General features: G+C 38.6%; 3 protein-coding genes and 1 long non-coding RNA gene across 4 annotated transcripts; 2 read left to right on the forward strand and 2 right to left on the reverse strand.

Annotated features, from left to right (window-relative positions):
• Nucleotides 1–11,528: 11,528 nt before the first annotated feature.
• On the forward strand, nucleotides 11,529–12,053 carry LOC145157441 (glutathione S-transferase T2-like). Its single transcript, XM_079076478.1, has one exon. The coding sequence runs from the start codon at nucleotides 11,529–11,531 to the stop codon at nucleotides 12,051–12,053; it is 525 nt and encodes a 174-aa protein (XP_078932604.1).
• A 14,536-nt stretch (nucleotides 12,054–26,589) lies between these two features.
• Nucleotides 26,590–28,628, reverse strand: LOC145159117 (Tetratricopeptide repeat (TPR)-like superfamily protein). The gene is made up of 3 exons (XM_079078021.1): nucleotides 28,266–28,628; nucleotides 27,756–28,086; nucleotides 26,590–26,869 (listed from the first exon to the last, which is right to left on the reverse strand). The coding sequence occupies exons 1-3, from the start codon at nucleotides 28,532–28,534 to the stop codon at nucleotides 26,765–26,767; spliced, it is 705 nt and encodes a 234-aa protein (XP_078934147.1). The 5' UTR covers nucleotides 28,535–28,628; the 3' UTR covers nucleotides 26,590–26,764.
• Nucleotides 28,629–37,487: 8,859 nt separating this feature from the next.
• LOC145156355 (uncharacterized) lies at nucleotides 37,488–46,377 on the forward strand. The gene is made up of 3 exons (XR_013736632.1): nucleotides 37,488–37,604; nucleotides 37,978–38,059; nucleotides 46,314–46,377. It is a non-coding gene; the product is annotated as an uncharacterized LOC145156355 (long non-coding RNA).
• A 5,547-nt stretch (nucleotides 46,378–51,924) lies between these two features.
• LOC145159118 (serine carboxypeptidase-like 51) lies at nucleotides 51,925–56,472 on the reverse strand. The gene is made up of 13 exons (XM_079078022.1): nucleotides 56,194–56,472; nucleotides 56,026–56,120; nucleotides 55,429–55,536; nucleotides 55,093–55,333; nucleotides 54,716–54,759; nucleotides 54,563–54,630; nucleotides 54,372–54,477; nucleotides 54,118–54,296; nucleotides 53,669–53,738; nucleotides 53,473–53,523; nucleotides 53,345–53,397; nucleotides 53,111–53,246; nucleotides 51,925–52,124 (listed from the first exon to the last, which is right to left on the reverse strand). The coding sequence occupies exons 1-13, from the start codon at nucleotides 56,327–56,329 to the stop codon at nucleotides 52,044–52,046; spliced, it is 1,368 nt and encodes a 455-aa protein (XP_078934148.1). The 5' UTR covers nucleotides 56,330–56,472; the 3' UTR covers nucleotides 51,925–52,043.
• Nucleotides 56,473–72,089: the final 15,617 nt, after the last annotated feature.

Genomic DNA, 72,089 nt, shown 5'->3' on the forward strand with positions numbered 1-72,089 from the left:
GGAGTAGCTCCTGGCACTAGATCTATTCGAAACTCGACTTGTCTTTCTGGGGGTATCCCCGGAAGATCCTCTGGAAAGACATCCGGGAAATCGCAAGCCAAAGGGATGTTTCGAATATTGATCTCTTCTTTGGACTTATCCACGATATGAGCTAGGAACGTGAAGTCCTTCTTTCGTTGGTACTTTTGCGCCTTAATGCACGAAATAAGACGAAGGTTCGTGTTGGGTTTGTCTCCGTAAATAACTAGGGTTTCGTGGTTTGGGAGATGAAGGCGAACGGCCTTCTCGTGACACATAATTTCAGCATGGTAGGGGCTTAACCAATCCATGCCGATAATCACATCAAAACTCCTAATGGAAACAGGCATTAAGTTTATTTGAAAGACGTGGTGATTTAAATTCAGGGTACATCCGATGTAGATTTCCCCAGTGGACTCTATCTTCCCATTGGCCATTTCCACCGTGAAGGTTTCAGTAAGCTTCTGGGGTTGTTGTTTTAATAAGTGTTTGAATTTATTACTCACGAAACTTCGTTCTGCCCCGGTATCAAATAGGATGCATGCATAAGTGTGGTTTAGGAGAAACGTACCAGTAACAACAGCGGGATCCTGAACCGCTTCTCCCTGACCCATAGCTAGCACCCTTCTTGTTCCTCCGTTTCCAGGGTTGTTGGTGTGGGGGCAGTTTCGACGGATATGCCTGGTCTTTCCACATCCATAGCAGGTCGGGCATGATCTTGTGTTATTGCCGCTATTATTGGTGTTGTTGGTGTTGTTGTTGTTGCGGTTGTTGTTGTTGTTGTTTCCTTGCGGTTGATTCTGGGGAGGATAGGTCCTATAATACCTTGCCGTGTGACCCTTCCTATTGCAACTGGTGCACTGCATTTCCTTACATTCGCCATTATGATGGAAATTGCACCTGTTGCACTTTGGGAGATTCCCAGAATACTGCTTGGGAGTGCTTGGATTAGCTGAGGCTGGAGCATGTGGTGTGAAAGGTACTTGGGTAGTTGCAGCGTTGAATGTCTCTGTTTGTTGCTTCTTTGTCGACTCTGAGCCTTGTCGCCCTTTCCTCTTGTTATTCTTTCCTTTCTTGTTGTCACTATCCTTCTTGCCTTCAATTTCCGCTGGCTTCTCGCCCTTTTTGTTGTTATGGTCGTACAGGTTCTTGGCCAACCTCTTGGCATCGTCGAAGGTTTCAAGATTTGCAGTGATTACATTTCCTTGAATTGGGGGGTTCAATCCCCAGATGAATCGTTCGACTTTCTTCCCTTCAGACGAAATCATACCAGGGCATAGTAATGACAGCTCGCTAAACCTTGATATGTATGCACTTATATCAGAGTTTCGGACGGTGAGATCCCACAGCTCTTGCTCCATCTTCTGGATTTCGCCACGAGGGCAGTACTCAGCCATCAGCATTGCTTTCAGCTCCGTCCATGGCATAGCGTTGGCTACAGGGAGAGTCATGGCCTCTATATGCCCATTCCACCAGGTGAGAGCCTGGTCGACAAATATGCATGCGGCAAACTTCACTTTCATCTCCTTGGGGCAGTCACATATTTCGAACACTGATTCCACCTTTTCCACCCATCTTTTTAGGGTTATCACTCCACCCGTGCCATTAAAGGTTCGGGGTTTGGCGTTGGTGAAATCCTTGTAGGTACATGTCCTGGTAGGCCGTGATTTGTCCCATTGTTCGAACTCCCAGCCCCTTGTCCATTGACTCCACCGTTGTTTACTTGTTGGATCTGTGCCATGGCTGCAGTAACTGCAGCAGATACAGCAGCTTGGAATGCAGCTGAGTTGACTTCGGGTGGGGTTGGTCCAGGGTTTCCACGAGTTGGTCGTTGAGGCATCTTTCTGTCATGGAACGGAAAGATGTTGAGTGCCTATAGTTTTGTGAGATTGTGGTCCTCAAACTAGGTGTTTTTCATGAACTTAAGTGGTTTCACAAATTAGCATACAATCAGGTATATATATAGCACATAGCAGATCACAACATCACAATAGAACACATAAAACTTTTCATTAATGTTATCCGCATTTTTGATACATGAAAATTTTGCTCAGAAGAGCATACATAAGTAGTGCAAGTTCGGCAGCATAACGGCTCTATGAGTAGTGTAATCACTTAAACATAGAGTCGATGGTACATAGCATAGATCACATAAGCCTAGTACTAAAGATAGATATGACTAGTCCTAACACTCTAAGATGCGCTAGTCGGTGGTAGGTGGGGTCATATTCCGAAGTGTTGTGCCAATAACTGGGCCATCTCGGTCATTTCTCCAATGACCTCATCCCTTTCCTGCTCTACTTGCACTGCACGCGCTTCCATGGCGAATAGCTGTTGCCATAGAGCAGCAATCTCAGCCTCCGGAGAGCGATTCTCCCTTGCGGGATTTCCTGGTGGAGCGGGGTGGTCCTGTTGCGTCGCGCTGGCTGGTGATGTGGCAGAGTCCTTTCCTGAGTCTTGTTCTCCATCCATGTCATCGTCGGTACCATCAAACTCATAGTCCGTGTCAGTGTACTCATCAGGCCCCACGTCGTGTGCTCCTCCCTGCTCCATCTCCGGCTCATCCTCGATCATCCCGTAGGCTACTAGGACCTGATGAAACTGAATGCCCTGGTGTTCTCCTTCCATGTCGACTGAGAGGGGGGGTATGTAAGCAAACTATCATTACTCCTAATATGATTCAGTTATTATGTAATTTGAGTTAATGTTCTTTTGTTGGAAATCAAGGGTATGTTTTTGGATTTACTGACCATCGAGGCTTTCTCTGAGCCTGTGATAGTTGCACTTCGGAGAGTATGTAGTTGATCAGGCTACACTCACCCCTTACTACAACCATAATCAGTCCCGAATTAACCGAGATGTCAGTGTTATTTTTGTTTGATTTAGTTTTATGTTCTTATTCCTATATCACATAAGCAAAGATGTTTTATCGTTGTGTTTTATTCGTTTTGTTCAGAGTTAGGTTAGTCCCTCTTTGGTTTATAGTTGCATATCAATGTGTGGTCAGATATGCTAGTTCACTATAAACAGTGCTCTGATACCAACCAGTCACACCCCCGAAACCAGACGGCGGAAACGTTCGAGGGCTCGTGTGACTTAAATTGAATACCATTACAATGAATATACATGAATCATAACACAAACATCACCATGCATCAATACATTACAACTGATATTGTTTTACATCCAGTACATTGTTTTCAAATATTACACATCATAACACAAATTGTTTCAAAGTTTCCAACACAAAATAATCTAACATACTTGGTAATATCCTTCAGCTTATCTGTTCCCTGAGAATACAAGTTATTTTGGAAAAACGTCAACATATGGAATGTTGGTGAGTTCATAAGCATAGTTGTAAATAAAAATGATTTGTATAGTTTGTAAAACCTAGAAAATATGATATTTTCTGAAAAGACATTTGTTTATCAAAGTGTGAAGATCCATAGTTGATGCATGAACGATTTCAAAACATAGATATATGAAAGGTGTTTTGTATTTTAGTTATAGAATTTTCGAGCGAGTAGTATTGATTTCCCCGGAAAACCCGACGTTTTCCGATGTCGAAAGATGTACGTAATTACTAGTTCTTGTGTCGTCATATCGAATGAATATCGTACTAATTTCGTCTACTTTGAATACTCATAAGCCTTAGCGAACGAAGAGAAGAGGAACACTATGTCCTGCAACTATCGTAAGTACCTTAGGCTGTCGTGGATGCGAAAGACACGATGGTCCAACTCGCATTTGATTACTGTGACCTTACTAACTTTTCTAATGGGACACTTTGGCCCACTAGCACATAAAAGCTATTGAAAGTCCTTTTATAAAATATTGGGTCATTGAAGGCCCAATAACATATAAGCGTTATCCCTTTGGGCCCAAAGATCATGTTGATGGACTTGCAAGGCCCAACAAGCATGATTTGAAACTCATAAGCCCAAAGTTTGTAAGTTTACTCATCGTAGGTATCGCGTATCGTTTGGAGAGTTTGATTTTGATGTTAGTTATATTGTATCGATTCGAGACCGAATCGATTCGTGTATCACGATATTTGGAGTCAAAGTGTATTCGTCTTTCGATTTGTCGGTAGTCATAGCTTTGTAACTTGACTTAATGAAATAGTTTGTCTAAGTAGAAGTTTGACCTTTTCATTTCCTTTCTTTCATAAAAATAACAATTGAAGTCCTTTAAATAAAAGAATTTCATTTTTAGTCCTTAAAACAATTTCTTGACACTTTTGCATCATAAATTTGTTGAAATGATAGTTTTAATCCAAAATTTATTTTGATAACAGGTTCAGCCCTTTTAAAATGGTAACTCCCGGTTAAAACCCCATTTTTCACAACTTTTACTGTTTTGGCCCAAAATCCAAAAACTTTACATTTTTGATCATTTTTTTAATTGAAAAGTATTTTTGACCTTTGAAATAGTTTTATTACACTTTTTGTCCCCTGTTTTGCAGAAAGTTTCATTTCAGCCCCTTCAAAACATCATTTTCGCAATTATGGGCTTATTGGGCCAAAAAGCCCAAATTTAGCCCATTAAGCTAAAAATTCGCATTTCAAGTCCTTTGAAAATTCTAATATTCAGAAAAATGTTTATAGAAACTGTTTTGACCCTTTTGACCCTCAAGAAGCCGTGACTTGACCATGTTTGACCCTAGTTTTGCATATTTGACATTTTAAGCCCAAAATGGGTTTTTATGTTGAAATATGTTCATCAAAATCTTATAAGTTATTATTCTTGACTTGTTTAGTGTAGAATAACTTAGATTATGTTTGTTTCCCTTCTCATGTCCTAGATCTCGAGTTACACTCTTTTTTGGTTGCATATTCATCACAAAAACACATAAAATCACACACATACATGCATAAAATCACATATAGCACACACATACGCATAGATCTACACATTTTCTTGTATTCTCCCCCATAAAACATATGAAAACTGAAAAGAGAGGGGTATGAAGCTCACCTTGAGTTGTGGTTTCGGTTTTTGAAGAGAGGAGTGAAGAAAATTTCAATCCTAGAAGCTTTCTTGGAAAATCTCGAACTTAGATGTTTCTAAGGTGCAAGATCACAAGTTTGATTAGATTTAGAAGAGATTTTGATGTAATGAAGTAGCTAGATCATGAATTAGTCATCAACTTACCTTAGATGATGAATTACTTGATGAAAATCCTTAGATTTCAAGCCAAATTTTCGAGATCTTCAAAGGAGAAGAAGATGATCTTGAGAGTGGTTTAAAGAGAATTTTTGTGAGGTGTGTGTGTGTGTTTGTGTTGTGTTCGGCCGAGAGCAAAAGAGAGAGAAGAAGAGAGTGGTGATGGGATTGTTGCATGGAGATATGAGACTTATCATGGGAATCCAAGAGATAATGGTGAGGTGGCTACCAAAAGTCAACTTCTCTTTCTTTGTGGGCTTGGGCCGAGAATGGAGAGGGGAAGAGAGAAAATGATTGGGCCTTGTATGCTTAAGCCCATATCATAACCTATTAGATGATTTTTTGTCCAAAATAAATCAAGGTATAATTTTTATGATTCATTAGGGCTAAATTAAATTGGTTGTGACCCATTAAGGCCCATTAAAGTTAACCTAATTTATTTTGGGTTCATAAGGCCCAAAAATATTAAGTTTCATGTATATAGGTCCAATTAGGGCCCATTTGAGAGTTCTAGGTTCAAGATAGACAAATTGGAAACTTATTAGTCCATTAGGCCTAATAAGGAAATCCTAGTCCAAAATGGACTTAAACCGGGATTTCAAGGGTTTCTAATTCTTTGTTGACTATTTGTAGTGCTAGAATGAAGTATTTGATGAAGTTTTGTTGTTATTGAATAAGCATGATTCATGCTTTCACATTGTTGATTCATAATTGATATAAGTGTTGTAGTTACAAGGCATCAAAATTCCTAGTTGTGACATCATCCCCCCGTTAGAGGGAATTTCGTCCCGAAATTCTTTTGAAAGCTAGATTTGAGAATGCGAGAATAGATGAGGGTACTTTTGCTTCATTTGATCTTCGCATTCCCATGTGAATTCTGGTCCGCGTCTCGCGTTCCATCGAACTTTCACAATTGGAATGCGGCTCTGCTTGGTACGCTTCTTTACGAGTCTTCACCATAATGTTTTGTACACGCAAATAGACGTTCGGTGTACCGGGCGAGAATTTAAGATAGGAAAGCTTTATTTACGATAGACGTATAAATCTCCTTATCACTTCGAAACGTTTACATGCTAGTTCTAATATCGTAGTCATACGCTTAGAATCCTAAACACAGAAAGTTTCCAGATCCGGTCGGCAATAGACCATAGATCCGAACAAATAATAGCATATAAGGCATCTTTATACCTATAACATAAAATATTTAACACATAAAACATTTTAGGCATCTTTCCTAAAATAAACTTGTGCACGTGTCTAAAATATAGCAGACACTCATCTCACAATCATCGCTTAGCATTCTAAGTTTAAGTCTAGAAATCCTACAAATTCCTAGTTCGCTTAAACTAATGCTCTGATACCAACTGTGACATCCCCAATTTCACGGCCAGAAAAGATCGATTTCGTTTATGCTTTTTAAAATAAAATCAGAGTAATCCTTTTAAAAGATGTTGCGGAGTTCGTTCCCAAAACAAAACATGATAAAAAAATTTATCAAAACCTTTCTTTAAAAATATATATTTTCATTTTATATCAAAATCTCGGGATGTCATGTTCCGATACAGGTCATAAGCATAAACAAGACATTATAAGCCTTACAACAGTTATTTACAACTACTAGCCTTTAATCCAAAATTTTCTCATCATCATCCGACTATGCTCGGATTCCACTACCTATAAGATAAAAAGGTTGAGTGGGTCAGGCTTGGGAGCCTGGTGAGCATATAGGGTTTTCAACCCACAATAAATAATAAACTTATTAAGTTCATCAATCAACAATAATTTTATTAATTTCATCAACCAAAAATAACCCTAATTACCCATTCCCGTTATCCTCACTTTACGTCCTTAAAACAACTATCACAAGGGACCTAGCCTAAGGATTTTCATTAGGGGGACAACATTGCTTCGGGGGTTCCTCAGCAATTTATGTCAAATAAGGCAACCATCGGGGTGACAACACTGCTTTCCTCAGTAATTTATGTCAAATAAGACAACCAATAGGGTGACAACATTGCTTTCCTCAACAATTTATGTCAAACAAGACAACCAATAAGGTGATAACATTGCTTTCCTCAGCAATTTATGTCAAATAAAACAACCAATGTGGTGACAACACTACTTTCCTCAGAAATTTACGTCAAATAAAACAAACATCGGGGTGACAACATTGCTTTCCCTCAGCAATTTATGTCAATTAGGCACGAAGTCACATCGTCGCCAAGGTTTATACAACAGGCACTAAGTCCATAGCTGCCAACGTACTAAATCCATAGCTACCAACGTACATCTATACTGTACTAAATTCATAGCTACCAACGTACATCTATACTGTACTTTTATCCTTCATTCTTTATCTACCCATGTTTTACCCAACATATTTGAAGATAAAATATATATACATTTTAAATCATTTTAAACATGTATAAAACATTCATTCAACATCCATCTCAAATAAACAAACAACATATATACACATAGCACGTATTTTATATAAAATACTTCATATCTATGTGTAAGATGAAAATGACTATACACTCACATGATTTAATGATAATTGGGCAGCACTTCGTTTCCTAAAACGATCGTTTCTAATAAAACCGGGAGTTTTATTGAGAAACCGGGCTCTGCGAGGGTCGGGCTTCAAAACCAAAAAGATAAAAATTTTCGGGTCTTCAGGTACTTCGGGGCATGTTCCGGGCGTTGGAATTAATCTCGGGGCTTTGGGGGAAGTGGAAATAGTGAAAATATTGAAAAAGGGGTGTAAAATGGCAATTTCTCAAAATTACCCGAGAAGGCTCGCAGCCTTCTATTTATAGGGGAGATCTGAAGGTCGGCCAAGAGAAGTGAGTCAGCAGCGAGGGCACGAGGCAGCAGGAGGCGAAGGCACGTGGCTCAGACAGGTGGCAGCAGCGAAGCTCGGACACGTCTCGCATGCGAGGCCACGCGTCAGGCTTCGGACGAGCCTCGTCACCGGGTGACTAAGCTGTTTCGGACACGGGGGTGCACACGCGTCAGATGTGTGAGGGCTGAGACTTTGGTCGAATCCGGAAGCGACACGCGGCTACTGTTCATGCGAGGTGACGTGGCTTCTCCGGGTGAAGCTTATCCATGCGAAATTTCTCGAATTTTGTGCCAAAATCTTCTAAAATTCATAACTTTCGCATACGAGCTCCGTTTTTGACGTTCTTTATATGCATGCGTAGGTAAAATTACGCTCTACAACTTTCGTTTAGACTTCGTTGGCTAATTTTGACTTTAATTTTTATATTATTATTTTTAACAGACCGGGATAGAAATCCGTTAAAAATTCATAACTTCTTCATCTGACGTCCGTTTTCGTCTGTCTTTTTACCGTTGTACTACTATTGACGAGACCTTCGATTCTCGTTTAGGTTGTGTCGGCTAAAAATACTCGATCTAAAGATCGAGTTTTTAGCTGTCTATTGCTACAACTTTAATTTTTGTCGTTCTTTTATACATACTCTCGGTTTAACGAACACTACAACTTTCGTTTAGATCACCAAGGCTACAAAGTAGTTTATCAAAAACTCACGTTTTACGTCATTCGGCACCGTGTCGGTTTTGTCGCGAAACTTCGACAGGTCATAACTTCTTCGTTATAACTCGGATTTTGGTATTCTTTATATATCTGGAATCCTTGTCACGACCACTACAACTTTCTTAATAGATATCGGCTTTATCTAATATTTATTTTCGACGCTTATTTTTATTCTTAATTGTTTAAATCCTAGTAATTACGCATAAAACACATAATTCACATAATATTCACATAATTCATTTTCATTTCTTCAAAATGAGTTACAAAGGTTAACCTAGACTATCACATCAATATTAATGCCTAGCCTAGAAACACGGGCATTACATGAGGCTAGCCAAGGAGGTTGGTGCAAAGCAACTAGCAGCTCTCAGTGATTCATTACTTATCACATACCTGATAAATGGGACATATGAAGCAAAAAATCCGAGAATTCAGAAATACCTAAATGCAGTCCGTAGCCTAACCAGCACATTCAAAAGTTTTTCAATAAAACAAATCTCCCGGGGAAAGAATGCAAGGGCAGATGCTCTCAGCAAGCTAGCCTCAACTTCCTATGATCACTTAACAAAAAAATGCTAGTTAAGGTGATCCCGGAGAGAAGTATTAATAACCAAAGGGTTAATACAGTATCGACTACCTCGGAATGGACCAAACCATACGTTGATTACTTGCGCCATGGCGTACTCCTTGATGGCGCAGAGGAGGCAAGAAAAGTCAAGATCAGGGCGTCGCATTTTGCAATCAGAGACAACCAGTTGTATCGAATAGGGTATTTAAGCCCATGGTTGAAATGAATCTCTAAGACAGAGGGGTGGACGCTCTTGGAAGAAAGTCATTCTGGAGACGCGGCGGCACACAAAGGCGCTCGAGCACTCACAGGTAAAATACTCCGCCTAGGAGTATATTGGCCAGACGTGTACAACGACGCCGCAACCTTAACCAAGAAATGCAAAGAATGCCAGGAATTCGCCCCTTTCCAAAATCAACCGGCCATTCCGTTGACCAGCATCACCAGCCCCTGGCCATTCCACCAATGTGGTATTGACATAGTGGGACCATTCCCACCAGCGCCAGGGGGTGTGAAATTCTTGTTAGTGGCTGTGGATTATTTTACTAAGTGGATAGAGGCAGAACCGCTGGCCACCGTCACGGGAAAGCAAATGATAAAGTTCATGACCAAAAACATATTGGCTCGTTTTGGCACCCCTAGAATTCTCATAAGCGATAACGACACACAATTTGAAGCAAGACCCTTCAAGGAGTGGTACGAAGACAAGAAGATTCACCGCCAGTTCACGTCAGTGGCGCACCCTCAGGCCAATGGAAAAACTGAGATATCAAACAAAACCATAGTTAATGGTTTGAAGAAAAGGTTACTCAGATCAAAGTCTGCCAGGGTGGATGAGCTCCCGAAAGTGTTGTGGTCATATCGTACCACTGCAAGGTCAAGTACGTGAGAAACGCCATTCAACCTAACTTATGGGACGGAAGCAGTTCTCCCATTGGAGATAGTGGCTGGCTCACTACAAACAGAGAGTTTCGAGGAAACAGCTAATGAAGAAGGGCGGCGCCAGGACTTGGAAATTCTTGATGAGAAACGCGACGCTGCACAGATGCGCCAAGCATTGTACAAATCGCGCTCTGAGAACTATTACAACCGCCAAGTCCAGGTCAAGAATTTTAAAGTTGGAGAATGGGTGCTAAGGAAGAATGAATCTAGCCATGCTGAACCATTGGGGAAACTCAGTGTCACTTGGGAGGGAACATACAAAATTGTGAAAGCCCATAAGAATGGTGCTTATGTATTAGAAGCCCAGGATGGGCGTGCAATCCCAAGAACTTGGAATACGCAGAGCCTGCACCATTTCTATTCTTAAAACGAATGAAAAAGGTAAATTGAATGCTAGCAAAGGCATTGTATATTAGTTTTGGAATGTAAATTTAACCAGCAAAAGTTACTTTAACACTTCCAATCTTATAACACTCCAACAATAAGATTAGAAAAAAGGGCAATTCAGATGCTCCTTATTTTCAAGCTTGAAAAGTAAAATAAAGAGGTTGTGTAAATTTACCATGTGACAACAAGGACTGATCATCCAACGTTACATGAGCGAAATCGATACAAGGAGGCAGCCAGGGGGTTTATATAAAAAAGGCTCATAACCTTTCTCCCAAAACATGTTCATCAATCACATTATAGCAAATAAAAATGTATAAAGGAACATGTGACATAAGTGTAGAAGAGTCATAGCCTTCCACTAATGAGAAAAGCACTACCGGGTGAGCCTCAAGATGACGATCTTGGCTACACCTAGGGTCTTTAAGCAGCAAATTAGAACAAATTTCTCAAAGACTAGCATTAGTAAAACACAAGGAATTCATAAATAAGAGAACTCAGACCAGGGATTTAAGCAAACCCTATATAAATACTATGTGATGGCCAACATAAACCATTCACAAAGAAACCAAACAAAAGAATATACATGATAGTAGGAAACATTCATGCCCATAAAAGCAAATATTGTCAAAACACCGGACTACCAAACTTTAGGGCTGCCACTGGGGGCAGCAAGGATAAAAAGAAAAAGAAAATATTGTTCACAAGGATTACATCAAATGTAACGACCCAAAAATTAGGGGTAAAAAGTTCATTTTTTTGATATAGCCAAAGCATTGATACCATTTATTTAAAACATTCCAAGACATTGTTAGTTAAAAACATTTATCAGAGTTCATCCCAAAATCACTCATTGCGGAAAACATAGGTGTGTGCACAATTATGGATCATCGAGTAGCAATTAAAAGAAAAGAGAAGGCGCAGGCTAAAGGTTGGGAACCCCTAGAAGTGTTAGTGTTGGCACAATCATGGATCGATATTTCGGAAGATGCGACGATTAGAAAAGACCAAACGCATGACCGTTTTTGGATTCGGGTTTTACATAGGTTCCACAAAGGAATGAACAGTGGAGAGTATCGTTCAAAATATCAAGTATACTCGAAATGGGGGAAGATGAACAAGGAAGTCATGTTGTTTAATGATTTGTATACCAACATGAAACGTCAATGGAAAAGTGGAGAAAGTGATGATGTAATTTTGCGGAAAGCGCTGAAAGTGTATCAAAAAGAAAACGCGAAGGCTTTCAAGTTTCTTGAAGTTTGGAATTTTGTGAAAGATAACAAAAAATGGCAAAACAGCAAAACATCAGACGAACATATCGACAGTGGTTCAAAACACATCAAAACATCTGAGTCCGACCACACTACATCAGATGTGCGTGTTCAATTCAATCTGAAACGAAGATGAACCCGTTCCAGTTTCACCACCTTCCCGACCAATGGGAAAAGACAAAGCGAAAAAGCAAAGGCAAAGGCAAAGCGTCGGATTCAGATGGGTTGAAAGAAATGGGGGGCGATATGAAGGGTATAAAAGATAGAATGAACAAGATTTTGCAAATTGCTTCTGAAAGAGAGTTTCAGAAGCAAATGGACAGCGACATGAGAGTACTAGCAGTTGACACGTCGAATATGACCGGGGACGAGCTTCAAGTTATTTTGGTGATGAAGGAGGAAGTGAAAAAACGTTACACTAATCGTGGCTAATTTCTATTTTTTTCAAGTTTTTAATCGTTTGGTGTTGATTTTTTTTAAGTTGTAGTTTTTAATCGTTTTATTTTTAATTAATTAAATATTATCTTTTAAAAAAAATAAAGATTTTATCCATTAAAAATAAATAAATAAATAAATAAACCCCAAGTGTGGCAACAAACCACACTATTGTGGTAAAAACATATGTAGCGCCTACGTGCTAGTGTGGCAAAATGAGAGAGTGTGATACTACTCCCTCCAACCCTCCAACCTAGGCATCGTCGCATATTGAAGATTTGGACTTCCGTTCCCACTTTCCAGTAAGGCCTAAATAAAGCCAAGATGTGGTCTTAGTTTTCGGCTTTTAGCCCAAACGCATCAATACTCAAGCATTATCAGGCCCACAACTCTCCGAGTCTAACAATCTAATCACAAATTTGGTTGGGGCATATGTATTAAGAAACATAACGAATTCTAACCCTACCTGGTGTAAAAAAAATATTCCAACCATCTAGGGGCACATGCCCCCACTCTTTTCTACTTACATTTGTCATCGTCTGTTTAGTTTGATGGAATGGAATTGACAAATAATGGAAATGGTCATTACAATTATGTTTGGTTGGTATGTAAGAACAAAATGAATATATATATATATATATATATATATATATATATATATATATATATATATATTGTTTTTTTGTATTATATGTATGGATTTTCTAATTTGTGCTTTAAGGACACATATAAAAGAATTAATAATGAGAAATATTACCATAATTAAATGTGAAATACATTAATTACAAGAAATATTTCTAAATGAAAAATATAAAATACATTAATTATGAAGAATATTATCTATAATTAATGAATTTAACATTTAATTATGGTAATATTTTCCATAAACATATAGTTTCAACTTTACTCTAAAATTTGTTTAATTATAATTAATTAACTTATTACTTAACAAAAATAAAAAATTAAACATAATAAATTTCACTAAAACCAAATAACATTATAATAAAATTACTTTTTAATAGTTATTTATAGAAAACAAGATTACAATATAATTAAGATCATCAAAATCTAACCGAAAAGATTTTTTTAATAAAATTTTACTTAAAATAAAATTGATTATATTTCATTTTACCAAACACCACCTTAATTCCATATTACATGATATTTTTTCTTAAATTATGCACAACAGGTATTATTTTCTGCTACCTTGAACGAAAAAGTGAAATCCTTTATTTCTACGAACATAAAAGCTCTTTTAAAAAAAGAAAACAATCAATTAACATAAAAAAAAGAACTTTCTTTGGTCTCCATCAAGCAATATAAAGTGAAAGTACCCGATGAGTTATCCAAGATTATGATCATTAAAGAAAAGATTATGGAGTTGGGAGAAAAAATAGGGCAAACAATAATATTTGTCCGTAAAAGAAGAAGTGCAGGAATATTGCATGAGGAACTGGCAAAATATGGGTATGAGGTAACCACAATTCAAGGCTCATTTTCACAAGAATACACGGATAAAATCGTCCAGGAACTTAAATCTGGGTTGACTAATTAAGTTCTAATTCAAGATCAGAATATGTAAACACAGTTATATTAATCAAAATAGCTCTTTGATTATTGTGAGAAAACCACTCGAAACTCACGGTGTTTACAATGTTTTCCGATGATCATAGCTCGACCTAAAACAATGTATATATAATCCTAACTACCGACTTGTAATTAGATTACAATTAGGAAACTAGAAACCGGCTTGAACATAGCTTCCTAAAAACTAGGTTGGTCTCCAAGTCCTACTCGACTTAAGATTCCAACAATCACCCCCGAATCTCTAAGTCCTTCTACAGAATTCTTCAACTCCGATCCGATTTTAGAACACGGACTCGTCGCTGTCGTCACGTTCTGAAAAATCACCTTCTTGTAATTTTTGGATTCGTTCCGGACATTCAGAAGCAAAGTGACCCGCTTTTTCACATCGAAAACAAATCACCTTAGATCGGTCTTTTTCCCTATTTTTCTAATTCTTGTCACAACAACAATTACAATTTTTGCAATTGTTGGAATTAGATTGAGATAAATCATAATTAGAATTGGGCTCCCCACCTTGGGCTTGTTTTGTTTTAAACCCATTTGGACCTGATCCACTTGACCCACCATTCGACCCGGTTCCCTGGTTAAACCCACTCGACCCATCATTCCCTTTCCAGTTCCCTTTTCTTTTTTCGTCTCGCTGATGCCCCGATGATACACCATAGCCACACGACGGTGATTTCGTGAGCATCACTCTCGCCTGACCTCCTCCGTCGTCCTCTTCTTCCTTTATTCTTTCTTCGTACGCCTTGAGTCGTCGGACGACATCTTCAAATCCCACCGTCTTCAGGTCCAAGACCTGCTCAAGGGAGGCAACGATCTGGATGAACTTCAATCGGGGCAGAGTCATGAGGAACTTCTTTACCAACTTCGATTCATCAATGGTTTCTCCAAGGGCTGCTGATTTGGACGCGATTCCAGATAGCTTTCCGGCATAGCTATCAATTGTTTCAGACTCCTGCACCTTCAATCGATCAAATTATGCATTAAGGGTTTGCAATCGAGCCTCTCTCACACGATCAGCACCTACATATCCCTCCTTAATCGCTTCCCAGAGTCCCTTGGCAGATTCCACATCTCCGATTTGCATGATTAGATCCTCCGAGATTGCCTGATACAACAATCCTATTGCAATGTAATCTTTCTCTTCATTCTCTTCTGTTCCAGGATCTATTACAGTCCAGGCCTTATGGATTCTGAGAACTACCTTCATCCTTAGTGACCAGACCGTGTAATTTGTTGGGTTCAGCATAGGACACGCTACAGTGGTTGACACAATCTCCTTCACTCTCACCGGAGGGGGCTGTGCACTACCTTCACCATCCGACATGTTGACCTAGCTTGTCAACAGGTAACAAAATCAATCTCACAGCCTTCGATTCCTTGGCTCTGATACCAATTCAAGATCAGAATATGTAAACACAGTTATATTAATCAAAATAGCTCTTTGATTATTGTGAGAAAATCACTCAAAACTCACGGTGTTTACAATGTTTTCCGATGATCATAGCTCGACCTAAAACAATGTATATATAATCCTAACTACCGACTTGTAATTAGATTACAATTAGGAAACTAGAAAACGACTTGAACATAGCTTCCTAAAAAAGTAGGTTGGTCTTCAAGTCCTACTCGACTTAGGATTCCAACACTAATTTCAATTGATCTTCTTGCTCGAGGGTTTGATCAATCTCAGGTTTCTTTTACTTTCTTTTCTTTTCTGGTGTTTTTTCTTGCATTTAATCCATTTTATATTTATAACTTATTTGAAATAATTTTGATTTCTTAAAGAAGTTTGTAGTTGGAATTTTTCCTATTAATTACAATTGCATGGATGGTAATTTCAACTTAGTTACCTATAATTTAGATAAGTTGATTTTGATAAAAATTTCATGTAAAATAATTTTTATAATATCGTAAAAGACCTTATATATATTTTGTGTTTTTTCCGGAATAAACCTCAAATTTATTTTTTGTCTGAAAAACATCTTGTATTTTTTCATTTTTAATGATATGGCCCTTTAGTCATTTTTTTTTCATAAAAAGTTAAAAAATGTGAGGGTTCTTTTTCGAGAAAAACTAAAAACGTTGAGGGTTTATTTGGAAGCAGTTAGAAGGTTGATAGTTTTTTTCGGAAAAAAATATAAAGTTGAAGGTTTTTTCGGAAACAATGAAAAAATACAAAAGTCTTTTTCAGTCAAAAAATAGAGTTGAGTTTAATACGGAAAAAACACAAATTATCATGGTTTTTATGAGATTAACCAGTTTATATTTTATAAAAACTTTGCTGTAACAACGTAAATTTTCAACCAAAAATTTTCAATTTTTAAAAACACATTTTTCTCAATTCAAACATCTCAAAAGTGTTATAATATCAAATCATCCAACACATATCCCAAAAACTGAATATATAACAAATCCAGGATCCTCTCAAAACATGACTCAAATCTCTGACGTGTGTACAATCAAGCCGGCGCCTTCCCGTGATCCTGAGAAGTACCCAAAACACATAACACATAACACATAACACGGTAAGCACAAAGCTTAGTGAGTTCCCCAAAATACCACTCATATCTCATCAGCCTCTCATGGCTATACTCAGATAAGACCCTCTGGTCAAATGTGTCTCAGTGGGACCCTCTGGTCCCACAACTCAGATGGACCCTCCGGTCCCTCAACTCAGTAACTCAATATAATACACAACATACATATCACAAAGACAAATAAGCAGGACATCTCAATACACAGTATATTCACATAAGACCCTCCGGTCACACATAGATTACCACTCAAGGTAAGTATAGTGAGAAGAATCACCTCGTAAGAACTTGGATAATCTCGAACTCGAATCACCGGTCTAGCCTCGGCCTAACACAACAATAATAATCCCTAATTAATAAGGCTCTCACTGAAGCTAAACTAACCCTTCTACAAACTCACAGAAGGGAAAAAGACCATTTTACCCATCTATGGCCTTAAAGTCCACAAATTGACCAAACCCTAAAAGTCAACCGAAAGTCAACGACAGGGAGTACGCTACGCGTACCAACTCTCTACGTTGGGCGTACTCGGCTGCCATGCAGGCATAGGGGATGCTCGACCCTTACGCTGCGCGTATTGGGATTACGCCCATCGTACGTCCCAGTTTCACTCTCTTCACATATTTGGTCTTAATCAGTTAAGACCTTGGGTCATATCACAGATCTGGACTCACTAATATCTCTTAATCCATAAAGTCAGTGACTTTAAGCCTTTGTATGGCTGATTAGGTCACAAACACTCAAAACACTCATCCTCCTTCCTCATGAAGCTCATATCTCATGCATGGCTCACTTCCCCGTTCAAGATTGGATTTTTATGACTTTACTCCACAAAATACACTAAAAGGGGGTAGATCAAGGTCTTTGGAACTCATTATCTCATAAAGTCTCCATCTTGTGACAAAACCCTAAATACTCCGTATAAATGCACAAATCAAAAGAGTGAGAAAGCTTGAAGCTTTATACCTCTATGTGAAGCTTTCCACACAGCTAAGCTCAGATCCAAAAGCCTGGACTCTCACTCCTTCTTCTCCAAGGCTTCTTCTCCACTTCAAGAACACAAGATTACACTCACAAGCTCTTAAATTCACTTACAAGCTATAAGAACGAAGATTTAGGGTTAGGAGGGTTTGGTGTCTGGAATGGTGGCCAGGAATGAGGCCATCATATCCTTTATATATGGTCACACCCCAAATTAGGGTTTCCACTCTGGGCCTAGTACGCCCAGCGTAATAGATGGTCTCCGCATCAAATGCACGCATATGAGTGAGCGTACACTCTAGTACGCCCTGCGTACTCATTTACCACCTTTTCTCCAAAAAGGGCCAAAATGGACAAATGCTAGATAGATCAAGGTTGACAAGGTATACCTGGACTTGGGATGTTACAAATCTCCCCCACTAGAATCAGACTTCTCCCTCGAAGTCATGCTCCGAAAATAACTCTGGATGCTGCTCCCGCATCTCCTACTCCGGCTCCCAAGTCGACTCGGACCCCTTCTAATGTTGCCACTGGACCTGAACCAGGGGAACTTCCTTGTTTCTCAGAACCTTCACCTTCCAATCCAAAATCGCAATCGGTCTCTCAATATAATTCAGGCTCGCATCCACCTGAATGTCCTCTAATGGCACCACTGCCATCTCGTCGGCTACACACTTCCTCAACTGGGACACGTGGAAGATGTTATGAATCTGACTCAACTCTGCAGGTAGCTCCAACCGGTAGGCTACTCTGCCTACCCTGGCGGTCACCCTAAAAGGACCGATGTATCGGGGCCCCAACTTGCCCCGCTTCCTAAATCGGATCACCCCTTTCCATGGGGATACCTTCAGGAGGACAAAATCTCCGACCTGGAATTCTAGCTCGGATCGTCGCCTATCCGCATAACTTTTCTGGCGACTTTGGGCCGTCAGTAATCTCTGTCTAACCTGCTGAATCTGCTCAGTCGTCTTTAGCACTATCTCAGTTCCACCCATCACTCTCTGTCCCACCTCTCCCCAACAAATAGGAGTCTGACGTCTCCTCCCATATAAAAGCTCAAAGGGAGGCATGCCAATACTCGAATGGTGCCTGTTGTTGTAGGAAAACTCAGTCAGGGGTAAGTATATGTCCCAACTTCCTCCGAAGTCTATGACACATGCACGCAGCATGTCCTCAAGCGTCTGAATCGTCTGCTCGCTCTGCCTATCCGTCTGCGGGTGGTATGCAGTACTAAAATGCAGGCGCGTGCCCAACTCCTCGTGAAATATCTTCCAGAATCTGGAAGTAAAGCGCACGTCTCGATCCAACACTATCGAGATCGGCAGTCCATGCCGAGATACCACCTCTCTCACATAAATCTCGGCCAATCTCTCTGCAGAAGAGCTATCACTAATAGATAGGAAGTGAGCACTCTTCGTCAGCCGGCCCACAATCACCCAAATCGCGTCAACTCCACGCGCGGTCCTCGGTAACTTGGTGATAAAGTCCATAGAGATCTATTCCCACTTCCACTGGGGATTCTCCAGAGGCTACAGTGGACCATGTGGGCGCTGGTGCTCTGCCTTGACCCGACGGCAGGTCAAGCACCTCTCAACTACCCAAGCAACATCCTGCTTCATACAGGGCCACCATTAATCTCTCTTCAGGTCCAAATACATCTTAGTAGCCCCGGGATGGATCGAGAATCTCGATCTATGCGCCTCCTCCATCAGTATACGCCGAGCTCCGCCTGTAAAGGGCACCCAAATCCGCCCTCGGAAAGTCATAAGCCCACGACTGTCCGTCACAAACTCGGAAACCTGCCCAATCACACGCTCTCTCTTGCGGTTCTCCGGTTTTACAGCCTCCACCTGAGCCTCTCGGATGGTATCTAAGACTGGAGTCATCACCGTCATCCTCATACATACGTCCCAGATCGGAGCGCTCTCGGCCCTGCGGCTTAAGGCGTCGGCTACCGTATTAGCCTTGCATGGGTGATATAAGATCTCGCAGTCGTAGTCCTTCACTACATTCAACCATCTCCGCTGCCGCATGTTCAGGTTGGGCTGATCCATCAAGTACTTTAGACTCTTATGGTCCGTATATATGGTACACCGGACTCCGTAAAAATAGTGGCACCAGATCTTGAGGGCGAACACCACCGCCCCCAGCTCCAGATCGTGGGTGGGATATCTCGTCTCATGAGGCTTCAACTGCATCGATGCGTATGTTATCACGTGCCTTCTCTGCATCAGCACCGCACCCAGCCCGGATTTAGATGCATCACAGAAAACCACAAAGTCCTCCACTCCCTCGGGGAGGGCTAAAACCGGGGCTTCGCACAATCTCTGGAGAAGAGTCTCAAATGAGGTCTGCTGCTCGGCACCCCAAGTAAACTTAACGCCCTTCCGGGTCAACCTGGTGAGGGGAACAACAATCTTGGAGAAATCTCTGATAAATCTCCGATAATAGTCGGCCAATCCCAGAAAACTCCTGATCTCGGATGGGGATCTCGGCACCTCCCATCGCATAAATGCCTCAATCTTGGCCGGGTCGACCAATATCCCATTCTGATTAATGAGATGCCCTAGGAATTGGACCTCTCGTAACCAGAAATCACACTTGGAGAATTTGGCATATAGCCTCTCTGATCTCAAAACCCCCAAAACCTTTCTAAGATGCTCCTCGTGCTGCTCCTTGGACCTCGAGTACACAGGAATATCGTCGATGAACACAATCACCGATCGATCCAACATGGGCCTGCACACCCGGTTCATGGGGTCCATGAACGCCGCCGGTGCGTTGGTGAGCCCGACGGGCATCACCACAAACTCGTAGTGCCCATAACGAGTCCTAAAGGCCGTCTTCGGAATATCCTCCTCGCAAACTCTCATCTGATGATATCCGGACCTCAGATCAATCTTGGAGAACCAAGATGCCCCCTGCAACTGATCGAACAAATCGTCGATCCTCGGAAGTAGGTAACGGTTTTTGACCGTCAACTTGTTCAACTCCCGGTAATCAATGCACATCCGATGTGAACCATCCTTTTTCTTGACAAAAAGGATCAGAGCTCCCCACGGTGAGCTACTCGGTCTAATGAACCCTTTCCCTAGCAGCTCCTGGAGTTGAGAGGATAACTCCTGCATCTCTGGTGGCGCAAGGCGATAGGGTGCCTTGGCAATAGGTGCCGCACCCGGAATCAAATCAATCCGAAACTCCACCTGCCTCTCGGGGGGCACACCCGAAAACTCCTATGGGAAAACATTTGCAACTCACACACTATCGGAACCTCGGAGATAGAACTCGGTCTCCCTGCAGTAACCCGTGTATCCATCACGTACGCCAGAAAACGCATACAACCCTGCTGTAAACTCTGTCTCGCTCGGGCAGCTGAGCAGAAAGCTGATCCAGACCTAGTACCCTCGCCATACACCGTAAGTACTCCCCCACTAGGGTCTCGTATAGTCACTAACTGACGTTCGCAGCCTATCACTGCTCCAAATCGACTCAACCAGTCCATGCCCACTATGACACAGACATCACCCATAGCGATCAGCACCAGGTCTATCGGAAACTTAACACCAAAAATCTCCACAGTACACTCACGGATCACGTCAGTAGCAAAAACTGCATGCTCTTCGGCTATAGAAACCCTCACAGATCGACTCAATGCCTCACATCGGATACTGATGTGAGGACTAAAAGCTACGGACACAAAAGATCGACTTGCACCCGAGTAAAATAACACCAAGGCATGTACAGAACTCACAAGAAAAGTACCTATACACGACACTATATAAGCACAAAATATCTCAAAAGAATAATAATAAGAATACATACCGGCCACAACGTCAGGTGCTGCACGGACCTCCTCCGTTGTCACCTGAAAGGCTCTCCCACGAACCCTCGGTGTCTCGGCCTTCGCTGGCCGACTCTCAGTAGCACGCAAAGAAGCAGATGCAGATCCCTATGCTGACCCCTGCACGAGCTGAGGGTACTCGGCCTTCCAGTGGCCGGTCTGGTTGCAATGGAAGCATATATAATATTTAGCATGCATTTTCCCCCGAAATATTAGAAAGTGGGGCCGTGAAACTCACCCTAGTAGCGTGATTTTATGAAATCTAAGCAGAAACGGTCAGCGTACAAGGTCGTCGGGGCTCGGGATGCAAGATGGCCTCAGCAAAGGAAAGAAAGGGAAGAAGTTTAGGTGTGAGAATGGCTGAAGTCGGACCTGCTATTTATAGTAAGCATTTTAGAACCACACGTCGTGAGTTTTATAAGGCTCACGTCGTGAGTCATGCATGCTCATCCCGTAGACTTGCCATTTGCGTCCCTAGCTTTTGAAGGAGGCCATGTGACTCCTCACGTCGTGAGATATCCTTGCTCACGTCGTGAGTTTGGATCTTATCCCCTCGTAGCCTCGTCACACACCTTCTAGATTCTGAGATGTGGATAAATGACTCCTCGCGTCGTGAGTTCTGTGCTCACGTCGTGAACTCAGTCAAATTAGGGTTTCTGATAGCTGAACCTTCGGAAGGTCGCAACTTTCACATACGAACTCCGTTTTTGACATTCTTTATATGCACGCGTAGGTATTTACAAGTACTACAACTCTCTTTTAGACTCCAATAGCTAATTATAAGTCTATTTTAAATTCTTTTTATTACAGAGATTTATAGTGTTCGGTTTATCATAACTTCTTCATGCGAAGTCGGATTCAGACATTCTCTATATTTTTGGAATCGTATGGACGTATAGTTTGAGTTATATCATAAAGAAAGTTCATATTTGTATTAGAATTTATCATGAAATACATAGCACTCTTATCACATTACTAGTTTAACAAAATCACATTACATGATTGGCATAATCACATGTGATTGTCTATTGACCTATTTTGACTAGTGTTACAAAATACCCCATTATAGCCCCCCTGGCCTCCTTACCAGCCCCTTACCCTCAGAAAACCCTCATACGCCCTCATACTCCATTGTTGTGTGTGTTTGACCTTTTGAGCTCATTTTTGGTGAAGAAAATCTTGGAAGAAGAAAAGAGGAGTTGAAGAATAAGAACTTGAGTATCTTGAGCTCAAGGATCTGGGACTATTTCATCTTTTGGCACTCAAAGGAGGTATAAAGATTCCAACTTTCCTCTTAGAAGCTTAGATCTAGGATTATGGAGATTTGGACCTTTTTAGGTCCAAATGTTAGATCTTTAACATGCAACTTCGTTTTTGAGCTTAGGGTTGCCACCGTTGGACCTTAAAGCCTTCCTTTAGCAGTAAAGTTCCAAACTTTAAGGCCTTTATGTAACCATGCATGAGATCTAGCCATGCCTATGGAGTTAGTTGCTATTATTCAATGTTTGGACTCATTTGGTGGGTTGCAAGCCACCTAAGTGATCGACTTTATGGATCAAGACATTGAAGAGGACTTGGATCTGTAATTATAGCCTTTGTATTAGAGTATTAAGCACTTAATGGGAAAAGTGACTTAACAGGGAAGTAGCGTACACGCCATTTAGCCAGTACGCTTAGCATACAGAGGTGTACACCCCGCGTACTCAACAGATATGGGCTTGGCGTGTTTTAGGCCTCGGTTTGGCCCATACTTTGGATTTTGGGCCTTAGAGGGCTGGGTCTGGACTATTGGGCCCTGTGGCCCACTATGGAGTATAGTTCTGGGCCCAGGAATTTGGAATTAGAAGTATTGGGCCTTTTGGGCCATATTGGGCCATTCGAGATTATTCATTTTGGGCTAAGGACTTATTGGACTTGTGAAAAGGCCTATTTGAAGTGTTGGGCCCAATTTAGAAAATTGGGCCATTAGTGGGCCTTAGGGAGCCTTTGATGGGACATGGGTGAACTAGGTTAATAAATTAGAATTGGGCCTTAGGAATGGTTCAAGTTCGGCCAAGGGGGTAAAATGGTCATTTTACCCTAAGAAGTGTTATATATTCTGATTGAGTATTATTATGATTATGATCGCCGGGAGTCATCAGAGCAGCTGTTAGAGATTACTTCCCGTGATATTCGACACTCAGCTTTACGAGGTGAGTTACCTTCCAGTAGCAGTGGGTCTACGGCCACAATGCTGGCCCACTAGTAGGAGTTGGTTGATAGATGATTGTCTTTGTGATAATTATCTAGGTTTCCTACTACCTGATATGTTTTATGTGTTAGCATGATATGATGTTATGTGATAGTGGTAGTAGGGGGAATAGTCCCCGGTTACCGGTTGGAAGATACCAGAGGGGTAGTCAGAACCCACGCGTGCCTAGCAGTATGTTCATGTTATGTTATTACGTGGTAGTGGTAGGGGTGAAATAGTCCTCGGTTACCGGTTGAAAGATACTGAATGGGAGGTCAGCTCCCGGTTACCAGTTGAAAGATACCGAAGGGGAGGTCAGATCCCGGCTACCGGTTGAAAGATACCGAAGGGAAGTCCAGCTTCCGGTTATGCTAATCAGATACCGGTTAAAAGATACCGATGGATAGGCAGTATATGTTTATGGTATGTGGTATGATGGGGGAACTCACTAAGCTTCGTGCTTACAGTTTTCAGTTTTGTTTCATGTACTTCTTCACCGAAGGGGAAGGAGCCGGCACGGTAGCAGCGCATCACACACATATGATTTCCGCATTTGAGATCCATAGGATTGTACTCTGACATATTTTTACTATTTTGATGATATAGTTTGAGACACGTGACTATGTTTTATGAAATGATATGAATCAATGATGTTTTTCAGTAAATTGTTTTACAAGTCACTTAATTAAAACGTAATTTTTGGTCTAGAAAATTGGGATGTTACAATACCCTTAATATGTTGTTTAGTTCAAATTCTGAGGACGGCATTTTTCGAAGGGCGGAAGTTTGTGATAACTCAAATTAAAATAAATATATAAATATATGGTCTAAATGTATTATTATAATTATGATTAAGGAATTAATTAGGAGTAAATGAAGAAATTATGGAATTTTAATTCCAAAACCCATCACTTTGATTAGAGTCATAAATTTGGATTTTTGGGTTAACTAGAAAGGTTACAATCTTGGGCATTATAAAATGCATGATAAATAGAGTGGAATGCCTACAAAAATTGCAAGAAAGGTTGGAGAAACAAAATAGAAATCGGGGTTTGAAGTTCTTGAAGGTTTTCGGAGCTATTTTAGAAATTAAGGTATGTCTCTTCGATTTGAGCTTGATTAAGTTGTTTGAGTAGGTTTATATGAACCCATTACGTATTTTGGTTCAATCATATGTCTCTCTTTGGCCAAGGAATAACTGAATTTGGTGAAAAACAAGTGTTAAGTTTTGGTAAAAGAAATGGTGAATTTTAAACCAACTTTATAAATAAAAGAAAATTAGTCGTCTCATTTGTTGATGGTGGTGACTGTACCAGGGTCTATAGTTCGATACGTCGGGCACAATGCATCACTTATCTTTTCTTTTTGAAATGCGATGTACAAACTCACCTCATTTTCTTTTAATTAAAGTGATATTTATACAAGTAGTCTCTATCTTTTGATAAACTGTCGGTTCTAATTTTCTACCAGAAAGTGTGTAACAAATTTCATATGATATTAAAAGTTACGAAAGTGATCATTATAGTTTATATGATTTGACAGTTTCCATTTTTCCTAAACTAAACTCATTTTTTTATTTTAAACGTGGAAACATAAGCTACATAAACGGTCCCTACTGTTTTCAAAATTTCTAATTAATAGTATTTTTAATTATTGTTATTTTGTGATTTACTTGTTTTAACATTTGAGTATTAGTTTATAAAGGTAAAATCTTATCAATATGGGGATTTAAAAAAAATGAAATATTTTTATAAAAATTATTACGAATGTTGCAATTAACGTAATTAAATGAGTTGTCTCAAGGAGAAGGGAAATGAACATTTGGTTCATTCTCTGGACAATTAATCGTTCTCCTAAATTATGTCATCGGGTGATATATTTGTTGTATTATTTATTGAAACTATATGATAAAACTATATGTTTTTTTAAGTCATGGATATGTATGTGCAACACGAACTCACTAGGCCCTAGGCTTACCCTTTTAGAAACTTTAAATGTGCGCAACCCAGGAAACTATTTAGCAAGTGGCAGAGAAAAGCCCAAGGAGAAGACGACATAGGAATTCCGCAAACACGTAACACCCGAAGTTGTTCACTTGAAGACTTTATTTTATTTTATTTTGCTTCCACTGTAGTTTAGTCTATAAGTAAGTTCAAAATTGATCATGGGAGATGTTGGAACGATTATTTGTTATATAATGTATATATGAAAATTGGGGTGTTACACCTAGGATCTTTTTCATGAATCATGTGTTGTATATCTATTACTTATTGCTTATTACTTATACTAGATGTTTGCCGTGCAAAGTCGCGGTGATAAATAACTCTTTTGGCGAATAGTTTTCTTGCAGGGAAATAATTATTAGATTTTATTATTAGTTATTATATAATGAAAAATTATCATTTTAAAATTAAATACTTATGTTTAGACATTAAATTTATATTATCTGATTATACAATTCATATAAATTAATTAATATTGATGTCTATTTATATAATTGATGTAAATTAATTAATATTGATATCTAGTGATATGGTTATTTTTTTTCTTCTATTTTGCTTGATTTTAACCCAAACACTACTAGCTTTGACAAGTTTTTGGCTGTTTTCTATGGTGAAAATCACAAGGGGCATATCTTTTCCCATATACCAAAGACTTTGTTACAAGTTTTATATATTTCATTCCTTAATAATTTTGACTAACTAATCTATTTTACTAAATGCACAAAATATATTTGTATAGAAAAAATATCATTAAAAAAAACCTCATTTTAAGACAACCACAGCGATGCAAATTTATAATATTAAAAAACATAACAACTATATATTCTTATCGTTCTTTTATTTTTATATACCTACATCTTAGATCAAAAGAAACATAGATCAAATATGATCCATCTTCATGACCTACGATTATGATGTTTTCCATACATTTTTTCTATGATACAAAATTGTAATCAAACAAATTAAAGCTTATTTGCACATTACATACTCATGTATATGTCATACATCACCAAGGTAAAGACATGACTATCAGACATCTACCTTCCCTTATATAGTTGTATAAAATGCCAATTATAATAATATAAATGATAAATGATCATTCTCACTAAAATTTAACTAATACATAACCATGATTAATATGTGTTGTATACTTCTATGTATGATTTCAAAAAGTGATGCAAATAGTTCTACAAAGTATAAAATGAAGGCAACAAAAACATTCTTGTTTGTTCATGAACTTGGTTGTTCTACTTCATTGAGGCGAGCGACTTCTTTCTCCCATTTAAACCCGGACATCTGACGTCCAAACGGGACAATTAGGTTATACCTGAAGACCTGACAAAAAATAGCAATGTACTTTAATTGATTTCTTTTTATAGCATAAAGTAAATCAACATGGATTATACTTAGGGTTATAGAAAGATATAATAATGTACTTTCCTTAATTTTTTTTTATCATAACATCTTAGTTTCATTTCTTCCCATTTAATCACAATGTATGTACATTCAATTTTTTCTTACAAAAAATCAACCCAATTATAATATTGTACTTTCAATCTTTTTTTTTAATAGGAGAAATTACTAAGAAAAATCAACCCAATTACAGCGGTAACAATTAGTTTTTTTATTTACATGACATTGCTATATTTAAATAGATTTTACTATAACAAGTAAGATTATATAATAAAGAGTAAATTACAGGAATGGTCCCTATGGTTCGGGGTAATTTGCACGTTTGGTCCCTAACTTATTTTTTAACTCGAAAGGTCTTTATAGTTTGTTTTTGTTGCGCATTTGGTCTCTGTCTTACCTAAAAAGACTATTTTGTCATTGATTTTTTACTTTATTTAAATAAAGTGGGGTATGTAAGGTAAGGTGAGGTGGAAGTAGGGTTGGGGTGTTTATTTAAATAAATTAAAATATCAATGACAAAATAGTCTTTTTAGGTAAGACAGAGATCAAACGTACAACAAAAACAATACGGAGCTTCCGAGTTAAAAAAATTAGTTAGGGACCAAACGTTCAAATTACCCCAAACCATAGGGACCATTTGTGTAATTTACTCTATAATAAACAAATAAGTAAGTTGCTATTTCTTAAATTTAGCCAATAATGGGTTTACATAGGTTAAATGGTTTAAAAATCGCCCAAAAGTCTGCAAAATCGGCTTACAAATCAGAAAATTAAGCAAACAGGGGTTCATCGATCAATCATCACTGACCTTATCATTGATGCTGCGCAGTTGAAGTTTCAAAGAATCTGAATTTTCATCCCATTTGGAATTATCTCCACTTTCCTTACGAACCCATGCTTTCTTCAAGCTTAATCGCCATTCAGCAACTCCGATTCTGATTTCTTTGTTGAGTTCAACCCACTCCGGTGCACATTTGTTCCTCGATAGTATCCTATATAAAGTGTCATCAGCTGGATCGGCGTGAGGATTGCTATTCAGGTTTAACGGTTTGCCCTTCCCTGGTAAGTTCTCGAACTGACCTTCTTCCATTGAATGCCAAATCCTTTGCTCGACGACATTGATAATATCTGTTTCTGACCTGATAATCAGAGAGGAAATTTAGGGATTTCAAATTGAAACCCTAATTTGAAACAAGGATTCCCTAATTGAATGATTTACTGATTGAACGTTAATCGGATTTCGAGTAATTGGGTTTGAAATGTTGAGAAGAAGAGGATAATTCACGATTTCAGAAGAGAGGGGATGATACGGTGATACCTAATATTGTTGCGTTGGCCACGGAGTTCAGGAGGGAGTTTCTTGTCATTAACAGCGTCTATTACACCGGAAAGACGGTCCTGCGTCTTCTTCTTGGGCTTTCCAGCGGTCGTCGATGTGCCATCCGGCGAAGACGAAGCGCGCCTGACCTTGGAGAAGGTAAGACAAAGGATGGCGATCAGAGAGGGCTCGTCTAGTAATTGTTTGGAAATAGAGAGTGGTGATGAAGAAGATGCGATGGTTATCCCCTTATGGAGTCGAGTCGCCATGGATGAAACGGTGTTGGTGGCCACCGCACACCGTCGTCGGAGTACATGTTTTGTGTGCAGTTGACGGTTAATAATGAGTGCTCTGTTGAAACGAACTGAGTTGGACTCTGTTTTCTACGTGGCGAGATATGGACCGCGAGTTAACTCAGAGATCAGTCTCCGACTAATCGGCTCTTATTATTAATATTTTTAAGGTTTTTTTGGTGATGAAGTACATTTTTAAAATTATTACAAACCAATATAATATTTTTTAACATATTTTTTATTTTATTTAAGTGGTAATTCATAATGATAATTTTTAAAGTAAATTACACGAATAGTTTCTATGATCTGGATAATTTGTACGTTTTCTACTTAATTTTTTTAACTCGAAAGTTTCGATGTATTTTTGTTACGCGTTTGGTCTTTACCTGACCTAAAAAAACGATTATATTGCACTTCTTTATTTCGTTTTGAACCAAGTTATTTATTGTTTATTATTTACTTAACAAAGATCAAATATACAACCACATCCAACTAACCACCAAATCTTATAAATTTATTAGATGCATCAATAAGAGTGAGACCATTTTCCTCTTTTCTCATATCGTTCCTCTCTTTATACTTTGCCAGAAACACTCTAGACCTCATCTTTTTCGTCTTTTTGTCTCTGACAACCTTTGACGCCCCTAATTCACACCCTTCGATATAACTCTTTTCCCTTTCTTCTAAATCAAGAACCCTAAACTAAAACATGTTGTAAAAGTCCCTTGTCAGAAACCTTTGATTTTCAGCCCACAACCTCTTACCTGTCGGAAACCACGGAAACCACTGGTCTTGTCAGCAAACATGCAACATCATATCAAAATCAAATCTGGAATTATAAGACTGCTCATACCCTTATTTAAAAGATTTCCAAAGCACATGTTCTATATCCATATGAATTTAAAATCAAACCTGCAACATCCAATCAAGCCTAAATACTATACCAATGTTATCTTCAAATTAAACCTTCAAATTGGAAAGTTAGATTGTTGGTAAATATACAACATCAAATCATCATTATATGAGAGGATCGAGATCATCCTTAATAAGATCTCGAATCTTTCCCTTACTATCGAACGTAGATATTAAGATTTCAAGACCAGATAAAGAACATGAGAGAATCAATCCAAAAACCAATCGACCTTAGGAGAATTTATTTGTGATGTCTCATGTTTGGAACGAATGAAGTATCTTTATCGCTTCGATTACGATATCACAGATCGAAAAAGGTGCTATGATGGAGAAGATAGGGATTGATGGGTTTTCTAGGTTACCAAATAAAATTAATCAAACATGATTTGTACAACATAGTTTCACATAAACAGTTATGGGTACATGCAAACTAGAAATTGTCTTGTTTTTCTCATAATAGCAACATACTTTAGAAAACTAAATAACCCTAATTAATATTGAAAATTATAAAGTTTAAGTTACATACCTTTTGCTATTATCGAAAAATAGCAACCAACTTTGATGAACCTGTCCTTTAGAATGCTAGCCCAATAATGTGGAAGTCTCTAATTTGTCACATCCAAACCCTAGGAAAACATAGGATCGAACGTTATTTTGTACATACAATTGAAATATTGTTTTACCAAATAAAAATGAATAGATAAGACATAGCAGATAACAACATCCATAAATAAAACACATGTTTGTTTCATTACTGATAAAATAGAGTACATAACTTTTGGAAAATTTTGATGGGTTTTATGTACTCTAACATTCCTATGGTGCACATACAACCCTAATATTTTGGATCTAAGTTTTCTCTAATTATACATGCAACATTGTTTTTCCAAAGCATAAAGCCTAAACTAGCATGCAAGGTAACATTTAAATCATAAAATGGTTAGAAGAGTACCTTGTGTAGTAGCTTGCTTGTCTTTGACCTTTAGGAGCCTAGCACCTCAAGTGTGATGCCTCAAATGTCTTATAACAAACCAAGAACAAGAGAATGGACTTGAGAGCTCAAAATCAGCTAGCAACAACTAATGTGGACTTGTGTAACCGATTTTAGGTGTTAGGGTCTTCTTTTATAGCTTAAGATCACAACCATGCAAACCCTAATGACTCTTCATATTACATAAGCCTTTTGGGCTAAACCTTTCATGGACTTCCATGTAAGTTTAGTCCAACCCTAGTCAATATGAGTCATGAGTCCAACTAGAAGAATTACTGATTTACCTAATCAGTCCCTTTAACTTTAATTAGTTTCTTTTGATCACTAAATTAATACCAAATTAATTATTGATCAATACTAATTAAATAATGTGATTCCTCAATTAATATATTATACTTATAATATATTAATAAACCACAATAACCTCTTTCTCAAGTATCCATCCTATCAAATCGTTCCAGAGTGTTACAACCCAAATGGACCTTGCTATCATCGAGTCAAGTACATACCAATTATAGTTATGGGCGTAGACGCCTAATCCAACAGTCTCCCACTTGGATAAGTCTAATAACTATAATTGTCAATGCAGCTTCAGAACCTAAGTAGCAATCGTAGCTCTCTAAAAGCCAATGTCGAATCCTGACGCGCCATTTACATAAGGGATCATATAATCCTCTGTTCTTCAAGATATCATGAGGACAAATACATGGAACATAGTCATACTTATTGCCCAGCAGTTTGTTTCCCGATTTCTGATTCGTCTGACATAGAACTTAATTGAACACATCAATTTAGTCCTGACCGGGCCCGACACATAAGTCAAAACAAAATCATCGAGGGGCCCAAGATATCGCTTTTAATCCTATTAGGAGAAAAGGAACAGATAAACTTCGACTTATATGCTTGCACTGACTATTAGTTAAATCATACACAACAACACGTTTTATAACATCGAGTTACTGATGCGTTTTCGCACTGTCAATGTACAACCAACTAATAATTGCCAACTCATATATCTTGGTTTGAAGATTATACGATATTATCATCTCACCATCACTCGTGATAAATTCCATGAAGTGATTCATGTGAGTGTGGGTTGATCCAATACTCAAATCTTTTTTCAAGAGTACGCATGAATGTTGTAGCAAACCTTTGCAATGTCTAACTCCTTAGACAATCTTACAAACCCCATTCATGACAGTCTACTTACATAACCTACTTCCAAAGTATCATCGACTGTGGATAGTTTGAATATTCTTATTATTTTGGAAGTCAAAACATGCCAAATGAAACAATAGTAAATAACTGATACAAGACAGTAACTTTACTTATAAATAAAACTCCTTTTATTTAATCATAAAATGTCAATTACATTTAGCTATTACAAGTTTCTAAATATCTATCTAATCATTAAAACTAATATCGTCCTTCAGCCCAATACACCTTGCATGCAGCAAGTGCTTTTCGCTGCCGAGTCCCTTTGTAAGGGGATCTGCTGGGTTCTTCTCTGACGATATCCTCTTCACTACGAGTAGTCATTCTTCTACTTGATGTCTTATAAAGTGATATTTTCTGTCGATGTGCTTGGATCTGCCATGATCCCTTGGTTCCTTACCTAAGGCAACTGCACTTTCATTGTCACAGAAGATATTCATTGGCTCATTTACAGTTGGTACAACTCCAAGGTCTCGAATGAAGTTCTTCAGCCATATTGCCTCCTCTGCTAATTCACTTGCTGCTATGCTTGCACTGACTATTAGTTAAATCAGACTGGTTAAGGTCTCAAGGGTATTCTTCCGGATTCCGGGAGTTGGGAAATCGTTCGGATTGGCTAGTAGTTGGGAAATCGTTGGGATTGGCTAGTTTTGGTAAGCACATGTCATAGGAAGTTCATGCTATATGAGGTTTGATGGGTTGGGAATCCATCAGACTTATGGGATGAAAGAGCTTCGTCGAACCCAAGTGGAGGAGAATCGCTCAGAATTTTCGGGAGTTGGATCGGGTGTGGAATTAGGGCAAGTTTCGCATCCTGGTCAGGAATAGTGACGACCCAAGTGGCCGTTTAGATTAAGGTTTTGTAAGCGGGTGTTCAGGGAACTCCCAACAGCTGGTCGGCATCTTCTTGTTATGCATAGCAGGTTTGTGGATGGATCCAGATCGAGGGTCGTGTTAGAGCCTCGCTGCCTGTTCTTGTCTGATGAGGGTTTCAGAATTCAAAGTATGACCCGAATGCTTGGTTGGATGTGGGTTTCGACTCAGGTGCGTGGGGTTGTGATGGTTAAGGTGTGGTAACGCCATGGGTAGTAACCATGGTCGATTTGAAGTGTCGTAAGACTGCGATGGGATTGTAGCATTCACCAAACTAAAGTAGAAGAACGTTGGCAATGGTCATAAGTGTAAACGGGAAATCAGTTGTGCCCTTGGCACGCCGGCCAGGACTACCGATGAGTATTTCTTTGTTTTGGGTTAAGGACCATTGGGGTCCTTAGCGGAGTCGGGCCCGTATAGCTCTAGGCGGGTGGGACCCATGAGCGAGGTAGCTCCGTGGTATAGTTGGGTGGGACCCGTGGGCGAGGCCCGTGTAATTTTGGCAATACAGGTGGGACCTGGTCGAGACCGTTGGGTCAAGGATTTGGATCTTGAATTGCAGAATCCGGTGGGCGGTCAGTGTGTGACGCAGAGAGGTTTATAGGCTGGGTAGCCTTGTTATTTGGACTCTTGGGAACCTGGTGGTTGGACTAGGTGCGCGATTGGTAGTATCAGCGTTAGTTTGGGAACCTTTATATCTCGGCCTAGCAAGGGTAGTCGTTATCAAAAGGTCTTGGGTGAAATGCAAGTGCAGATTTATGGATCTCGGGTTATGAGATGAGTATCGGGTTGGTTTTGGGTAAGATCTCGAGTCGCGTATCGCAAGTGTTTTGTGCAGAATTTTCGTTTCCGTGGGTTGAGGATCGGGGTATCTATATGCCGAGGGCATCGATCGAAGGGTTCAAGGGTAATGAATGGATTCAGTTTTGATGATAGATCAAGCTCTTGTGATTGTGACTTGGAATGGTTCTATTGGTAAAGGGCATCAAGGTAAGTCAAGGCGGTATTATTGATTTGGAACTCGAGTGTGGAGTAGCTTGTTATTCGGAGGAGATGTTAGGTCACTTGCATATGGGTTTAGATAATCTCAGAGTAAATGACTTGATCCTGTTGCGTAGCTCTCGTCTGAGTCTAACCATTGCAGGGATGAGTCTCCTACTCGAAGGATTATCTGAGCCTTAGTCAAGTAAGAGTTCTGCAGGGATAATTGGTCAGTGATTCTGTTTCTAATGGGAACCTCAAATATCAGAAGCTGAGTAGTCAGTTGGGAAATTAATGGGATGGATTCAGCATTGGTTCAGTATGGGCGGTTTGTCATGGAGTCAGACCCTCTTGAGACTTCAGATTTCAGGTTGAGCAGTTGTGGTTAATTCGCAAGGAATTATTGTCGAATAGTGAAGGGATTCATTCATATGCGGGTTGGAGAGCCCTGCGAGGGATGGTTTCGGTTGCTGTGGGAAGGCTCTGGTATGCTCAGGGTTGTGACCTTGTTGCTCAGGTTGTTGGCTTGCTGGGATTGGTAAGGATTCATTTCAAGGACAAAATCTAATTTTAGTGGGGGAGAATTGTAACATTCTGTTTGAAATTAAATAAATAAAAATTAAATAAAATAAATAAATAAATAGTAAGCCCCAAAACCCCAAGATGTAATTTATATATTTATTTTATTTTAGCTCTAAATCCGTAATAATTTATCAGTGTTAGTCACAATGAGTTAAATGTTATAATTTATGGAAATTGGGGATTACTTGGTAATATTTGGACCTGTAATGAAAAGATTTTTGGAGAGCAGGGGGCTGTTTTGTAACTTTGGACCTAAGCTGAATAAATCTAGGAGGGAGGGACTAAAGCGTCTAAATGGAATGATTGTTTGAAAAGTCACGAAACTTAAGCCATGCATTCCCCTCCTCCTTCGTTCCTTCTATACGACACCCCAAACCCTAACCCTAAGATACCAGCCGCCACCTTATCACTCCACATCCCCAACCGCCGCCAACTTGTTGTTGTGAACAATCGATGCCACCACCTCCGTTCCTTGCTGCACCGAACCGCCGAGCATCGCGATTGCCTTCCCTTCCGGCAAGAACGAGTGGCGACCGTGAGTGCGTCCGCTGCCACCATTCCTCCATTGTCTTCTTCTTCTTTCTGTCGCCATCCACAGTCGCAACACAGTCGTTGTCGGTGCTGCTCTGACTTCCCTTCACCATATTTCTATCCGGTATTCGTCGCCGCCGCTGTAGCTATTTCATTCTGCCGTTCTTTTCGTCGCCCCTCCGTCGCCGCCCTCATCTAAGACCGTTGTAGCTATTAGGGAGTGATGTTGTAGGAGCAATCTTTGGCCGGAAAATCAATGAAAATCCCTACCACCACCGTGAGTGGTGGCTACCATCGTGAACTGCCGTCGACCACCACCGCCTGATGTGGCAGTGGGTGGTGCCCGGCCTAGTGAAACCCTAATCATCCTAAAAACTTAACCTTGGACCTAATTAGTATGTCTTTGGGTTGGAAACCCTAATTACGGTTAAGAAACCGTAATCTTGGAGACTTTTGTTTGGGACTTTCCGGGACCCACGTTTTGGACCGTCGGATTGGAGCTATGAATTATGTTCGACCACATTGTATCATTGGCCTGGTAGAGTCCTTAATGGGTTAAGTCCTTAATGGGTTATGTGATCTTACTTAACCCTAATCGTCATTTTATGTAAAAACGCTAATTTTGTTTGGGCTTCGAGTAGGGCCTTTCTTTTGGGCTTAGGTGTTTGGGTTCTTGTTGGGGCATCTGAGAACAAGTGTATGGACTAGGATATTTGGATGGGCTATAGGGTAAGGCCCATGTAAGGGGGTTGGGCCCAATTTGGAAAATTAGGCTATATACTGGGCCTTGGTTGATTGTTTGGCTTTTGGGCTTTCAGAGTGTGAGTTTGGGCCTTAGGCTTGGATCAAGCTAGGTTGGGGGTAAAAAGGTCTTTTTACCCCAAGTATGGATTTATGGTTATGCATTGGACCCAAATTATTAATTGGGTGTTGTTTTGATGTTGACAGTTCGGGGATCTGTCAGCCATCAGCTAGAGTTTTATCCGCGGGACTTCAGCAGTGCGAGGTGAGTTTCCTCATTGGGTTTAGCGGGTCGAAGGAACCAATGCCGGCTCATGTTTATGTTATGTTAGTATGTTAGCTGTCTTCGTGACTCTTGCATGTGTATGTGTTTATATGCTTTCCGGGCTAAGGTCCGATGCCAGGCGGGGCCCGATGACTGTTTGTATGCTATGAATCTATGTTGCATGTGTCTGTGTTTATTGATATATGTTATATGCATGCTGGACGGGGCCCAACTTACTACCGAGCTCAGCTCGATGACTGGACGAGGCCTATTATATGTTTTGTTATGTAAGGTATGTGGTATCTTAGGGAACTCACTAAGCTTTGTGCTTACGGTTTTCAGTTTATGTTTCACCTACTTCGATTTTCAGAAGGAAGAGCTCGGGGTGACTGCATGACACACACACTTATTGTTCCGCATTTGGCTTGTTTTGGGGTTTATACTCTGATTATAATGTATCGGTTTTATTTAAAACAAGCAATTGATGATCCTTCTTCTATAAATAAAACAAAATTTTATGTCAATATTTTTGGGGACGTTACAATTTCTTCTTGGTTGCAGGTTTGGAAGTTTTCGACGCCATTGTTGCAGTTGAGAATAGCTTCAAGAATAAAGAGTACAAAGGAAATGTTCTAAGGAAGACGATAGCCAAAGTGAAAAGTGGGAACAGTTAGGTTTCAAAATCCTTTTATATGTGGGAATTTTCGGGTCGAGTCGAAGAATGGAATGATGACACCCGAAATTGAAAATGGTTGCATTTAACGCACAAGCTTTAAAGCCTTCCTATGTCACAGTTAAGAACCAAAAGATAGGATGTTTGTTTTTTCAAAAAAGGAAACCGCCGAATCAGTTCAGAGTCACTCAGTACTTTATTAAAATGTGTGCCAAAATTGTGTTTATTGTGAATTAAAAGTATAATCATGAACAAAAGTACCTTTAAGTTGATCATGAGAAAACGTTTCGGATAAGCACTTAAATGATAACCTTACAATTCATTTATTGTTGAGAATCTCGGAATAATGGTTCATCAACTCCTTCAGGTTCTTCATCCCAATCTCGTTCTATTGCAACCGATAGACCTAGGAGGGTTAGTAGACCTCCTAGAAGGTTCACTAACATTGCTAACTCAATAGGTTATGCTTTCTCAGTTTCCTAGGAAATTAAAAATTATCAAGAGCCATCATCCTATACTGAAGTAATTTCTACTTCCGATTCCGACAAGTGGATGACTGCAATGCAAGAAGAAAAAGAATCTCTAGAGAAGAATCAAGCTTGGGAACTTGTTAAATTACCCAAGGAAAAGAAGCCAATTAGATGCAAATGGGTGTACAAGAAAAGGATGATTCCATATTCAAATCCCGACTCGTTGCAAAAGGGTATAGCAAAATACCCGATATAGATTTTACTGATGTGTTTTCTCCCGTTGTCAAGCACAGTTTCATTCGTACTTTATTTAGCTTTATTGCAATGCATGATTTGAAGCTTCAATAACTTGATGTGAATACCTATTTCTTACAAGGTGATTTGGAAGAAAACATTTACAACGAGCAACTCAAAGGTTTTGCTATTCTGAAAAAAGAAGATTTGGTGTGTTGGTTAAAGAAATCACTTTATGGCTTAAAGCAATCACCCTGACAATGGTACAAGAAGTTTTATAACTTCATGATTTCTCAAAACATTAAAAGATCTGATTATGATTCATGTGTTTACCTAAATTTTGGAAAAGGGCCTCCTATCTACTTATTACTCTATGTTGATGATATGTTTATAGATGCAAAAGACAAGTCCACCATCACCAAACTGATAAAGCAACTTAGTCGGGATTTCGAGATGAAAGATTTGGATGATGCAAAGAAGATACTTGGCATGGAAATTTCAAGGGATCGATCCATTGGAAAGTTATACCTAAGCCAAAGCAGCTACATCAACAAAGTTGTAACGCCCGATATTTTAAGGTATTTCTTTAAATTTGGTTATTTAATTATTAGAATTTGGGCCTTCAAGTCATTGGACCTTTTTCCATTTTGGGCTCAAGAGGTGCCGTATGCAGGGCGTACCACCTTATGTACCCTGGTCGTACTAGCGAGAATGGGACGTGGATTCCATGCACGTACGCGCGTCGTACGAGTGGGTACGTGCGACGTACATGTCCAGACCCCAAAACCCTAAGATTTAGGGTTTAAGCACTATTTAAGGAACATTATGTCCCAATGACCTTTTCGACCAGCCTCCCTCTTGTTCCTAAAATCCTCCACAAAACCCTAATCTCTCATTGAGTGTTTGTGAGATCTAAGTGTGCATTTTGGTTTGCTTTTGCTCCTTTTCAAGGAAAAGGTGTTTGGTGCTAGCTTGTGGTTCAAAGGAAGACTTATAGATCCAGACCATTGGCTTCATTTCCAGCTCATTTAAGGTATCAAGTTCATACCTTGGCTCCTTGTTATGCTTTATGGGTTTAGGACTAGATTTGTGCTTATTTTAGGTTTCGAGTCCTCCTTGGGAGTTTGAGCCACTCCAGGAGCTAAGATTGCTAGCTCTTTCCCTTTCTGATTTTATAAGTTTGTAAAAATGGTATCTTGATCCTTGCTTTTGGTCCATTCATGTTCTAGTTGGATTAATATGGGTCTTAATGGGTCAAGATGGTTGTTGGGTCCCATTAAGACATGCAAATACATAAAGGTGCCAACTTTATGCATTAAGAGCTTTATTTTAAGGTTCTTTGAAGTTTGGGTGCAAAGTGCTTAAGTGGTTAAGCCATATCATAAGTTTTGGAATAAGTCAGTTTACGTCCAGCGTAACTGACCGTACGCCCGACGTACCGAGTTGTGGTCGCGATCTGGATTCGTCGAGTACCCCCAATGTACTAAGCGTACGCCCATCGTACAACGCTCAGCGGGGCTTTGGACTTGTTGTGTTTTGGGCTCCTTGAATTTGGGTTTTGGTTTGGGTCAAGCTTTTGGGCCTTGTATTGATCACAAGTCCTGTTTTAGAGATTTGGACTTATTAGTGGGCCTTTTGTGACATCCCCATTTTCACGGCCAGAAAAGACCGATTTTGTTTATGCTTTATAAAAATCAGAGTACTTCTTTTAATAAAAATCTTGCGGAATTTGTTTGCAGAAAAACATGATAAATACGTTATCAAATCATTTCCGAAGAAATGTATTTTTATTCATTTTAAAACATTTGGGATGTCATCGTTAATACAGAAACATAAGCATAAACAGAACTTACATTCATTTACACTAGTGACCTACATCTCTTTTAAATCTCTCAGTGTAATGTAACTTCATATCGACACCTGTGATACAAATAAAGTGAGTGGGTCAGGTTGGGAAACCTGGTGAGTACATAGGGTTTTCAACCCACAATAATATAATTATTATGTTTAAACATCAAACAATCAACCCAATTACCCATCCCCATTATCTTCTTTACTGTTAAGGATCTACCCTAAGAATCAGTTATTCCTCGTTCATTCATTCCTAAAGATCATCCTAAGGAATCAGCATGAAGTCCATCGTTGTCAATGACACAGCTATCAAGCACAGCTGCTAGTTCTATCACTTAGGCGCAACTGCCAGAATTGTGACATTCTATGTGAGGCGCAGCTACCAGTATTGTCCTTCGAGCACAGCTGCTAGGGTTATCTCGTTTATTGACAATATCATTTTCGAGAGTCCACTCGCAATACATGTCAATGGGTGTTTAGAGTACACCGGTGAACACATAGTTCACAACACCTACAGGTTGCGAGCCTGCCAGTGTTCCACTGGACTGTCTAGAATAGTCCGTGGTTGTCATCCATACTCTGCTAGATGACGGGGCCATCATTTGGGAAAGGCTTCTCACATCGTCCACCTCTCACACTCACCTCGTGGTCTATTACACCTCTCAATTCATCATCCAACTCATATTCCATCTATTACATCTACCCATGTTTTACCCAACATATTTTCGTAGATAGATATATATATATATATATATATGTATATATATATATATATATATATATATATATATATATATATATATATATACAGTTTAAATCATTTAAAACATGTATAAAATCGTTCATCCAGCATAGATAGCAAGTATACAGATAATATGCACACATAACACGTAATTTATATAAAATACTTCATATCTATGTGTAAGATGAAAGTAACTATGCACTCACCTGAAAAGGTGGTGATTCTGCCTTCGAACAACGCTTCGTTATCTCAAAACAATTATCCCTCGATAAAACCTAGTATCAATATCACTAGGGTTTAGTCTAACGTTAACCGCGACTAATTAATAGTCTAGCTATTATTACTATTATATAAGCGTTAAACGATACTTATATAACCCATAATAATAGCCCAAGTACTTATTATAAGGTCCTAATAACATTACTATATTAAAACATAAGCTATACTAAAGATAGGTTAGGCGTAGCTCACTTACAGCGCGTTTTTCTCAAAACCGGGCTTCGCTGGAGCAGCGTTTCCGAGCCGAAAGGCTCCTTTCTCGGGACTCTGGGAGCCTCGGGGCTTCCTTCGGATGCTAGGGGGGTTTACCTAGACTTTAGGGGGGCTTAGGGAGCTTAGAGAGAGAGAGAGTGTAGAGAGAGAAAGAGAAGTTAGAGGGTGTGAAAAATGAGGGTGCCCCGACTCCCTTTTTATAGGCTGGAAATGCCAAAAACTCGTCAAGTTGGCCTCCAACTCGTCGAGTTACAGGCCAGGTGTCACCATCTGGTGGCTAGCCTTGGGGAGGAAGCAATGGCCAGGATTGCGCCATGTCACCCGATTTCGCACAGCAGCCTCCCGACTTAGAAAAATCATAACTCTCGCATACGAGCTCTGTTTTTGACGTTCTTTTTTTCCACGTGTAGGTAAAAACAAGATCTACAACTTTCATTTAGACTCCGTAGGTTAATTCTTGACCAATCTTAAATTTAACAGTAGGAGGGGATTAGACTATTAAATGACCACGAAGAATTCGTAACTCCTTCATACGGACTCCGTTTTCGTCTGTCTTTTTACCGTTGAGTTCCTATTAATGAGATATTCAACTCTCATTAAGGTTGCATAAGCTTAAAACCGCTCGAACTAAAATTCGAGTTTCGGGCCGTGCACTGCTATGCCAAATCTTAGAAAAATCATAACTTCCTCATACGAAGTCAGATTTGGGCGTTCTTTTTTTGTATGTTCTCGGTTTAACATATACTACAACTTTTGTTTAGATCACTAAGGCTAAAAAGTCGCTCTATTGTAAATTCACTATTTACGCTTCCCGGTGCCGTGCCGGTTTTGCCGTAAAACTTTGACGGGTCATAACTTCTTCGTTATAACTCGGATTTCGGCGTTCTTTATATGTACGGAAACCTTGAGGCATATTCTACAAATTGGTTAAGATTATTTATTCTAAATAATATTTTGTCAAAAAGTCGTTTTCGACCCCTATTATCTCTAAATTGACTAGCCCGGATCTACGGGCGTTACAATTATCTCCCCCTTAGGATGATTACGTCCCAACATCATCAACGAAACAGGGCTCACATGGTGACTCCATATGTTATCTCTTCAACCTAAGTCATAACTTTGATGTTTCTTCGAACGAGTATCTAACTCTTAGACTCCTTGACTACAGGCGGTGCTCTATCTTGCATCCGCTCTCTATCTTATGTTAGACTTCCAATCATGATCTTCATGTCACGATCTCGATCTTTATTGGAGACTACTTATTTAACAAACTTGAGATAAGTTTCTTCCTTCGATTATCATAATAGACCGATAGGTCATGCCTCTTATCGTATGTTGCAATGCTTAGACTCAAGTCTTTTAGAGTCAAATTCCCGAACAGACTATACCTTCCTTCATGTTCTTATCACATCTTAAAAGGTAGCATTTCTAGCTACAAGCAACTGTCGTGATACATGTACTGATCGCTTTGATTATCTTTCATTTCAATCTTCCGGCTTAAGTCAGATGCTACATCGAACTTGGTTCTCTGAACCTCGTAACATACTCATCATAGTCGGACTCGATTTGATATGAACACTAGGGTCGGAATAACAATCATCTTCTTAGTCATTACCGAAACAATGGTAATGACATACCTGAACAAAACGGAATCAACTACTAGCTTCTCGGTAACCTTGTGACTTTCCCTGATCCAAGTGTGAGTCTTGTGCTTCCGGTAGTATATGCATCTACTACCTTTCACACCTACTCATACTCGTCCCAAGTATTGTCTCGCAGTCCCCAAGTCACCATACAAGAAAATCACATAACAGTTTAACACACCAGATAACAAAACGAAGGCTTTATTATTTCTTGAAACTATTACATAGGTGTTCGAGTTCACCCTATACTATGCTTCTAATAGGCTACGCCACATAGTACTATGACTACTTCGTGACTTGCTCCTCGGATATCTGTCCTCACTCCTGATTCCTTGTATTGTTAGATGCTTCGTTAAGGATGCTTCTTGGCTTCGGAGGTGCATCCCCTCTTACTGCTTCATTTTTCTTCGGACAGTCCCTAGATAAATGCCCTTATTTGTTACATCCGTAGCACACCCTCTTTTTGGATGTGCACTTGCTGGCGTAATGCCCTTTCTTTCCACATTTGTAGCAAGTCACTTCCTCGTCGTATCTCTCATAGTGCTTCAGCGGTACTTTTGGCATTGTAGCCCTTATCGGACAATCCTGCTTGAAGTGTCCCTTTCCACTACACTTAAGGCAAACTTCCTCCTTGGTTGAGCACTTGGGGGCATAGTGACCAATATTCCCGCATTTGAAGCAGGTCACTTCCTTATGGCATCCCCCGTTGTGTTTCCTTCCATACTTGTTACACCATTTTGCTTTACCTCTTCCTCCTCCAGACTGTGAGAACATGTTGTTCCTGTTGGACCTTGCAGTTCCCTCAAATTTCCTCCTTTTGCCAACCTCTACCCAGATGGCTGCCTCAAGAGTAGGTGTCTGGCGTACTGGCATAGTAAGTTCGTCCTTACTTTGTTGAAGTAATCGTCTTGTCTCTTCCATCTGACGATCCAACATCATCTGCACCATTGCTTGTACCCCTGCCATCGTGATCGTCTTGGGTGCAGCTGCTACATCTGGCACACGCTCAATCACTTGTGGTTCGGTCTGCGGGTTACCGCTTCTAAATCCGCTTCGAGTGCTCATCATGTCAATCTATACACCAAGTCGGATGTTTGGCGTGCAGTGACGAGAATTAAGATAGAGAAGATTTTATTTACGATCGACGTGTAAATCTCCTTATTACTCCGAAAAGTTACATGCCAGTTCTAATACCGTAATTAAACATTTAGAAGTCTGAACACGTAAAGTTTCCAGACCCGCTCGGCAATAGACCATAGATCCGATCATACATTTAGCATCATAAAGCATCATAAATCATTAACACATATAAGCATGTTAGGCATTTTCCCTAAATTAGCTAGTGCTTGTGTCTATTCAGGTGTATTACCTAAATTTTATTAGACACGCTCCTCACAATCATCGCTTAGCATTCTAAGTTTAAGTCTAGAAATCCTACAAATTCCTAGTTCGCTTAAACTAATGCTCTGATACCAACTGTGACATCCCCATTTTCACGGCCAGAAAAGACCGATTTTGTTTATGCTTTATAAAAATCAGAGTACTTCTTTTAATAAAAATCTTGCGAAATTTGTTCGCAGAAAAACATGATAAATACGTTATCAAAGCATTTCCGAAGAAATGTATTTTTATTCATTTTAAAACATTTGGGATGTCATCGTTAATACAGAAACATAAGCATAAACAGAACTTACATTCATTTACACTAGTGATCTACATCTCTTTTAAATCTCTCAGTGTAATGTAACTTCATATCGACACCTGTGATACAAATAAACTGAGTGGGTCAGGTTGGGAAACCTGGTGAGTACATAGGGTTTTCAACCCACAATAATATAATTATTATGTTTAAACATCAAACAATCAACCCAATTACCCATCCCCATTATCTTCTTTACTGTTAAGGATCTACCCTAAGAATCAATTATTCCTCGTTCATTCATTCCTAAGGATCATCCTAAGGAATCGGCACGAAGTCCATAGTTGTCAATGACACAGCTGTCAAGCACAGCTGCTAGTTCTATCACTTAGGCGCAGCTGCCAGAATTGTGACATTCTATGTGAGGCGCAGCTACCAGTATTGTTCTTCGAGCACAGCTGCTAGGGTTATCTCGTTTATTGACAGTATCGTTTTCGAGAGTCCACTCGCAATACATGTCAATGGGTTTTTAGAGTACACCGGTGAACACATCGTTCACAACACCTACAGGTTGCGAGCCTGCCAGTGTTCCACTGGACTGTCTAGAATAGTCTGTGGTTGTCATCCATACTCTGCTAGATGACGGGGCCATCATTTGGGAAAGGCTTCTCACATCGTCCACCTCTCACACTCACCTAGTGGTCTATAACACCTCTCAATTCATCATCCAACTCATATTCCATCTATTACATCTACCCATGTTTTACCCAACATATTCTCGTAGATATATATATATATATATATATATATATATATATATATATATATACACACAGTTTAAATCATTTAAAACATGTATAAAATCGTTCATCCAGCATAGATAGCAAGTATACAGATAATATGCACACATAGCACGTAACTTATATAAAATACTTCATATCTATTTGTAAGATGAAAGTAACTATGCACTCACCTGAAAAGGTGGTGATTCTGCCTTTGAACATCGCTTCGTTATCTCAAAACAATTATCCCTCGATAAAACCTAGTATCAATATCACTAGGGTTTAGTCTAACGTTAACCGCGACTAATTAATAGTCTAGCTATTATCACTATTATATAAGCGTTAAAAGATACTTATATAACCCATAATAATAGCCCACGTACTTATTATAAGGTCCTAATAACATTACTATATTAAAACATAAGCTATACTAAAGATAGGTTAGGCGTAGCTCACTTACAACGCGTTTTTCTCAAAACCGGGCTTCGCTGGAGCAGCGTTTCCGAGCCGAAAGGCTCTTTTCTCGAGACTCCGGGAGCCTCGGGGCTTCCTTCGGATGCTAGGGGGTTTACCTAGACTTTAGGGGGGCTTAGGGAGCTTAGAGAGAGAGTGTAGAGAGAGAAAGAGAAGTTGGAAGGTGTGAAAAATGAGGGTGCCCCGACTCCCTTTTTATAGGCTGGAAATGCCAAAAACTCGTCGAGTTGGCCTCCAACTCGTCGAGTTCCAGGCCAGGTGTCACCATCTGGTGGCTAGCCTTGGGGAGGAAGCAATGGCCAGGATTGCGCCACGTCACCCGATTTCGCACAGCAGCCTCCCGACTTAGAAAAATCATAACTCTCGCATACGAGTTCTGTTTTTGACGTTATTTTTTTCCACGCGTAGGTAAAAACAATATCTACAACTTTTATTTAGACTCCATCGGCTAATTCTCGACCGATCTTAAATTTAACAGTAGGAGGAGATTAGACTGTTAAATGACCACGAAGAATTCGTAACTCCTTCATACAGACTCCGTTTTCGTCTGTCTTTTTACCGTTGAGTTCCTATTAATGAGATATTCAACTCTCATTAAGGTTGCGTAAGCCAAAAACCGCTCGAACTAAAATTCGAGTTTCGGGCCGTGCACTGCTATGCCAAATCTTAGAAAAATCATAACTTCCTCATACGAAGTCAGATTTGGGCGTTCTTTTTTTGTACGTTCTCGGTTTAACATATACTACAACTTTTGTTTAGATCACTAAGGCTAAAAAGTCGCTCTATTGTAAATTCACTATTTACGCTTCCCGGTGTCGTGCCGGTTTTGCCGTAAAACTTTGACGAGTCATAACTTCTTCGTTATAACTCGGATTTCGGCGTTCTTTATATGTACGGAAACCTTGAGACATATTCTACAACTTGGTTAAGATTATTTATTCTAAATAATCTTTTGTCGAAAAGTCGTTTTCGACCCCTATTATCTCTAAATTGACTAGCCCGGATCTACAGGCGTTACACCTTTGTGGATCTTTTGGTTTTGGGCCTTTTTGGTTTATGGTTTCGGGCCTCAGTCGTGGTTGAAGCTAGGACAAGGGTATAATGGTAATTTTACCCCATGTATGGAGTATGGGCTATAGATTGGACCCCAAGTGTTAAGTGGGTGTTATTTTCTACTGATAGCCCAAGGAGTCGTCAGGGCAGCAACTAGGGATTTCTTTCAGTGAGCTTCAGCATTCGAGGCGAGTTTCCTTATTGGGTTTATCGGGTCTAAGGCACCAATGCCAACCCTTATTGATTATGTTAGGATGCTAGGAGTCTACGTGACCCTCACATGTGTTGTGTGCTGCAACGTATACCGGGCAGGGCTCGATGCCAGGCGAGGCCTGAGGACTGGAACGTATGCTTGTGTTTATGATCATTATATGTGTTAGCATGATTTTTTGATATAAATTGTATGTGTACAGCGAGCGAGGCCCAGTGACAGGCGAGGCCTGAGAATAACAGATTTGTATATCGAGCGAGGCTCGATGCCGGGCGGAGCCGAATGCTGGGCGAGGCCCGATGTCGGGTGGGGGCCTAGTATACGATTTATTATGTATGGTATGGGGTAGTTTGGGGAACTCACAAAGCTCTATTCTTACAATTTTCAGTTTATGTTTCAGGTACTTCCAGTGGCAAGGGGAAGAGCTCGGGGTGACTCCATTGCACACACCACAAGGATTCTGCACTTGATATTTCACTCTGATTTAATGATATTTGATACACTTGTTTCATTTGGGATGTATGGATAATGATTGGAATACTATTTTACTTGATTTAAAAATGAAAATTTTGGACTATATTTTTGGGACGTTTCAAAAGTTCTACATCAATTCAATATATAAAATGCCAAACCGATAAGTACACCGCTTGCCGACCATTTCCGGCTTTCTTCTATACTTTCTCCACAAACAAATGACGAAATTGATCAGATGTCAAAGGTTCCTTATTCAAGTGCAATTGGACAATTAATGTATGCTATGGTTTGTTCCCGGCCAATATATCACATGCTTTGGGTGTTGTAAGTCGTTTTATGGTTAATTCGGGAAAACAACATTGGAAAGCCGTCTAATGGATCTTGTGTTACCTTATAGGTACTTCTAAGTCTTGGAGTTTGGGAAATCAACAATTGGGTTGTGTGGATACGTTGATTCAGATTATGCAGGCGATCTCGACAAAAGAAGATCCCTTACGGGTTATGTTTTTACTATTGGTGTTTGTGCCGTAAGTTGGAAAGCTACACTTCAATCTACCGTTGCTTTGTCTACTACGGAAGCTAAGTACATGGCTATTTCGGAAGCATGCAAAGAGGCTACTTGGCTTAGAGGGTTGTATGATGAGCTATGTGGTGATTTCTCATGCACTACAATTTATTATGACAGTCAAAGTGTGATATGCTTCACAAAGGATTCGATATTCCAAGAGAGAACGAAGCACATTGACATACGATACCATTACATCAGAGATGTCATTGCCCAAGGCGATATCAATGTGACAAAATTTAACATCAAGCACAAGGTGACTGGCATGATGACGAAGCCGGTTCCGACCGCCAAATTTGAACTTTGTTCAAATTCGGTTGGTATTTCAAATTAAGTCCTTAGGGACTTTTGAGCACTATGTTTCTTCATTTATCTCGATGGTTGAATGTTACGTTGCTGAAGATTGGTTCCGTCGCAAGGCGGAGTTTGTTGGATATGCTCCGAACTGTTTTCAACTTGGTGCCCAAGAAATTGACAACTATACTAGTTGTTGTTTTGTTTCCTTGCCCATCAAGTAAAAGAGTTAGATTAGGACTCGTTTAGTTAGTCTTATATATAGGATATCAGATCATCTTTCAGAATCTTCCTTTTCATTTCTGTTCTACACCAACATGAAGCCTTTGTAACCAGCCCTGGCCCCATACATGGGCGAATTGGGCATAGGCCCAGGGCAACAACATTTGAAGGACATAAAATCAGTTTAGCATTCTATAGTGTGTGTGTGTGTGTGTGTGTGTATATATATATATATATATATATATATATATATATATATATATAATTGTAGCCCAAAATCGTTAGCCTAATGTAATACTATGATCTATTTCGGACATGAGAAAGTGAGTAAATGGCATCGAGCCAATCAACTAGCGATGGGCATTAATCCGTTCACCAATTGCGCATAGAAAAACGAAACGTCCATTGGCGCCTTGAAACACGTTGCAGTGATGCTGTTGATTGGAGAAATCGATGCCCCGATGCTTATAATCAGCTGCTCATAAGATCTGATAAATAAAAAGTAAGCGAAAACTAATTTTAATATTTTTCTAATTCTCTCTAAATCCATATTCTGCTTTGAGTGCCTTCGATTTCTTAGTTATCAGTCGATTATGTACCTGATTTCTCTAAGTTTTGGTTTCTAAATCCTCTAATTTATGTGTTTTTCAAGTTTTGATTTGTGATTCTCTAATATGGTCCTATGGTTTAGTTGTAGCCTTTTAGGTTAGGAGATATACAGTCTGAATCCGAGATTTGTGTTTTATTTCTATTATTCTGATTTCTTTTCTTTGTTCTCGTTCTAAGTTCTAATTTCTGATTAATGTTCATGTTCAGTGTAATTTCCGATTTATGTTAATCGACTATTTTTGTTATTGTTTCAAAAATTGGAGCGTTTCTTGTTGGTGTTGCAACACACTTCTGTTCGAAATCTATTTTTAGGTTTGAATTTTTATTTAGCTTTGATTCTTTTTAGAAATATGACTTTGTGGTTCCTTTTTAAACTTTTGTGTTATGTCTCTATTGAACTCCATTATTTTGAGTATTTGGACTTCTAGATGCAACATAAATGGAGATATTTCATTCTTGCTAGTAGATAGTAGTTTTGAAAAAATGAGTTCCTATTTCTGATTGTATCATGCATTTTCCAGATCACTTGACAATTGGAATCTTGAAAGTTGAAACAAAAACATAAACATTGGTCATGATAGAAAACAAAAAGAACAAGAAGAGGCTAATCGTCTAAAAGTGATATTGAATAAATATTTTGTTAGAAAAATGTTGTTTAAATCTTGAGTCTAACTTGACAAATGGTGAAGAATCTCATATTGATGGAATATGTTTATTTATCGAGTTACAAATTTTTACAGAAATGTTGCTTGATGAAGCTAACAAAGGTGAAAGTTCTTGAAAATCTATTCAAATAATGGAGTATGCAAGAAATATTGAGTGATTTTAAGTTTAAAAAGTGATTTTTCACATGATATATATTATTGTAAAATAAAGGATGTTTTTGCTTCAAAAAATATAGGAAGACATTGTTTTAGGCGATTATCAGATTTTGTAGGTTTTGTTTGTATTATTTGTTTGATTATAAAAGGTGGTGCATTTTTTATCGTGTGTGTGTGTGTGTGTGTGTGTGTGTGTGTGTGTGTGTGTGTGTGTGTATATATATATATATATATATATATATATATATATATATATATATATATATATATATATATATAGAAATGATCAAATGAGAACACCTAAAAGGTTGAGAACGCGAGAACAGTTATAGACCAATCAATATGTAAGGTCATATTAGTAATTGTATATTTTAATTAAATTAAAATAAAATAAAATCAATCAAATTCCCTTAAATTTAGGATCAGTTACCAAAAAAGAAGGAAATATTTGATTTTTTATTTTTCTTATTAAGGAAATATAAAAAATATTTTTATCAAAAAAAAAAAAATTTTAAACTAATAAAAATTAATTTTTTTTCTTAAAAAATAAATTTTTTATCCTATTTCACGTTTTTTTTTCGAAAAAATTAATAGAAATCCAACCCCAAATCAATACATTTGTATTCATAACGATTTTTTTTTCAAAAAAAACTAATACTACTACAATCACAAATGAATACATATCAATTTACAAGTAATCCACCTTTCTTTTAATCAACCGAAAACAAAAGGGGTGTAAAAATTATCATTTCTTCATAAAAGAATACCTTTAATCATAAATAAACAGCCCAATTGTCGCAGATACAAAGCCAATGAACCCGATGTCAAATACACCCTCCACAACCAAATCAACAATCCACTGTTCTTCGTTTACATAAGTCGATTTTGACTTTTATGGTTTTGACTATGTAGAACAATCTCAACCATTCCGACTCAGCTTTATCACAGATTGCGAATTAACCGATGTCTTAAGCCCCGAATGTAAAACCCATTTAGCGATTGTGAACCAGTCATCAAATTAATTCCGATCAAAATCAGAATCACTATAAACAACCAAGAATCCGATAATCCCAGCAAAGCGATTCAGTCTTCACATCCAATTGGTTCGTCCATTCATCACCAGACTTCGAGATTAGCATTCAATCAAACACCAAATCGATTCTTCAAAGATCGATTTCACTCACAGATCATCAGAAATTTTCATGTTCGAGATGAATCAAATTAATAATCATGAAATCAAATTGACTATAAGAACAGGAACGAGAAAATTGATGAAAAAATATGATATTGGATTAAAATTAACAAAAATCGATTCATGAGAATTGATATACACACGATGAAGACCATTAACCTCAAAAAAATCATCGATTGTAGATTTAGAACATGAGAATTGATATACACCCATGTGCGTTCGATTTATTCCCTCCGTATCTCGATTTCCTTCAACCAAATTACCTCAAATTGTGTTTCATGCTTTGAATCCACTCCCGTCTCCTCGTCTCAAATCCTCGTCTCTTCTGAGACGCCTCAATGGTCAGGGAAGTTGACGTCGCTGCACCATCTTCGGCGAAGCTTGCGTTGTCGGGGCTAGGGCAGCAGAAGGAGGCGGCGGCGTTGCAGATTGGTGAGAGGTAAATGGATTGTTGAAGATCGAAGACGAAGGAGAAATGAGGTGATCGAAGACTCCATCAATAGTCTTTATCTTCACAGCAGCTTGCAGGTCCGATTAGGGCTACAAAAATCGTTTGATAGGGGAATGAATAGGGAAACGACAATCTTTAATGGAAATAAGAATGAGAATGATAAATTATAAGATTGACCTAAAGTTTCAATTACTGTTATACACTTATGCCATTTTAAAAGTTACATTTTACTACCGATAGTTTTAGAATCAACATAAATTACCCGTTTGATAATAGTCTTAGATTTGAATATTTAAGTGGCCCAGATGTGTTCTCGCGTTCTCAACCTTTTTAGTGTTCTCAACTGATCCTACCTCTATATATATATATATATATATATATATATATATATATATATATATATATATATATATATATATATATATATATATATATATATATATATATATATATCAGATTTTGTAGGTTTTGTTTGTATTATTTGTTTGATTATAAAAGGTGGTACAGTGCATTTTTTTTCGTGTGTGTGTGTATATATATATATATATATATATATATATATATATATATATATATATATATATATATATATGTGTCATGCAATACTTATATAAGGGCATAAAGTTCTTATCTCGTCTTGGGTATTAAAATACAATGGACCGGCCGTGTTTGTAATGCTTCTCAACATTGAGATTAATATAGTGTTCATTCCAAAATGGTTTTTCACCTTTTTGGGTTTTTCACTATAAATCCGGTGGTATTTTGGTTGGTAGTTTATGTTCTTACTCTTACAAATTCGATTAAGGTTACAGTGAATATATTATCGCATTTGCTTATTTGATAATATATGTTTTTGACATCGAATTTCGGTTGAAAAATATCAGAAAGGAATACAATCTACTAGAGTAAATATCCTAGTAGAACTGCAAGCACTAAACTGTAATAATATCCAATAAATTAAAAGTGCAATTAAGCCACCTATTTTTTAGATCAATATATCAAAGTCCATGTTTACACTTCTAGTTGTCTATATAACAATTTCTTTTTATTTTATTTATTTATTTATTTATTTTTGAAGAGAAGCAAGTTGTCTATATAACATTTGATAAGACAAAAACATAATAGTAGTATTGAAAGTACCAAATTGTCATTGAATTTTACAAGATTATAGGTATTCTTTTTTATATTTATTTAACCATATAATATTTATAAATGAGTATGTTGTTTATTATACATATTTTTATGTGATTTTTAATATGAAAAATGGTTTAACGGTATGATGGTAAATGTTAGACAATGTTACAATTATTTTTAACTCTCGATAGAGATGGCAGGGATAAATGATCATGCTACGTTGATTACAAAATTGGTTTTCAATAATGATGCGATGGAGAATCATAATTAAATTACTCTAAATAAAGGTGTTTATGGTTTGGCATGTGGAGATGTAAAACTATGAAGAAATCCAAGAATGCAATCTCCCCGCTGCGCATAGTCGACAATCAATGGTTATGCTTTGGATCGGGTGTATTCACGATACTACCGACCATCTTTAGAGAAACACAAGGCTGATCCACGGGAACCTGAACCGTGTTCCAAAACAAATTAGTGACAATATATGTATGATATGCCAATAAAATTACAAGTTGTAACAAACTTCTGGCCTAAAATGATGTTATAACTACACATTTTTTTTTTTGCAATATTTGTAAGTTATATTGTTTCTAAATTAAAAGTATAACTTTTGTATTTTTTATAATCTTGAAAAATTGTGGGGGTAAATTGTTGTGACGGATTTCCATCGGGTAACTATTGTGACAAGTGCGAAAGCTTCATGACAAACTGCTTAGTGACAGATTACGTAGTGGATGTTTTAGTGGGGAATTAAGCCGATCGGTAAGCATTGCATATTTGTATATATGTGACACATGGTTTAAGTCCTAGACCATGCAATTTTTTACCAAAAAAGTTAGTAACATTTCCGATGTATATAGATATTAATAAAATAGAATTCGCATAGACCCATCGGTTAATTTCCAACGGATTTCGACGGATTATGGCTTTAAAAAAATTTCACTGATACAATCTGTTGCACCTTATCATCAAATTAGGGTTTTCAAATTAGTTAGCATTTCTACATACTAAGTTGAAGTCTTTAAGTCACTGTCTTAAAAACTTACTTTGAAACTCGATTTTAACAACGGCTTATAACATTTAAAATGTTGGAAAAAACTTGTTGGATATAATATGTAAAGATAAGTTTACGTAAAAATGATGTAAGTGGAAATCCAATCCGGGAAAAATAATAAGCTCTAATTGACAAATTAAAAATGTTTATTTATTTATTTATTTTTTGATCATGACACAACACAACTAGATACAGCCCAAATTGGCCTAGATTCAGAACTTCCAACGTCCAGATCTGGAACCACATTGATCAGACTTGACCAGAACATGCCTTTTTGTCTTAATGAAATGGTCCAATGTGCAACTATAGTATATATTTTGCACTTTTTTTCGATTAAACATGAATAAAAATAGAAAAATTAAGAGAAAATAAAAGACTTACAAAATGACCGGCTCCAAGAATCCAGTAGAACGCAAAGTTCTCATATGACTTAAAGAATCCTTTTGTGGTGCTTTTATCTTCACCACAGTATAATGGAGTCCTATGAATGTTCAAGTATGTCGACAAACCATCCCATCTAACAATAAAACAAAGCCAACATCTTAGCAACCACTAGTCGCATATTTACATACCATTTAAATTGAAACACCAGAAACATTGTACACAAATAATTACTTGAGTTTTTTGATCCACGCTTCTGTTCCCTTGGTTGCACAAATTAGATCAATCTGTCACAAAAAAGTTACAAAAATGTAATTCATTGAATCTGCTAAGTTAATTCCAATTTCGCAAGATTTTCTCACCTGACCGTTGTATATTGTCACATTTACACCCTTGGACAAAAGCTCATCAACCTGTAAAACAATATATCTATGAGCACTTTGAGCATATAAGGCTAATGAATATTGCAAAAAGATGAACCATTTGCAACGCTAGGGCATTGCAAATATGGTTATGCAAAACTGGTGTCACTATATTTGAATATGTTAAAAGCTTTACCTCTTGGATTCTCGGTTTCATGAAGTCTCCTTCCATAGCCGTAAACACATCGCCACTTTGCCCTCCCCATCTAAAAGAGATCGATGATCATCAATATGATTCTTTGAACATACTAATAGCGTTTTACCATTCGTGAATAACTTTTTGATCATTCTTATTTGCTATTTACTATTTGCTTAATCTTTTATGTTTCCTATATATATAGTCCTTATTATTTAAATAATATTTCATTTTACTACTCCTACTTATAGTTACACTTTAAATATTTTTTATTTTTTGCGTTAATTAATTTATTTTAATTTTATGGCAATATCAAATATAAACTTCGTAATCGTTATGTAACAATTTAATTGTGTTTTTATTTTTATAATTATATAAGTAATATTTTTCATAATTTATAAATATGAAAATCATAAAAAAACACATTGCAAGTAGTTCTAAGAACGTACTTTACGTTTATGGGAATAATCTTGAGCTTTTCTCTAATTGGTCCATTCATGACGGAATCCAGGTCATTTCCATCGGCTTCAGAGACCAAGGCATAAGGCTTATTTTCAAATCTTCTCGATGCTTTTGTTGTCATAATATTTGGATCGTTGTTCATATCCAACATGAAGTTGTAGAAATCCTAATAAAATAACATTTGGCACTAAATCTTATGTGTCGCTAAGAACAATCAAACAATATTAGATCCCTAACATACCACACCGTTGCTGCTATCAATAAGAACATCCTCGAGCTCAGCCCATGAATCTGTCGCATTAACATACTGTCCGTCTGTTATTTGCTGCTGAATCTTTAGAGCTAAACTGCACCAGAAAGATGAAGTTCAGATGCTTTTCGCGACACTTTTTAAAGCTTGCCACTTGCAACATGAATCACGTTATTTTGAACCTTGTTGATTGGTTGAAAGCAACATCACCAATTCTTGACATATCCTTAAGTAATGGACCCCATGAAAGCTGCAAAATTTGGTCGTTCGGTTTATACGAACAATTAGAAAGTCACAAACCAATATTTGCGACGAAAATGATCAGCTCGACTTACCACATAATCTTCTGGAGAAATCCAACTATCGCCCAACGCAACACCTATATCCTCACACGAGTAACATTAATTAGCTTCATCTATTTGAGTTTTGAAACCATTATACATGACTTTTAGTTGCAAATATAGTCGATTTTCCTAAAAAAAAGACTAATTAAACATTGATGTAATGAACGATTTTAAAACAAATTGTTTCGTGATACGATGTTTTTAGCATTTAAATTTTAGAATTGACTTTTCAAACCATTATACATGACTTAAGCCTCTATCTATGAATTATTTCGATACTTTTTTCAGAATTTTCTTTAATCACCAAATATGATATATGGTTCAAAAGGAGAATCACGCGAATATGATATTTTGCGAAAATGTAGTACCTCCAAGTTTAAGTTTGAGCTCCCCCTTTTCGATAGCTTTTAAGGCAGAAAGTGCAAGAGTGACCGCAAATTTACCTCCATAAGATTCCGCAAAAATGTAAAGTGGATTCTTTACCTTGATCTTGTTTGTGTTGTAGATCACCTTCAACAATGTCGTGACATCTATTGCTGCTTCTACATCGGTTTTGACAAACAAGCTCTCATCCTCCACATAACTATACCCGGACCCAACAGGGCTATCCTGGAATCAAAAAATGACATGACTTAATTTGATAAGTTGTGTCAGTATTCAGGCATTTTGCGATCATAGAGACGAATAGGAAGCTCAAAACATACCACAAACAAAAGATCTGCCTTCTGAAGCCATGTCAAGTTTCGTTGCTTTAGATCAACATCTAAGGGTCCAAGTTCTCCGAAATTTCCAAAGCCAACTCCGGAGCTACCCTGGAATGAAAAGGGTCCATTAGCGACCAAAAGTGGTAGGGATCAAACTATTTTGTCACTAATAGCCGGTGACAAGGCCATGTTTCGTTTTGTCCCACTAACCATTAAGTGTCGTTAACTGCTGCCCGGATAAAAAATAGTAAAAATATGATGGTTGCACACTTGGGAAATGAAAGAAAACAAAAATGATAAAAATTGTAAAAACTCGAGTAATTAATGAAAGAAAACCTCATTTTCCTTGATTTCTTTATTAAGACTTTTTTTAAAGATAAAATTAACTAGTTGTTGGTAGTTAAATTATTTCTTTTTGGATCCACAAATCTAATTTACCCCTCCTGCACTATTCCTTATGGGAGTTAAATTAGTTGACCATAGTAAAACCAATCATTATATTTCTTTTTGGAAATATTAACAGTTAAAAATAGAGATTGTATGATTGTCACCTGTAAGTCTGGCCACTATCAAGTTTCATAACTTATGGATACTTACCGGGCCTCCTTGCAACCATAGAATCGTAGGCCATGAATTGGTTGGATGTTTAGGTTTATTAGGACTCTTATACAACCACCAAAACATATGTACACCTATAACAAAAGCAACAAAAATTAAAACATGTACTTTTGCTAGTAATGAATCCAAGTAAATCTAAACACGTACGTGGGCGAACTTCAACATATCCCCATGTTTCAGAACCATCAGTGGTTCCACCAGAACTCTTTCTGATTGAAGTAACCGAAGAGATGAAACCTAAAACACAAAGAAAAAGAACACAAAGGTATTTTATGGAGATCATCTTGACGTTGAAAATAAAATAAAGTTGAAAAGAAATTTTATATAGATAACATGAAAATACAACACAAGAAGCTTCTCCTAGTTGTTTATGGCTAAAAAAATAAGAAATAAAAACAAAACTGGATAATGATGAAGACAAGAAATGAAGTGTTACAATCCACATAAACAGCTAGGTTTTGAGACTTTTTCGCGCGTTACTTGTTTGAACGTATATTTATTCAATATTTCAACAACAAAACAAAAAATTGTCTACATAAACTATTAGTATTTGCAAGTGATGCTACTATAGAATACGAAAATAAAATATTTTGATGAATGATATTAAGTGTAAACTATTCGGTTGGTAGAATATAATGAAGAAAAGACGTCTCCCTTATTGGAGATGTCCCACTTTTGCGATATTCGGGATTTAGAGAGAAAATAAAAGGATATAATACATCATTGTAGTTTTATTCTTTCTAAATATTAATTGAATAAAAATATTCATCTATACATTATACAATGGTGGTTGTAATAATCATTTTCTCGTATAATTCATCTGAAAGAATATGCACTTATATAAAACAGTTTTTTAAACAACTTGCAACTAGACATTATGATTCGCTAATAATAATAATAATAATAATAATAATTATTATTATTATTATTATTATTATTATGATGATCGCGATCATTAATATTATTTGTTTTGTATTTTTTTTATACGTTGATAATGAAGATCAACATTATCGTATTACACTTGCAAACAAAAACAATAACTTTATATACTACAAGAAATACGTTTATTAACGACGATGTCTTTAGCACCGATTACAACTTTTAGCAGCGACATCTAACTTCCACGTTAGATGTCGTCGCTAAAGGCGTCCCTGCTAAAGCTAAAAGACCATGATATGCGTCAAAGGCATTGGTTAACCCCTATCCATTATCCATTGATCTCCGTCGATCTGGGACTAGTCCAACGGCTGGAAATAAATATCGCATATACTGTTAGCGGGGATATCATTGGTGGTGACAATCGTCGCCGCTAATGCTTTTCGCAGATATACCCCTTTCTCTTCTCCACTTTCCTATATAATATCTACCTCTTTTGCTCTCCTGATTCCTGACGAAATATCAACCAAGTAGAATCGATTACCACCGGTGGCATCCTCTATCACCGGCAATGACACGGACACCATCACCCGTGACAGATTTTTCATTCTGATAGTGGCGACGGAAAGATGCTTCACCTACCTTTTTTTCTATTTTTTTCTCCAGTAACCATCTACTGAGTTGAGTGTTTGATTTTGTGTATTAAGCATTGTTGACCTGTTAGCTCGGGTTGTGACCACCGTCACCACTGCTGCCGAATTTTCTGCCACCACAACACCCCCCCACAAAAAAAACAAGGTATTAACGGGTATTAGCGACGACAATCCTTTAGTGGTGACGGATAACAATAGCGGCGACCTTGGAAACATTAGCGACGACCTTTTAGCGGCGACGAATGTCGCCACTAATACTCGTTATTCTTGTAGTGACACCAAAATATATAATATTATTAGTAGATAGGTTATAGTCATGACTAGTTCATTTACTCATGTCTTATATTTTGTGTATATATATATATATATATATATATATATATATATATATATATATATATATATATATATATATATATATATATATATATATATATATTTGTATTCATGTATTGTGTACATTTAACATTATCATTCAAGGATGTATATCAACTATTAGGGTGGAGGGAGTCCGTCCCTCCTACCCATTCAACCCACTGCTACATCAACGTCATATCAATTTTTCTCTCCACTCTGTTCCATCTTTCCTAATCCAAAACACATGGAAACTTATCTTTCCCAACTCAATTAACTCACTCAATTTTTAATTTTAAAATAAATACACACTAATTAAAATCATTCAAAATTAATTAATAAAAACATTAAAAACATACAAAACTAATTAAAAACATACAAACACAATTTGATACATGTTTTAAAGCATGATTTACAGCCAACTAATGCATGGAAGAATAGAAAGAGAAAGCTAGAGAGAGAAAGGAAGTGGATTTATAAACCCGCTGAGATGTATTCCAACCCTATACCCACTTAACCAACTTGTTAAGAAATGATATCTTGGAGGTACCATTGGTACCTCCACCTAAATTGTCATGACTCCCTCATCCCTGATGGTATTAGACCTAGCCAATCAAATCTCTTAAATTCTATCTAATCTAATATGCTTTTCCACTCTTCATTTTCCTTCTTCTTCTCGCAAGTGTGTTACATTTTGTCAATTGAGAGAGCAAAAGAGACATAGGAGAAGATAGTTTTTCGGTTTCTATTTTCCTTACATTGAAATGAACTACAATAGATATTATATACAAGAAGAAAACTTCATGAAACTTCTAACTAACTATACATGTTATAAGCACAAAATCTAACAAACAAACAATCAATAAATACAATAAATTACCAAAATACCCTTTAGTTAGTTCTAACAACCCTCCTCAATCTAGAGGGTGTGAAAGCAAACCCCGATTGTAAATGGCTTCTTGATGCTTTTGACCCATTAATTGTTTTGTGAAAAATTAGCAAGTTGTTGGGTAATAGGAATATGTGACATTGTAATTAATCCTTCTTGAAAATTTCGACACACATAAACAAGATTTTTTTGCATTATAAATGGCTGCTTGATTATCAAAGTTGAAATAATATAGCATTAGGCACCTCATGAAATGTGGAGTTGAAAAGTTCCCTCACATTATGTCTGATGTTGTGAGGTCTTTCATTAGACAAGAAACAATTGACCAACTTGAATCGATACTTAAAAAGTATTATATTGTCGGGTATTCACTAAAGACTATTAATATGTGTGGTGCTTATATCTCTAAAGGAGTGCTCCTTGAGAGAAAGACCATATTGTTGGATTAGGTGTCTAAGCCCATAACTATTTTGGTATGTACTTGACACGATTATGAGCATGATCCTTTTGAGTTGCCTTCACCATAGCAACTGATAGGATGAATTAAGGAGAAAGAGGATTAACTATGATTTATTAATATATTATATGAATAATATATTAAAGGAAAAATCATATTGTTTAATTAATATTGATTGAGAATTAATTTAGAATTAATTTTGTGGTCAAAAGAGATTAATTAAATTAAGGGGACTGATACTGTAATTATAAGATAGTTATAGAGTTGGGCTTAAGATCGATAAGGAAGCAATGGACGAATTCTATATGGGAGTCCATATTGAAATCGTCCAAGGGGCCTTCTGGAAGGATCTTTGGGCTGCTTAGGGCCTAAGCAACTGGATTAGGGTTTCCAAGTTGAAAACCCTAGTAGCCTCAACTATATAAGGACCCCTAAGGCTCCCAAAAACGTGGCTAAGCATTCCTAAGAGGATCTTGGATGTTTTGGTGCCTCTCCTCCCTCTCCTAAGTCGTCTTGTTGCTAGTGGTGTTTGTGAATCCATTAGAGGGGCAACATTTGAGGCACTAGGCTTTCAGAAGTCAAGATCAAGGAGGTTTGTGATTGTTATTGCTACATAACAATCAAGGTAATGTTCCTAACCCTAATTATATGTGATTTTCAGATTTGTATGCTAGTCAATTAAGGTTTATTGCTTTGGTATTCAATGTTGTATGTTTACTTAGAAAAACCTAGATCAAAACAATTAGGGTTGCATGTACACCATAGGATTGATGTTATGCACATAACCCATCAGTGGTATCAGAGCCTAGGTCGTTTTTCTAGTTGAATAGATGCAAAAGTGAACTGCCAAAGGATCAAAAAGCCAAATTTTTTGCTGTCTGTGAAGCCGACTCGGCCAGTCCATCAGTGGACTCGGCGAGTTGTATGAACTCGGCGAGTCCATCAGTGGACTCGGCGAGTCTAGGGTGCTGTTGACGGGATTTTCGATTTTTTGAGCAGATTTTGTTAAGGATAATTACCAAAACTCGTTTTTTATTACCTAAAATCGATTTTTTATATTTGGAATGATTATCCTTATCAAAATTAATGAATTTGGTTAAATATGGATAATATAGGATTATTATGAGTCAAATAATTGACCTAGTAAGGTTGAAAAGTTTCAATTTACACCCTTTAGGTTTTATAGTTTAAATTTGAACTTAAAAGTTTTAGTTTTTGAAATTTAAATAGTTAAACCTAATATTTTGAAAGGTTTCAAAATTTGTCCTCAAGTTTTGGAATTTAAAATTTAATTAAAAGGTATTAATTTTGAAATATTAAATTCTAGAACCCTAGTATTTTGAAAATTTCAAATTACACCCTTATGGTTTTCTTAATTTAATTAAGAGTTTAATTATAAGAGATAATTAATAAATCCATAATTTTATGGTTTAAGATTAAACAAATTAAAAGTTTAATTTATCAATGGATTAATGTCACACCCCAAAACCGAGAACGGCGGAATACGTTCTGGGGTGGAGGACGTCATGTACAGTATCATAACAATGCATAATAGTAAAGACAAGCAACAACATCCATTGCATTAATATAATAATTATAATACAAGCGTGTTCTGTACAGTTTGTTAGACACCAAAAGTATAATCAAAATAAATAGGAGTCTTGTATATGCTCCATCTTCTCAAAAGCTGCATCTGTACCTGTCTACTGACGACCTGAGAATACAAGTTATTTTGAAAGAGTTTATCAGCATAAAGCTGGTGAGTTCATAAGTATTTAGTGTCATTGCTTGTATAAAAATGTTTACAACAATGTGGTATAATAACTGGTTTCAATGTTTGAAAATAGTATACACCCTAGAAAACCCTATGTTTTCCAGTAAAAAGTAGCCTTCTACCAAGACTCAATTGTTTGTATATTTGTTCTTTCATAAATGTAGAGATTTTCCCAGTGAAACTATTATTATGAAAATATAGTTTTTGACCTCATTAATGTAAAGAAATGGGAAAATAATGTTTTACCCCAGCAGTGTCACTGCCGGCTGAATGTAATGAAAATGCAGACTCCAAGTGGTATTAAATGTACAATACACCTCGGGGAGTCTGTTTTGCCTTTAATTCTTAAAGTGTTAATTAAAGGTCTGAATGTGAACTCGTATGTAACCATGCTGATTGACGATCGAATAACTGATGACCCTCCAGGTCACGTGTAGTTTGGTGACATTTTGTCACCCCTGGGCCTAGTCGGCTCGGACTGTAGCTAGCAGTCGGGATATGGGAGTGTCTGTCCCGTATAGATCTATACACATAATGCCCGCTCTCCCTCCAGGAGACTCTGGTTACACGGTGATAGCACAATGAAGTGTCGTATCGAGAAGTAGTATGTCACATTCTGTTTTAGTATATTCTCTTGTATATTGTATAATGTGTTTTCCGGTATAATGTATAGAGTGTTATCTTGGATAGCATATAGTATTCTCTTTGTATAGTATTTATCATGTATTGACTCATAACTGTACTGACTCGGGTAGATGTCATTGTAATAGGAGTAATGAGTAATATTCCTTAACTATACCTATTATAGTTAAATAGTAAGGTTGGTAGCATGCCTTTGATACACAAAGGTACTGAACTGAAGTGAAGACTTTTATATCCAACACAAATATATATGATATATAACTAAGAATTCAATGACAGTCGGACAAATAACAGAATACCCTAAGTCCACAACCAAACAAGGAACAGGAACTAAGGTGAGCTATCAGTCCTAAGTCCTTCAAGTCTTACTTATATAAATATATTAGTATAGATATGGTTTTGAAGATAAAACAAGTTTAAAAGAGTTTGAAAACAGTTTTAGCATTTAAAGAATTTGATAAAAGGTTTGAAACACTTGAAAACCCAAAGTTCGATGGAAATCTGAAAGTAGCAATAAATTATGTAGTCTGTTCTAGTTATTAATCACATGTGATTGATACAATAACTATAACAGTTCAACTTGTATTACCCCCATAAAAGCATTTAAAATCATTTAAAAGGTTGATTTAGGGGTATGTACTCACCTGAAAATGAGTGATGCGAATGTAAGATCGGAAAAAGGACTCTAAGTGTCAAGTGAAGTCTTGAGCACACGTACGGATCCTATTTAGCATATAATGATATGTATACGTGTAACATCAGTGCAGATTCAACTAATCAAGAAGGATAACACTCTTGTAGTCTAGGAAACACCCATATGGAAGTGTTACAATCACAAATGATTGCATAAAAAGGAGTGTATGGTCACCAAATGGAGCTTTCGGTCCAAGTGATATGTTCCTAGGAGCTTTCGGTCTTAATGGTATTCTTGGTCCAAAAAGGTTTTCGGTCCGAAGGGTTCTCGGTCCGGAGGGGTTCTCGGTCCAAGAGGTTCTCGGTCCGACGGGTTTTCGGTCCGAAGGGGGTTCTCAGTTGAGACCGAAAACTCAGGATCTTCGGTGCATGTGGTGTTTTTCGAGTGCTTTCAAACATGCAAAGGGGTTCTAAGCTTTATCTGGAGTATTAAGTGAGTTTTGAGGTCAAAAAGGGACCTTTCTTTAGGGGTTTTCGGTTTAGGGAGATGCACTAAACCGAAAACTCCTTTTGTTCTTGGAAAAGGCGATTTCAAGGCTTCTAAATCAAGTATCCTTTCTAGATAACATTATAGGAGATATATACTTACAATATGGAAGCAAAGGAGGGTGTTTTCGGCCACACACACTAGTGTGTGTTCTTGGTGTTCTTAAAGAACACTTGAAGATCTAAGAAAAAGAGAAGATTTCATGGATGAAATCATGTAAAAACACTAGATTAAGTGTTGTAGGAAAGAATCTAGGAAGAAAACACTTACATTTTGGCGGATTTGAAGAAATGAACTTATGATACTTGAGAGAAAAGCTTGGTGTTCTTGAGGTGGGAAGTGGAAAATGAGGAAAAAGTGTGTAAACCCATGCTATATGCATGAGTCCTTGGGAAAATGGTGTTTACGGCCCAAACACCTCTTGTTTGGCTGTAAACACCTTGCTAAGGTGTTGTTTGTTTCGTTTGCTACACCTCACTAATAACGACACTTCTTTTTATTTAATCGTTTGACGAAAATAAAATAAAACACCCAAACGGGCTTAAATCCGGCCAAAAATGTACTGAAATGTTTTTGACTAATATTTGACGTGTTTGACTGTAGAAATTATACAAATGAAAATTTCAGGTTGTCACATCATCCCCCCGTTAGAGGGAATTTCATCCCGAAATTAGAGTTCATGTAACTAAGTTATTACAAAATAACTAAGTAAAAAGATGAGGATATTTAAGTTTCATTTGATCCTCGCGCTCCCACGTGAATTCAGGTCCTCGCTTAGCGTTCCAGCGAACCTTCACTATCGGGATACGGCTTTGTTTCGTTCGTTTGACCTCTCAGTCCATAATCTCTACAGGTTCTTCCACGAAGTTGAGGCTCTCGTTGATCTCGATTTCGTCGAGTGGAATTACAAGAGTCTCGTCGGATAGACACTTTTTCAAGTTCGAGACGTGGAAGGTAGGATATACGTTAATGAGTTCGCGAGGTAGATTGAGTTTGTAAGCTACGGGGCCGATTCTAGCGAGAATCTCGAAAGGCCCTATGTACCTTGGATTTAGTTTTCCACGCTTTCCGAAGCGTATCAAGCGCTTCCAGGGTGAGACTTTCAAAAGGACTCGGTCTCCCACCTGGAATTCCAAAGGTTTCCTTCGTTTGTCTGCGTAGCTTTCCTGTCGGTCTCTAGAGGCTTTCAATCGTTCACGAATCTGAACGATCTTCTCTGTCGTTTCTCGAATGATTTTTGGACCCGTGAGAGTGCTGTCAGGAACTCGTCCTTTAGCTAACTGAGTGTCACCCACCTCAGCCCAGCACAGAGGGGGCTTGCACTTTCGGCCATAGAGGGCTTCGAATGGAGCAGCTTTGATGCTCGTGTGATAACTGTTGTTGTAGGAAAATTCGACGAGGGGTAAGTGGGTATCCCATGCCTTACCAAAGTCGATCACACAGGCTCGCAGCATATCCTCCAGAGTTTGGATGGTTCTCTCACTTTGTCCGTCGGTCTGTGGATGGTAGGCCGTACTCATGTCCAGCCTCGTTCCTAAGGAGCTTTGTAATGACTACCAGAACCTCGAAGTGAATCTACTATCTCTATCTGAGATAATAGATATAGGAACACCATGCAGCCGTACGATCTCCCTAATGTATGTTCTCGTGAGCTTCTCCATCTTGTCGGTTTCTTTGATGGGTAGGAAGTGTGCGGACTTGGTCAATCTGTCGACGATGACCCATATGGTATCAAGTCCACCCGCTGTCTTGGGTAACTTGGTTATGAAGTCCATAGTGATCCGCCTTCACTTCCACTCGGGTATCTCCGGTTGCTGGAGTAGACCTGACGGTTTCTGGTATTCGACCTTGACCTTCGCGCAAGTAAGGCATTTACTTACGAAGGTAGCAGTATGACTTCTTGAGATCCAGATACATCTTATCTGAACCTGGGTGGACGGAATATCGAATGTTGTGCGCTTCCTTCATGACCAAGTCTCTGAAGCCACCGTGTTTCGGTGTCCAGATCCGGTCCATGAGATATAAGGCTCCGTCACCCTTGGCTTCCAGGTTCTTATCCAATCCTCGCAGGGATTCTTCCGCTACATTTTCAGGTTTCAAAGCTTCGAGCTGAGCCTCCTTAATTTGTGCGGATAGATGCGAATGGATAGTCATTGCTAGTGACTTGACTCTCCGACCAGAATATTCTTTCCGACTTAGGGCGTCTGCTACTACGTTGGCTTTACCCGGATGATAACGAATTTCACATTCGTAGTCATTGAGTAGCTCGACCCACCGTCGTTGTCTCATGTTGAGGTCTTTCTAGTTGAAGATGTGTTGGAGGCTTTTGTGGTCGGTATAGATGGTGCTCTTCGTACCATACAGGTAGTGTCTCCAGATTTTTAGGGCGAACACAACCGCTCCTAATTCGAGGTCATGTGTGGTGTAGTTGACCTCGTGTGTCTTCAGCTGTCTTAAGGCGTAGGCGATGACCTTACCTCGTTGCATCAGAACACAACCGAGTCCCTGATTGGATACATCGCAGTATACCACAAAGTCGTCTATCCCTTCAGGGAGGGATAGTATCGGTGCGGTGCATAAGGCTCGTTTCAGGGTTTGGAATGCCTTCTCTTGCTTCTCTTCCCAGTCAAAGGCCACGCCTTTCTGGGTCAATGTTGTAAGGGGTTTCGCGATTCGAGAGAAGTTTTGAATGAACCTGTGGTAGTATCCAGCGAGGCCTAGAAATTGGCTAATTTCCGTAGGCGTCTTTGGCGCTGACTAGTTCTCAATAGCTTTAATCTTGGATGGGTCTACGTGGATTCCTTCTTCGCTAACCACGTGTCCTAAGAATTCGACTCTTCGGATCCAAAATTCGCACTTAGAGAACTTTGCGTATAGCTTCTCCGATCGTAGGGTTTCCCGGAGAGTAGATAAGTATATCATGAATGAAGACGATGACGAACTGATCCAAGTAAGGACGACATACTCTATTCATCAAGTCCATGAATACTGCGGGCGCATTGGTTATTCCGAACGGCATTACTATGAACTCGTAGTGTCCGTAACGAGTTCGGAAGGTTGTCTTCGGAACATCCTCCTCAAGCAATCGCAACTGATGATACCCGGACCTTAGATCGATTTTGGAAAAGTAACTCGCCCCTTGGAGTTGGTCAAATAAATCGTCTATACGAGGAAGAGGGTAACGATTTTTGACCGTCAGCTTGTTGAGTTCCCTATAATTGATGCACATACAGAACGATCCGCCTTTCTTCTTTACGAACAAGACCGGTGCTCCCCAGGGTGAGAAGCTTGGTCTTATAAAGCCCTTGCTGAGCAGTTCGTTATGTTGACCAGACAGTTCTTGCATCTCAGCAGGCGCTAGACGATAGGGCGATTTGGCTACGCGGGTGGCTCCTGGGATTAAGTCGATTCGGAACTCGACTTGTCGTTGCGGAGGTAAACCTGGTAGTTCTTCCGGAAAGATGTCGGGGAAGTCGCGTACTACGGGAAAGTCTTTTAGGTCTTTTGTTTTCTGGCTCGTATCGACGACGTGTGCAAGGAATGCACGATATTCCTTACGCAAGTACTTTTGGGCTTGAATACTTGAGATGATATGAAGGCTCATACTGGGTTTGTCTCCGTAGATCAATAAGGTTTCATTGTTTGGTAGGTTTAGACGGATGGCTTTGTCGAAACACAGGATATCTGTACGATGGAGACTCAACCAGTCCATGCCTACGATGACATCGAAGCTCTTGATTGCTACCGGTACGAGGTCGATAGGAAATGAGTGATTATCTAGTGTGAGGGTGCAACCTATGTAGATCTCGTTAGAACTCTCTGTCTTTCCGTTAGCCATTTCTACGACGAAGGTTTCTTTTAGTGGCTGCGGTGATTGTTTAAGTAAGTGTCTAGTTTTGGTTTACGAAACTCCTTTCTGCCCCACTATCAAATAGGATACAAGCATAAGAGTTATCGAGAAGGAACGTACCCGTGACTACTGTGGGATCTGCTACTGCTTCATTGTGGCCAATAGCAAGTAGTCTCCCTGCTCCTCCCGCGCTTCCAGCCTTCTAACAGTTTCTTTTGAAATGCCCTACTTCACCACAGCCATAGCAGGCCTGGCTTACTCCCGAACTGGGGACCTGGGAAATGGGTTTGGGTGGTGTTCGGCAAAACCGGGCGGTATGGCCCTTCCGGTCACAGTTAGTGCAGTGCATTTCCCGGCAGGAGCCGTTGTGATGGAAAGAGCACTTGGTGCACTTGGGTAGACTCCCTGCATATGTTTTGGCTGGTACAGGGGCAGCAGGAGTAGTGGCAGCATGGACAGCTACCGTTTGTTGGTTCTTTGAAGAGGATTGAGTTGACTTGCCCTTCTTTCGGTCCCACCGCTTCCTCTTGTTGTCGGATGTCTTGGTCGGTGCAGTGGCAACCGTTGTGGTTGTTGATGGAGTGTAAGGAACTTCATGATCAATCAACCTTTGGGCCAATTCCTTCGCACTATCAAAGGTCGTAGGGTGTGATGCTAGAACGTTCACTCGATACGGGGGCACTAAACCCCAGATGTATCGTTCACTTTTCTTGCCCTCAGTGGGGACCATGTTAGGACATAGAGTTACCAAGTCGCAGAACCTGGCTGTATAAGCCACTATGTCGGTCCCCTTCATCTTGAGGTTCCAGAGTTCCTCCTCGAGTTTCTGAATTTCGCCCCTAGGACAGTACTCCCTTGTCAGAAGGTCCTTCAGTGTGTCCCAGCCCATGGCGTTGGCTGTTACTAAAGAGAGTGATTTGACATGGCCGTTCCACCACGTCAAGGCCCTTTCAGTGAAAGTGCAAGCTGCGAACTTTATCTTGCTTTCTTCGGGGCACGAGCACATCTCGAAGATGGCTTTGGTTCTTTCGATCCATTGGGATAGTGCAATGATCCCTCCGGTCCCATTGAAGAATGTTGATTTGCAGCTCATGAAATCCTTATAGGTACACCCCTGTGTACGTGGGTGGATTTCACCATGTCTAGAGTTAGTGCCCATTCCGGCTCCACTTGCGTCACCAGAATTTACTTGGGCCATATCTGCAGTCACAGTTGCAGTTACAGCTGCCTGAAACATCACCACATCAAACTGCGGAGGAGGAGGTGGTGGTGGTGGAGTTTGATTCACAGGCGTGCGTCTGGTCGGACGCTTGCGGGGAGGCATCTTTTACTGAAAAATTTTAAAAGATGATGACAACAGTGAGAATCAATTGTAAGTATGATGAGAGTGTTTCATGGACTAAATTGCCATAGTCCAACTGTCAATGTTACTGGTATTAATGATGTAAAATGAGTTCGGGAAAATGACCTAACAATAGGTCTTACATCAAACCATAAGGGAAAATGTTGGCAGTTTAGAAGCCTAGTTAGAGTATTTTCAAAGTTAGGAATGTTTACAGACAAGTGCTCTACCGAGCATAGAAAAGAAAAGGCTATTCCTTAATCAAAAGAGAAGGATGAGTTGACATCTCCTACTGGCGACGGGTATCCCTTGGGCGAACCCTAAGATCAGCCAGTTGGCGTACAACTTCCTGAAGATGTCGCTCATGCGCCCTCTGACGCACTCGGAGTTCCATGACTTTAGCTCGGGATGCAGCTAGTTGTTGCTGTAGAGCCTCATTGGTCCTCCTAGTCCTATCCATAGCTTCTTCGAGTTGGCGGATACGGACAACGTTAAGGTTAGAGTTGGCGTCAATTTCCACAACTCTGCCGATGGCTGCATGACTTTGTTCGACGTTCCTAGCAATCTTACGGACCATGATGGGCAAGACTCGGTCAGCTGAACCTCCCTCGCTTATGTTGTAAAAGCTTCGGCCTCCGTTGAAAGGTAAAGGCTGACCCTGTTCATCACTCCATCGATTCAAGGTTGTTGCCCACATGGGAGTGGGACCTTGAAATGTCGGACGGGGGTTGGGGTTTGGAGCTGATGGGGGTAGGTTGTTGACTTCTGGTTCAGAGTCGGAGCTATCCGAAAAGCCTTCGGCACGGTGATCATCCAAAGGAATTGGGTGATCATCTTCTGGCTCTTCATCAAGCCATCCTCCAATGCCTTGGTTTGGATAGTACGGATCACCGGGAAGGTGGAAGTCTGCCATGCTATCTACGCGAGAATGGGGAAAGAATAGTTAATCGACGTACTAATCTAAGATACTTATAAGATGATCGTTATTAGTTGATTCAATACTTGCATAGTGCATACCAATTACATGCAACCGAAACAGGATAGACCTTTGAATAAGTGACCCTAACTCTAAATCCACAACCAAACAAGGAACAGGAAGTAAAGCAAAGATCACAGATTCTAAGTCTATAGCGTCTTAGTCACATGTAACCTTGGCGTACCCACTTAGCAACTATTGTCCTACTAGTAACGACCTTTTTAGTTCTCACATATGTAGTTCATAGTAATGCAGAATACTCCTATAGTATTCTTGTTCTAATGTTCTTGTAGTAGTGTGGGTAAGTTTTTAGACTTGTTGCAACACCACAACCATTCTTAGGCACATGCTAGTCACTCCTCGGGAAATGTAGTTGATCAGGCTACATCTCTCCAGATTTGACCATATGTCTCTAAGCCTAATCGTGCTGTCCAACAATCTTAATACTTTTGTTCTGTTCTAGTATGATACTGACCTTGATATAAATAGATGTATATATATATACTTAGTTAAATACTTTATTATTTAAAAGTATATATTCTTGGTCAGAGTGTTTTAATCCCGTTGTGTTTATAGTTCGTATATCTTTTATGGGTTGATATACTTGATTCACTATAAACAATGCTCTGATACCAATCTGTCACACCCCAAAACCGAGAACGGCGGAATACGTTCTCGGGTGGAGGACGTCATGTACAGTATCATAACAATGCATAATAGTAAAGTCAAGCAACAACATCCATTGCATTAATATAATAATTATAATACAAGCGTGTTCTGTACAGTTTGTTAGACACCAAAAGTATAATCAAAATAAATAGGAGTCTTGTATATGCTCCATCTTCTCAAAAGCTGCATCTGTACCTGTCTACTGACGACCTGAGAATACAAGTTATTTTGAAAGAGTTTATCTGCATAAAGCTGGTGAGTTCATAAGTATTTAGTGTCATTGCTTGTATAAAAATGTTTACAACAATGTGGTATAATAACTGGTTTCAATGTTTGAAAATAGTATACTCCCTAGAAAACCCTATGTTTTCCAGTAAAAAGTAGCCTTCTACCAAGACTCAATTGTTTGTATATTTGTTCTTTCATAAATGTAGAGATTTTCCCAGTGAAACTATTATTATGAAAATATAGTTTTTGACCTCATTAATGTAAAGAAATGGGAAAATAATGTTTTACCCCAGCAGTGTCACTGCCGGCTGAATGTAATGAAAATGCAGACTCCAAGTGGTATTAAATGTACAATACACCTCGGGGAGTCTGTTTTGCCTTTAATTATTAAAGTGTTAATTAAAGGTCTGAATGTGAACTCGTATGTAACCATGCTGATTGACGATCGAATAACTGATGACCCTCCATGTCACGCGTAGTTTGGTGACATTTTGTCACCCCTAGGCCTAGTCGGCTCGGACTGTAGCTAGCAGTCGGGATGTGGGAGTGTCTGTCCCGTATAGATCTATACACATAATGCCCGCTCTCCCTCCAGGAGACTCTGGTTACACGGTGATAGCACAATGAAGTGCCATATCGAGAAGTAGTATGTCACATTCTGTTTTAGTATATTCTCTTCTATATTGTATAATGTGTTTTCCGGTATAATGTATAGAGTGCTCTCTTGGATAGCATATAGTATTCTGTTTGTATAGTATTTATCATGTATTGACTCATAGCTGTACTGACTCGGGTAGATGTCATTGTAATAGGAGTAATGAGTAATATTCCTTAACTATACCTATTATAGTTAAATAGTAAGGTTGGTAGCATGCCTTTGATACACAAAGGTACTGAACTGAAGTGAAGACTTTTATATCCAACACAAATATATATGATATATAACTAAGAATTCAATGACAGTCGGACAAATAACAGAATACCCTAAGTCCACAACCAAACAAGGAGCATGAACTAAGGTGAGCTATCAGTCCTAAGTCCTTCAAGTCTTACTTATATAAATATATTAGTATAGATATGGTTTTGAAGATAAAAAAAGTTTAAAAAAGTTTGAAAACAGTTTTAGCATTTAAAGAATTTGATAAAAGGTTTGAAACACTTGAAAACCCAAAGTTCGATGGAAATCTGAAAGTAGCAATAAATTATGTAGTCTGTTCTAGTTATTAATCACATGTGATTGATACAATAACTATAACAGTTCAACTTGTATTCCCCCCATAAAAGCATTTAAAATCATTTAAAAGGTTGATTTAGGGGTATGAACTCACCTGAAAATGAGTGATGCGAATGTAAGATCGGAAAAAGGACGCTAAGTGTCAAGTGAAGTCTTGAGCACATGTACGGATCCTATTTAGCATCAGTGCAGATTCAACTAATCAAGAAGGATAACACTCTTATAGTCTAGGAAACACCCATATGGAAGTGTTACAATCACAAATGATTGCATAAAAAGGAGTGTATGGTCACCAAATGGAGCTTTCGGTCCAAGTGATATGTTCCTAGGAGCTTTCGGTATTAATGGTATTCTTGGTCGAAAAAGGTTTTCGCTCCGAAGGGGTCTCGGTCCGGAGGGGTTCTCGGTCAAAGAGGTTCTCGGTCCGACGGGTTTTCGGTCCGAAGGGGGTTCTCGGTTGAGACCGAAAACTCAGGATCTTCAGTGTATGTGGTGTTTTTCGAGTGCTTTCAAACATGCAAAGGGGTTCTAAGCTTTATCCGGAGTATTAAGTGAGTTTTGAGGTCAAAAAGGGACCTTTCTTTAGGGGTTTTCGGTTTAGGGAGATGCACTAAACCGAAAACTCCTTTTGTTCTTGGAAAAGGCGATTTCAAGGCTTCTAAATCAAGTATCCTTTCTTGATAACAGTATAGGAGATATATACTTACAATATGGAAGCAAAGGAGGGTGTTTTCGGCCACACACACTAGTGTGTGTTATTGGTGTTCTTAAAGAACACTTGAAGATCTAAGAAAAAGAGAAGATTTCATGGATGAAATCATGTAAAAACACTAGATTAAGTGTTGTAGGAAAGAATCTAGGAAGAAAACACTTACATTTTGGCGGATTTGAAGAAATGAACTTATGATACTTGAGAGAA

The sequence above is a fragment of the Lactuca virosa genome, chromosome 2, assembly GCF_052849685.1.
Source record: "Lactuca virosa cultivar CGN04683 chromosome 2, Lactuca_virosa_CGN04683_v6, whole genome shotgun sequence".
NCBI lineage: Eukaryota > Viridiplantae > Streptophyta > Magnoliopsida > Asterales > Asteraceae > Lactuca > Lactuca virosa.

Bases quoted from the DNA above. Each gene is read 5' to 3' on its own strand.
- LOC145157441 (XM_079076478.1), top strand. From the start codon at position 11,529: ATGGATCATCGAGTAGCAATTAAAAGAAAAGAGAAGGCGCAGGCTAAA.
- LOC145159117 (XM_079078021.1), bottom strand. From the start codon at position 28,534: ATGGCGACTCGACTCCATAAGGGGATAACCATCGCATCTTCTTCATCA. The intron at 28,087-28,265 runs GTATCACCGTAT...TCTGATTATCAG, and splicing joins GGCCAACGCAACAATATTAG to GTCAGAAACAGATATTATCA. The intron at 26,870-27,755 runs GTCAGTGATGAT...ATTTTTTGTCAG, and splicing joins TGCGCAGCATCAATGATAAG to GTCTTCAGGTATAACCTAAT.
- LOC145159118 (XM_079078022.1), bottom strand. From the start codon at position 56,329: ATGATCTCCATAAAATACCTTTGTGTTCTTTTTCTTTGTGTTTTAGGT. The intron at 53,247-53,344 runs GTAATTATTTGT...TTTTATTGTTAG, and splicing joins GCGTGGATCAAAAAACTCAA to ATGGGATGGTTTGTCGACAT. The intron at 52,125-53,110 runs GTAAGTCTTTTA...AACACGGTTCAG, and splicing joins TTCTTGGAGCCGGTCATTTT to GTTCCCGTGGATCAGCCTTG.